A 61,834-nucleotide genomic window follows, 5' to 3' on the forward strand; every position below is an offset into this window, starting at 1 on the left:
GCCAGGCAAGTGATAGGTGGACACAAAATGCTGGAGTAACTCAGCGGGACAGGCAGCATCTCTAGAGAAAAGGAATGGGTGATGTTTCAGGTTGAGACCCTTCTTCAGAAGTGTTAGGTGGATAGTGAGGGAGGCACAAGAAACTGCAGATGCTGGAATCTTGTATGGAACACAATTTAGTTAGATGCACAGAATCTCTTGCCCAGAGTGGGGGAATCGAGGACCAGAGGACATGGGTTCAAGGTGAAGGGGAAAAGATTTAACAGGAATCTGAGGGGTATGTTTTTCACACAGGTGGGTGTATGGAACAACCTGCCAGAGGAGGTAGTTGAGGCTGGGATTATCCCAATGTTTAAGAAACAGTTCGGCACGTACATGCATAGGGCAAGTTTGGAAGGATATGGACCAAACATAGGCAGGTTGGACTAGTGCAGCTGGGACATGTTGGTCGGTGTGGGCAAGTTGGGCCAAAGGGCCTGTTTCCACACTGTATCACTCAATGACTCTCACACAAAGTGCAGCAGTAATTTGGCGGGTCAGGCAGCATCGCTGGAGAACAAGGATAGGTGGCGTTTCACAGAGTGCTGGAGTATCTCAGCGGGACAGGCAGCATCTCTGGAGAACATGGGTAGATGACATTCCGGGACAGGACCCTGCTTCAGACTGACATGATGTTTACAGATGAGGGGTGATTGGCAGATGAGTGAAGTAAGTGACAGAGGCGAGAGAAAATAAGGATATAATAGGGTGTGAGATAAGGAGAGAGGAATGTATATGTACAGCTTTAACGGACATTGGTCAGGTAGCATTTGGAGCATTGCATACAGTTCTCGTCACTCCATTACAGGACTGATGTGGAGGCTTTGGGGAAGGTGCAGAGATGGTTTACTAGAATGGTTTAAAAACAAGGAACTGCAGATGCTGGTTTACAAAAAAGGACATAAAATGCTGGAGTAACTCAGTGGGACAGGCAGCATCTCTGGAGAGAAGGAATAGGTGACATTTCTGGTCGAGACTGGTGGGTCTCGACCCGAAACGTTACCCATTCTTTCCAGCATTTTGTGTTTACCTAAACAGTGCCTATCTATCCATGTGGCGGTGTGCCAGCAGGCTGGAGGAGCGGGGAAAGACCTTGCCACAGAGCGGGCAGGTGAAGCCGAGCTGGCCGGTGTGGACTCGCCGGTGCTCCAGCAGGTGGTCAAGGCAGGTGAAGCCCTAACCACAGGACGGGCAGGGGAAGGGACGCTCACCGTTGTGGGTACACCGGTGCTGCCACAGGCTGGACATGCGGGTGAAACACTTGCCACACTCAGCTATCCGCTGGTGCTCCCGCAGCCCCCATGCCCTCTTGTCACAGTGGGAGCAGCTGCTCGCCGACATGGGTCCGCCGGTGCTGCTGCAACCCCCGTGAGCTGTCAAACTCCTCACCGCAGTATGGGCAGTCGTAGTGCAGGCCACTGGTGTTCACGCGCTGGTGAGACATCGAGTGGGAGGCCATGGCAAAGCGCTCTCCACACACCGGGCTGGGGAAGGGGCGGTCGCCGACATGCACCCGCTGGTGGGACAGCAGCCTGGAGGAGCTGGTGAAGTCCTTGCCGCACTGGGCGCAGGTGTAGGGGCGCTCGCCAGTGTGGGTGAGCTGGTGCTTCAGCAGGTAGCTGGAGTGGGTGAAGCCCTTGCCGCAATGGGCGCAGGTGTAGGGGCGCTCGCTGGTGTGGGTGCGCTGGTGCTCCAGCAGGCTGTCGGAGCGGGTGAAACCCTTGCCGCACTGGGCGCAGGTGTAGGGGCGCTCTCCGGTGTGGGTGCGCTGGTGGGACAGCCGGTTACTGAACTGGGAGAAGCCTTTGCCGCAGTTGCTGCAGGTGTAGGGTCGTTCCCCGGTGTGCAGGCGCCTGTGCCTCTTCAGGTGCTTGGACGACTTGAAGCCTTTGCCGCAGTCGGAGCAGGTGAAGGGCCGCTCACTGCTGTGCACCCGCCGGTGATCCAACAGCCCCGATAACTGGGCAAAGCTCTTGCCGCAGGTGGAGCAGCCATAGGGCTTCTCACCCGTGTGCACCCGCCGGTGTATCTTCAGGCGATTCGCCATCTTGAAGCTCTTGCCGCAGTCGGAGCAGGTGAACGGCCTCTCGCTGGAGTGCACGCGGTTGTGCTGCAGCAGGTGGCTGGAGCTGGTGAAGCTCTTGCCACACTCCGAGCAATCGAAGGGGCGTTCTCCCGTGTGCTCCCGCCGGTGGATCTCGAGCAGGCTTGGCTTCTGCCAGGCCTTGCCGCACACGTCGCACTCATAACGTTTCTCCTTGTTGTGCCCCATCATGTGGTCCTCCACCGAAGCTCAGCCCCTCGAAGCTCAGCCCGCACACCGAGCAGATGGGGGGGAAGGAGGCTCACCGGCACCTTGGCCGCCCTCAATGGCCCCTCATGTACCCGTCTCTCCATCTACAGCAACGGCTCCTAAATCCTGCAGGAAGGGAACACAGTAGGTCAACAAGCTGGCAAACAGGACATTACTAGCACATATTGGATGCGTTTATGGCGGAGGAAACCATTATATACTTCTGCGCGGCACAGTGGCGCAGCGCTACAGTTGCTGCCTCACCGCCAGAGACGCGGGTACGATCCTGTCTACGGGTGCTGTCTGTGTGGAGTTTGCATGTTCTCTCTTGACTTGCGTGGGTTTTTACTACGGGTGCTCCGGATTCCCCCAACATCTCTAACCCGCTGAGTTACTCCAGCACTTTGTGTCTATCTTCTCCACAGATGCTGCCTTACCCGCTGAGTTACTCCAGCACTCTCTCTGTCTGTCTCTCTCTCTCTCTCTCCCTCTCTCTCTCACTCTCTGCATCTCTTTCTCTCCCTCTCTCCCTCTCTGTCTGTCTCTCTCAATCTGTCTCTCTGTCTCTCTTTCTCGATCTCTTTCTCTATCTCTCTCTGTCTGTCTCTGACTCTGTCTCTCTGCCTCTCTCCCTGTCTCTCTCCCTGTCTCTCTCTCTCTCTCTGTCTCTCTCTCTGTCTCTCTCTCTGTCTCTCTCTGTCTCTCTCTCTCTCTCTTTCTCTCTCTCTCTCTCTCTCTCTTTCTAGTAAGTACGTTTTATTTATATAGCACGTTTAAATCAACTCGCGTTGAAAACAAAGCGCTTTACATAAAATAAATAATGAAGTTTCCGTACATCCATAGATAAAAATTAAAAAAAAGAAAAATGACACAACACATTATAGAGTTCAACACAAATGTCCCCCCACAACAGAATAAAAATGTTCCACTGTGGGGAAAGGCACCAGAAAGTTTAGTCGTTTTCCTCTGTGACCACCCAAGGTCGGTCTCTCTCTGTCTCTCTCTCTCTCTACTTCTCTCTCTCTCTTTCTCTCTGTCTGTCTCTTTCTCGGTTTCTATCTCTCTCTCTCCCTGTCTCTCGCTATCACTCCCTCTGTCTCTCTCTCTCTGTCTCCCTCTGCCTCCCTCTGTCTCTTTCTCTCTCTTTCTGTCTATGTCTCTGTCTCTCTCTGTCTGTCTGTCTGTCTGTCTGTCTCTCTGGCTCTGTCTCTGGCTCCCTGTCTCTGTCTCTCTCTGAATCTCTCTCTGTCTCTCTCTCTGTCTCTCCCTCTGCCTCTCTGTCTCCCTGTCTCTTTCTCTCTTTCTGTCTCTTTCTGTCTCTCTCTCTCTGTCTCTGTATGTCTTTGTCGGTCTCTCTCTCTCTCTCTCTCTCTCTTTGTCTATGTCTCTGTCTTTCTCTGTCGCTGTCTGTCTCTCTGTCTGTGGCTCTGTCTCTCTGGCTCTGTCTCTCTGGCTCTCTCCTCTCTCTCTCCGTGTCTCTTTCACGCTGTCTGTCTCTGTCTGTCTCTTTTTCTCTCTGTCTGTCTCTCGTTCTCTCTCTCTCTCTGTTTGTCTCTCTGTCTGTCTCTCTCTCACACTCTCTCTGTCTGTGCCTGTCTCTCTCTGTCTTTCTCTCTCTGTCTCTCTCTCCATCTCTCTCTCTCTCTCCCTCTCTCTCTCTCTCTCTGTCTGTCTCTCGCTCTCTATGTCTCTCTCTCTGTCTCTCTCTCTCTCTCTCTCTCTGTCTCTCTCTCTCTCTCTGAATTTCTCTCTGTCTCTCTCGCTGTTTCTCTCTCCATCTCTCTCTCTCACTCTCTGTCTATCTCTGTCTCTCTTTGTCTCTGTCTCTCTCTATGGCTCTCCCTCTCTCTCTGTGTCTCTCCCTCTCTGTCTCCATCTCTCTCTCTGTCTCTCTCAGGGAGAGGGGACTTGGGCAAGCGTAGACCCGATTCAGACAATGCCAAGAGTGGGCTAGCAGGCGTGAAATGGGCCGAAGGGCCTTTTCCGGACGCTCTGGGCTCCCCACACCCACGCCGTTGCCCCGCAGGGCCACATTAAGTGTGGATATAGTGTGAGTTATAAATATGGGGAACCACCTGAGCATGCTCCCCCTGCTGCATTAAAAAGAATGCATGCATCATTGGGTGCATTGCTACCTCTCCCGCTGCATCGCAGCGCTGTCACACTTACCTGCTCTTCACAGCATTCCCGCACCACTTCCGGTTGGGTGCGAACCACTTGTCCACAAAGGCGCTTCCGGCGGGATGCTTTAGGGCGGCGCACTAGCGTTGGCAAAGCGGGACGGCGGATGGAGGGCGTCCGGATGGAGGGCGAAACTCCGAATGTTGGTTCCGGGGTGGTTTTTAGTTTTTTGGTTCATTGAGGGTGGGATGGAGAGAAAAAAAGGGGGGGGGAGGGAGGGAGGGAATGAGTGTGAGAGAAAGTTTGGGAGAGTTTTGAAACGTTTTGAGGAACTTTTGAGAAAGTTTTGGAGATCTTGAGAGAGAGAGGGAGTGAGAGAGAGAAAGGGTAAAATAAAGGAGGGGAGGGTGAGGGAGAGAGGAGGTAGGAGGGAAGAGGTTAGGTATAATCGGAGGGGTGAAGAGGGGAGAAGGGGAGATAATAGAGAGAGAGAGAGTTTTGTAAAGTTTTCAAATAGTTTTGAGGACCGTGTCTGATTCTCCTTCTCTCTCTCCCACCTTCCCTCCCTGTGTGTGTGTGTGTCGGAGAGAGAGAGATACAGAGGGAAGGAGAGGGAGAGAGAGGGAGAGAGAAGTATTCACCTCTCCCTCCCTCTCTGGACATCACGGTGGCCCAGCGGTAGAGTTGCCGCCTCACGGCGCCAGAGACCCGGGTTCCATCCCGACCACGGGCGCTGTCTGTACGGAGTTTGCACGTTTTCTCCCCGTGACCTGCGTGGGTTTTCTCCGGGCGCTCCGGTTTCCTCCCACACTCCAAAGATGTGCGGGTTTGTAGGTTAATTGGCTTCTGGTAAAGATTATAAATTGTCCCCCTGTGTGTGTGTGTAGGATAGTGTTAGTGTGCGGGGATCGCTGGTCGGCACGGACTCGTTGGGCCGGAGGGCCTGATTTCGTGCTGTATCTCTAAACTAAACTATTGTTTCAACAGGCGATCGCTGGTTGGCCCGGACTCGGTGGGCCGAAGGGCCTGTTTCCGCGCTGTTTCTCTAAACTAAACTAGTGTGTGAACGGGCGATCGCTGGTCGGCTCGGACTCGGTGGGCCGAAGGGCCTGTTTCCACGCTGTATCTCTAAACTAAACTGGACTAAACTGGTTGAAGAACATAATTCAAACATCGAGTTGTCCACAAAGTGTAAAAGATGTTTTCATTTTATTTGGAAAGGACACTAAAGAAAACAGAGAAAGAGTTGAGTATAGGAGCAAAGAGATCCTTCTGCAGTTGTACAGGGCCCTGGTGAGACCACACCTGGTGTATTGTGTGCCCGCACACACGCACGCTCTCCATGCGCGCACGCACGAACGCCTCCACTCTGAAGTTAACTAACCAGTTAATTTAATAGATGGTAGACACAAATGCTGGAGAAACTCAGCAGGTGAGGCAGCATCTATGGAGCGAAGAAAATAGGCAACGTTTCGGGTCGAGCCCCTTCTTCAGACGCTGGGGTCAAACTTGCAAATCTGCTCCGAAAGTGAAAACTGAAATTCCTTTAAAATTCATCCCTCTCTCTCCCCTCTCCTCTCCCTCTATCTTTCCCTCTCCCTCTCCTCTCTCTCTCCCCCCTCCATCTCTGCCCTCTCCTCTCCTCACCTCTCCCCCTCCATCTCTCTCTCTCCATATAACCATATAACAATTACAGCACGGAAACAGGCCATCTCGGCCCTACAAGTCCGTGCCTTAGTCCCACCTGCCTGCACTCATACCATAACCCTCCATTCCGTTCTCATCCATATGCCTATCCAATTTATTTTAAAATGATACCAACGAACCTGCCTCCACCACTTCCACTGTAAGCTCATTCCACACCGCTACCACTCTCTGAGTAAAGAAGTTCCCCCTCATGTTACCCCTAAACATTTGTCCCTTAATTCTGAAGTCTCCTCCCCTATCCTCCTCTTTCTTTCCCTCTCCCTCCTTTCTCTCTCTCTCTCTCCCTCTCTCTCTCTCTCCCCTCTCCTCTACCTTTCCCTCTCCCTCCATCTCTCATTCCATCCCTCCCACCTTCTCCCTTACTTTCACTCAATTCTTCATTTTTCACTCAATTCTTCATTTCTCTTCTGAATTTCTCTTTCCCTCCTTCCCTCCCTCCCCCAGCCCACACTCCTCCATCTCTCCCTCTCTCTCTCTCTCTCTCTCTCTCTCTCTCCTTCTCCCTCTTTCTCACTCCTGTCTGAAACGCGGACCAGAGAAAGACAAGGGGGCGGGTTTCTTCTCCCTCCCTCTAACTGACATCCCTCTCCTCCAATCACCCGCCGCTTCCGGCCACCTGCAGGTCCCGCCTCACCGCCCGCTTGAGCGACATTTCACTCCGCCAATAGGGACGTCCGATCAGTCAGAGGGCCGGATGTCCCACCCCCGCCGTCCCCCCTCTGACGTCACAGTTGCATTTCACATTTGAGGGGTTTTGCAAGGTTATTGCAATGAATTTAGTGCATTTCACATCCCGGGGGGTTGAAATATTGCTTTAATGCAACGCATTTGCTGCATTTAACATTGCAAGAGGGTGCAAAGTTATTCCAACGCGATACATTTGTTGCATTTAACATTTTTGAGGGGTTTTGCAAGATTAGTGCAAAGCGATTTAAGATTCAAGCTTCAAGAGAGTTTATTATCATGTGTCCACACTTAAATAAGCAGATAAAGTTCAATGGGCTATTAATGTTCAGAGTTTGTTTGAGTTGAGTTCAATAGCCTGATGGCTGTGGGGAAGTGGCTATTCCTGAACCTGGATGTTGCAGATTTCAGGCTCCTGTACCTTCTACCTGAAGGTAGCGGGGAGATCAGTGTGTGGCCAGTGTGGGTCCTTGATGATACTGCCAGCCTTTTGAGGCAGCGACTGCGATAAATCCCCAGGAATTTGAAGCTCTTGACCCTCTCCACCTGCGACCCGTTTAATGCATTTAACTTTGTGGGAGTGTGCAAAGGAGGGGAGGGGAGGGGGGAATACAATGCATTTGCTGCATTTAACTTTGTGGGAGTGTGCTAAGTTATTCTAATGCGATGCATTCGTTGCATTTAACATTTGAGCTTTTTCACCCGATCTGAACCCAATGGAACGTGACTTTTATATGCTGAAGAGAAAAGTGAAGGGGACTTTTTATTTTTTATTTTTATTAAAATAGGTGCAGGAGTAGGCCATTCAGCCCTTCGAGCATCCACTGCCATTCGATATGATCATGGCTGATCATCCAACTCAGTATCCCATCCCTGCCTTCTCTCCATACCCCCTGGTCCCTTTAGCAACAAGGGCCACATCTAACTCCCTCTTAAATATAGCCAATGTACTGGCCTCAACTACCTTCTGTGGCAGAAAATTCCACAGATTCACCACTCTCTGCGTAAAAAATGATTTTCTCATCTCGGTCCTAAAAGACTTCCCTCTTATCCTTAAACTGTGACCCCTAGTTTTGTCTTCCCCAACATCGGGAATAATCTTCCTGCTTCTAGCCTGTCCAACCCCTTAAGAATTTTGTAAGTTTCTATAACATCCCCCCTCAATCTTCTGAATTCTAGTGTGTACAAGCCGAGTCTATCCAGTCTTTCTTCATATGAAAATCCTGCCATCCCAGGAATCAGTCTGGTGAATCTTCTCTGTACTCCCTCTATGGCAAGAATGTCTTTCCTCAGATTGGGAGACCAAAACTGTACGCAATACTCCAGGTGTGGCCTCACCAAGACCCTGTACAACTGCAGTAGAACCTCCCTGCTCTTATACTCAAATCCTTTTGCTATGAATGCTAACATACCATTTGCTTTCTTCACTGCCTGCTGCACCTGCATTCCTACTTTCAATGACTGGTGTACAATTTCTTGTGGTTACAAGGGAAAGTGCCCAGGGAGTGGTTGGTTCGGGTGGGAATGGAAGAATTGACCAGGGAGTTACGGAGGGAGCAGTCTCTATGGAAAGCCAACAGGGGAGGTGATGGGAAGATGTGGCGACTGGTGGGGTCACGTAGGAGGTGGCAAAACTGACAGAGGACTATTTGTTGTATGTGACGTCTAGTGGGGTGAAAGGTGAGGACTAGGGCGGCTCTGCCCTTGTTACGAGTGGGGGGATGGGGAGAGATAGCAGTGTTAAGGGGTATTGAAGAGACCCTGGTGAGAGTCTCATCTATAGTAGGGGAGGGGAACCCCCGTTCCCTGAAGAATTAGGACATTTCCGACGCCCTGGTGTGGAACACCTTATCCTGGGAGCAGATGCGGCGTAGACAGAGGAATTGGGAGTAGGGGTTGGAGTCCTTACAGGAAGCAGGGTGGGAAGAAGTGTAGTCCAGATAGCCATGGGAGTCAGTGGGTTTATAATGGATGTCGGTCAGACATCTATCACCTGTGATGGACATAGTGAGGTCAAGGAAAGTGTCGGAAATGGTCCAGGTGTATTTGCGTGCTGGATGGAGGTTAGTGGTGAAGTGGATGAAGTCAGTGAGTTGTGTGTGGGTGCAGGAGGTGGAACCAAAGCAGTCGTCGATGTAGCGGAGTTAGACGTCAGCGATGGGGCCCTGGTACGTATTGAACAAGGATTGTTCAACGTAGCCGACAAATAGGCAGGCATAGCTGGGGCCCATGCGTGTGCCCTTAACTACGCCTTGTATTTGGAGGAAATGGGAGGAGTCAAATGAGAAGTTATTGAGGGTAAGGATCAACTCCGCTAGGCGGAGGAGAGTATCAGTAGACGGGGATTGGTTGGTTCTCCGGTCGAGGAAGAACCGGAGGGCTTTGAGACCCTCCTGGTGGGGGATGGAGGTCTAGAGTGACTGGACGTCCATGGTGAAGATGAGGGGATGGGGGCCTAGAGAATGCCCGGAGACGACGGAGAGTGTCTGAGGTGTTCTGAACACAGGTAGGGAGGGATTTAACCATGGGGGATAGGATGAAGTTGATGTATGTGGAAATAAGTTTGCTACTGCAAGAGATGCTACACTTGTCACTCGTAACATAGAAACAAAGAAACATAGAAATAGGTGCAGGAGTAGGCCATTCGGCCCTTTGAGCCTGCACCGCCATTCAATATGATCATGGCTGATCATCCAACTCAGTATCCTGTACCTGCCTTCTCTCCATACCCCCTGATCCCTTTAGCCACAAGGGCCACATCTAATTCCCTCTTAAATATAGCCAATGAACTGGCCTCTACTACCTTCTGTGGCAGAGAATTCCAGAGATTCACCACTCTCTGTGTGAAAAATGTTTTTCTCATCTCGGTCCTAAAAGATTTCCTCCTTATCCTTAAACTGTGACCCCTTGTTCTGGACTTCCCCAACATCGGGAACAATCTTCCTGCGTCTAGCCTGTCCAACCCCTTAAGAATGTTGTAAGTTTCTATAAGATCCCCCCTCAATCTTCTAAATTCTAGCGAGTACAAGCCGAGCCTATCCAGACTTTCTTGATATGAAAGTCCTGACATCCCAGGGATCAGTCTGGTGAACCTTCTCTGTACTCCCTCTATGGCAAGAATGTCTTTCCTCAGATTAGGAGACCAAAACTGTACGCAATACTCCGGGTGTGGTCTCACCAAGACCCTGTACAACTGCAGTAGAACCTCCCTGCTCCTATACTCAAATCCTTTTGACATGAATGCTAACATACCATTCGCTTTCTTCACTGCCTGCTGCACCTGCATGCCTACTTTCAATGACTGGGGTACCATGACACCCAGGTCTCGTTGCATCTCCCCTTTTCCTAATCGGCCACCGTTCAGATAACAGTCTACTTTCCTGTTTTTGCCACCAAAGTGGATAACTTCACATTTATCCACATTATACTGCATCTGCCATGCATTTGCCCACTCACCCAGCCTATCCAAGTGACCTTGCAGCCTCCTAGCATCCTCCTCACAGCTAACACTAACTCCCAGCTTCGTGTCATCCGCAAACTTGGAGATGTTGCATTCAATTCCCTCGTCCAAATGATTAATATATATTGTAAATAGCTGGGATCCCAGCACTGAGCCTTGCGATACCCCACTAGTCACTGCCTGCCATTGTGAAAAGGACACGTTTACTCCTACTCTTTGCTTCCCGTCTGCCAGCCAGTTCTCTATCCACATCAATACTGAACCCCCAATACCGTGTGCTTTAAGTTTGTATACTAATCTCTTATGTGGGACCTTATCGAAAGCCTTTTGAAACTCCAGATATAACAAATCCACTGGTTCTCCCTTATCCACTCTACTAGTTACATCCTTGAAAAATTCTATAAGATTCGTCAAGGGCCGAGTCCCGCATGTCCTCACCTTCCATCCCACTAGCCGTCACATACAACAAGTAATCCTCCGTCATTTTTGCCACCTCCACGTGACCCCACCGTTCGCCACATCTTCCCATCTCCTCCCCTGTTGGCTTTCCATAGAGGGGAGGGGGGGGGTAGGAGGGTGTCCCCCCTCCCATTAGTACGGAACTTTTGCATTTTTCAGCTTGAAGTTGTGCAATATGGTGCTTACTGTAGCGAGTATTTTAACCTACAAGAATGCAATATATATGCTTTAAATTGGATTAGCTATGAATAAGGTTAGAGTAAATTACATTCCTAATTACATTCCACAGTAGAGCCCAGGCTCTGATCAACAGGTGCAGCACATGACAGATCTTAGTATATTCATGTATGGAAATCAGATTATAATCAAACACTTGGCCCATGTTGACCAACCTGGGTCTCACTGCACACCTGGTTTTACTCCTGTCCCTGACTCCATTTGCATACCTTCTCTCATTCCTGACCCTGAGTCCAGCCTTACACCTGGCCCCCTCTTCTAACCTGATCATAGCTGCTTACCTGCTTCAGTTCCCAGTGCTGAACACACCCCTGGTCCCAGCTTTGACTGTACACCCAGTACTATTCCAGACCTTGACACTGGATGCACACTTGGCCTTGCTCCTAGCCCCTTTGCACTGACAATATGTCTGGCCCACACATAATGTCCAATATCTGACTCCCTGGACTTAACGTATTACGTTAATGTCCACCGGTGCTTATCTAATGCAGTAATCCTTTATGTGGCACCACAGACCAAATTATTGATAACAAAATTTGCTACATTCATTGGATTCCTTGTTATCTAACATGCTAGTTACTTTGTCAAAGAAGTCATCAGTTGGTTGAAAACAATACCCATCCATAAAATTATTCTCACTCAGCTGTATAAGTATTCTGTTACCATTTCAATAATTTTAGTAACAAACTGTCCTGAAGTCATTTTCACCCGCAATATTTTCAGTATTTTGCTGTCTTCCTCTCAGCTGGGACTTTTTCGAAATGCAAAGTTCAATAACTATATATTTAAGCAATATTATTCTATTAAATGTGATCTTGAGAGTACATAATATTTTCTGTGGTATTCATAAAGGTTCAAAGGTTATTTTATTGGTCACATACAGCTAGGTGTAGTGAAATGCTTCTTGCCAATGCAGCACATAAAGAAAGAATACAGACATAACAATCATAAAGAAATTTAAACATAAAAACATCCCCCACAATGGCTCCCATTATGAGGGAAGGCACAGTGTCCAGTCCCCATCCCATGTCCACCCATAGTCGGGCCTATTGAGGTCTCCACAGTTGCCTTTAAGGAGGCTCGATGTTCCAGGCCGTTCTCGCCGGATGATTGTACTCCGGCGTCTGGAGAGTCCTCCCAGCAGCATGGGACACCTGGAACGTCCGCTTCCCTTACCGGAGACCGCGGCTTCCGAAGCCAACAAGGCCACACCGGTTGGAGCTCCACTACTGGCAATCTCATCGAGAGATCCCAGTCTCCCGATGTTTTTTTTTTTTTTTTTTTTTTCCTTTCCTTTTTTTTTAATTAGAAGTACGGTAAATTACAATAACACACAACACATATATCTTAATACATTTTTTGTACCGCTTCATTTTTTTTTTTTTTAAAGCTTTAAGAAAAAGATAGAAGTAAGGAAAGTAAAGAAGGTGCGCAAGAGTTGTGAAGTGCAAGAGAGTGTTGGGAAAAGAAAGCCCCTTAGAAAAGAAGTTAGAGAAGGAAGTAAAGTAAGAAAGTAGACCTTAGAAAAGAAAGAAAAAGAAAGTAAGGACAGTCGCTCTATTATAACATTAAACTCCGCAGAAAGACTACCAACCAAGTCTGTTTTTGTTGTTTTATCTCCCAATGCCAGGTCCTGATACCATTTATTTATTTTTTTTAATTACTATTGCACCTCATGATTGTAATAGGTCCAGAAACGTAGACCACGTCTTTTGGAATTGGTCTGCTTTACCTGCTAAGAGGAATCTCATCTCTTCCAGATGTAATGTTTCAAACATATTTGATGTCCACATTTTTATTGTTGGTGTGGGCGCATTTTTCCAGAATTTAAGTATGAGCTTTTTTCCCATTATTAGCCCTTAATTGAGTAAATTCTTCTGATACACGTTTAATTCAGGGATACCTTCCGATATTCCAAAAATGATCCATTCTGGTTTTGGTGCCAGTTTTATTTTAATTAATTTTGAAAAAATATCAAATATTCCATGCCAGAATTTTTGGATTTTTGTACAAAAAACAAAAGAGTACGCTATGGTAGCTTCTTGACACAGACATTTATCACAGATTGGTGAAACATTAGGAAAGATTTTATTTAATTTAGTTTTTGAATAATATAGTCTATGTAATGTTTTGAATTGGATAAGCGTATGTCGTACATTGATCGAGCATTTATGCACCTGTAGTAAATGATTATCCCAGCTCTCTTTTGAAATTTTTATAGCTAATTCTTGTTCCCAGTTTCTTCTAATTCCATCTGTTGTGGGTATTTCTATGTTTAAAATGATATTATATAAGTACGATATTAAGTTAGCTGATTCCGCCTTTGTCTTCATTGCTTCATCCAGTAAGTCGGAAGGCATATTATGATAGTCTTTTGAGTATTTTTTCAAATAATCACAAATTTGAAGATATTTAAAATATTGGTTATTTTTCAAATTATATTTCAGTTGTAGTTGTTGAAACGATAGTAATTTTCCCACTTCATACAGATCTTCGAGCGTTTTGATTCCCATTCTTTCCCATTGTATAAATGATTTGTCTATGATTGATGGTTTAAACGATGGGTTATTGGCTATTGGTATTGAGAGAGATAGGTTTCTTAATTTTAGATTCTGTTTTATTTGTTTCCATGTTCTAATTGTGCTATGTATAATTGGGTTTTTATTATAATTTTTATTATTCAGATTTATTGCTGAGAGGATAATCGCTCCTATATTACTCGGGGAGCAGTCCCCTTTTTCCATTACAATCCAGTCCGCCTGCTGGGCAGAATTGTCCAGCAGGTGAATCATATTTTTAATATTTACTGCCCAATTATAATACATAAAGTTAGGGAGCGCTAGACCCCCCCACTCTTTTCGTTTATTAAGGTGTGTTCTTTGTATTCTATGGGGTTTATAATCCCATATGAAATTTGTAATGTCTGAGTCCAATTTTTTGAAAAACTTTTTTGGGAGATATATAGGTATTGATTGAAATAGGTATAGAATTTGTGGTAAGAAAATCATTTTTATAGCGTTTATTCTGCCTATTAAGGACATCGGAAGTGTTTTCCAGAATTTAATCAAATTATTTAATTTCTTAAGTAGGGGATTATAATTGGCTTTAAACATATCCTGGTAATTTCTAGTAATTTCAATTCCCAAATATTTGAATTTTTCTGTAGCTATTTTAAAGGGGAATTTCCTGAGATGTGTTGAGTCTTTTGGTTTTATCGACATAATTTCACTTTTGTTCCAATTTATTCTATATCCTGAAAAGGATCCAAAGTCCTCAATTAAATTTAATATATTCGGTATACTAATTTGTGGTTTTGTGATGTACAGTAGTACATCATCGGCATATAGGGATATTTTGTTATTTGAATATTTTGTATTATAACCGTAAATATCCAGGTGTGTTCTTATTTTTTCAGCAAGGGGTTCAATTACCAAAGCAAATAACAGCGGAGATAATGAACAACCTTGTCTATTGCCCCTTGATAGTTCAAATTTCGAGGATAATATATTATTAGTTAGTATTCTAGCCGTAGGTTTGTTATATAATAGTTTTATCCATGCAATGAAGTTCTCTCCCAATTGGAATTTTTGCAATACTTTAATCATATAATCCCATTCTACTTGATCAAACGCTTTTTCAGCGTCCAGTGAGATGATAGCTAACTCTTGGTCATGAGATTTATGTGAGTGCATTATGTTAAGCAAACGTCTCAAGTTATTGAATGAATGTCTCTTAGGTATAAATCCTGTTTGATCCTCATTTATTAGTCTACTAACATACCTGCTTAGTCTACTGGCTAATGTTTTCGCTATTATTTTTTGATCCGTATTTAACAAAGCAATAGCTCTATATGAACCTGGTTCTTCTATATTTTTATCTTTTTAAGTATTAATATGATCGTTGATTCTGCTAGTGTTTCAGGTAAGTTTTGCTCCTCAAAAGCATATGTATACATTTTCTGTAATCGTGGAGTAACTATGTCATAAAAAGATTTATAAAATTCATTACTGAATCCATCTGGTCCTGGTGTTTTTCCATTCTTTAGTGTTTTTATTGTGTCTTCTATCTCCTTAGAAGTAATTTGTGCTCCCAGTTCCTCTTGTTCCCTCAGTTCTAATTGTGGTAGGTTACAGTTATCTAGAAATTCTGAAATTTTATTATTGTCTATTAACGTTTTAGTTGTGTATAGATTCTGGTAAAATTGAGCAAATCTTTTATTGATATCCTTGGGTAATGTTAATAATTCCCCTCTATCTGATTTAATCTTTAATATTGCATTCTCTTTTTCCCGTTTTTTCAGTTGGCGTGCTAAAAGTTTGTGGGGTTTATCCCCGAATTCTTGTTTTGTGATTTGAAATAATGTTATAACTTTCTCTGACAGTAATTTATTTAGCTTGAATTTCAATAATAGGATTTTATTATGTTTATCCATAGTTGGATCTTTAGCATTATCTGTATCTAATTGTTTTATTTGTTCTTCTAAATGTCTTTGTTCATTCTTATTCTTTTTATTTTGATAAGCTTGAAATGAAATAATGACTAATAAATGCTTTGAAGGATTCCCATAATAGCGTGGGGGATATATCTGGTGTATCATTTATCTCAAAAAATAGGTCCATCTGTTTTTTTAGATATATACTCCCTTGTGGGTCTTTTAAAATTTGCGAGTTAAACCTCCAGAACGATTTATTCATAGACATTCCTTCTAGTTTTAAAACAAAAGTTAACGGGGAGTGGTCTGAGATCGCATTAATGTGGTATTTAGGGTTCATAGTGTGCGGAATTAATTTTGTATCCACAAGAAAATAGTCTATCCGTGAGTATGTTTTATGCACCGTTGAATAAAACGAATAATCCCTTCCCGTCGGGTTTGCAATCCTCCACACATCTACTATATTTGTGTTTTCCATATATGTATGTAAAAGTTCACTAGTTTTAGATTTCCTATTACCTTTTTGTTTTTGCATCGAATTATCTAGATAAGGGTCTAAAACACAGTTAAAGTCTCCTCCAATTATAACATTTTGATAATTACAGTCTCCCGATGTTTAAGTTCAGCGCCGCCGCCCGCAGCTGGCCGCTCCACAGTCCCGCAGCTCCGCAATGTTTTTATCGGCGGTCTCAGCATACCGGAGTTCCAACACGGCGACCCGGGCAAGGCATCGCCCACTCTGCAATAGCGCTCCAGCGCTGTGCCGCCGCTGAAGCCGAGGCACTGGGCGGTCCCCTCAGGAAACGCCGCTCCAGGCCCGCTGGTAGGCCGCGTGGATGGGTCGAAAGTGCAGCACGGAGAAAAGCTGCCTCTCCGACATAAAAACGTCTAGAACTCCAAAAAAAAACACTGAAACTCACTAATTTTTTTTAAAAAGAGTGAAAAACGAACATCTGCAGGCTGGGCAGCCATACCACAGGACGGCGCCCCCTAAACAACAATGATAAAATGATCTTTGTTTTGATTGCACCTACCAACATGCATACATTATTACATTACAGTTAATATGTACCGAGGCCAAAGTTTTGTTCCAATGCTCCCCATTCCCAATTACTTCTACATTGAAGTGATTGAAATCGAAATGAAGTTTAAATGGCATCATAAAAGTAAAACCTCCGGAATGGATGATATTCATTACGTGGTTGGTTGGGGTCAGTATCAGCACAATTACTATATTAAATTTTGAATCTTCAGATGTCCTGGTTCAAGCTAAAACTAAAGACAAATAATAATCTCCTCACACATTCCCCTGCAAGTATCTCTGTCACTCCTTTAAAATATGCCACTTATTTGAACAAGCTCTTAAACATCACATCTGAATCCATCTGATTACACTCCTTGTTCATCTACGTGGTCAATTAATATAACAACGAGATTGGGGACATTTCTATTCAACCTGTCAAAGGAATTGGGGGGGGGGGGGGGGGATTAGAAATAGTCAGTGATAATAATTAAGTGGCAAATGACAATAGTGATATCTTCCCAATATTTAACTGAAGGAAATAATGGGTTATCAAGGCTGTATGTTGTGACAGACAGCCTGACACCTTGCATGTCACTTAATATTACACTTATCCCATCCCCCTGTATATTCCGGATTAATAAATTATGTTTTGTCAACTAATTACAAATCAGGCCAATTACAATCCTCTCAATCCCTCCCTCCCTCCCTCCCTCCGAAGGGTGTGCTCTCCTGGAGAAAAACACGGGGTCAGCAGTGCTCCAGGGGTGAGATTAAGCACGTATTGAAGATTGGCCAACTATGGAGATTGACAACAAAATGGCCGCCGGGGAAAGAGGAGCGAGAGAGAGATGGAGAGAGAGGGAGAGGGAGATGGGGAGAGAGAGGGAGATGGAGAGAGAGAGAGCGAGGGGGTGGGAGGGAACGAGGGGAGGGGAGGAGGAGGGAGAGGAGTTCGTGGGGAGGCAACCAGACACGCACGCATACACCCCCCTCCCTCTCTCTACCCGTTCTCTCCCTCCTCTCTCTCTCTCTCTCCCACTTTCACCGTCTATTCTCCTCTCATTTCCCCAATTAGTCACGTTCCCCCCTTTCCCCTCTCACTCTCTCCCCCCTCCCCTCCCCCCTCTCGCACCCGCCATTTTAGCTACTGGCAGCCAGCCATAGAAGTCAATGAGAGTGAACAAGAAGGAACTGCAGATGCTGGAAAATCGAAGGTACACAAAAAAGCTGGAGAAACTCAGTGGGTGCAGCAGCATCTATGGAGCGAAGGAAATAGGTAATGTTTCGGCCCAAAACCTTTCTTCAGTCTGAAGGGTTTCGGCCCGAAACGTTGCCTATTTCCTTCGATCCATAGATGCTGCAGCACCCGATGAGTTTCTCCAGCTTTTTTTGTGTACCTTCAATGAGAGTGAAGCCAGGGGCGGCCATTTTGGATACTGGCATTTCCCTGTGGAGCTGCAGGTGGCCATCTTGTCTACATGTAGTCTGCCATTGCAGTCCATTGGGAGTGAAGCCCCGGGCGGCCATCTTAGCTACTGGCAGTATTCCATTGAAGTCAATGGGAGTGAAGCTCAGGGAGGCAGCCATCTTTGGTCAAGGCACTTCCACTGAAGTCAAAAGGACGAGAAGTTCTGGGCGGCCATCTTAGTTACTGGCAGTCTTCCATTGAAGTCAATGGGAGTGAAGACCTGGACGGCCATCTTAGCTACTGGCAGCCTTCATTTTTTTTTCTCTGTCTCGCTCCCTCTTTCTTTCTCTTTCTCTCTCTCCCCTTCTCTGGCTTCCTCTCCTACTTCCCTTCCCTCTCTCTCATTCTCTCTCGTTTCCCGCAAAGAGGGGGAGAGAGAAAGGGCGAGAGAGAAGGGGGAGGTGGACAGAGGGTGGGAGGAGAGTGAGTGTGTGTGCATGAGAGAGAGAGAGAGAGAGAGAGAGAGAGAAAGAGCGTGGGTGCATGAGAAAGAGAGAGAGTGTGTGTGTGAGAGAAATAGTGTGTGTGCACGAGAGAGAGAGAGAGAGAGAGAGAGAGTGTGTGTGTGAGAGAAAGAGTGTGTGTGCATGAGAGAGAGAGAGTATGTGTGAGAGAGAGAGAGAGAGAGAGAAAGAGAGAGAGAGAGGGAGTGTGTTGGAGACAAAGAGAGTGTGTGTGTGAGAGAGAGGGAGTGTGTGTGAGAGAAAGAGAGAGTGCATGAGAGAGAGAGGGGGAGTGTGTGTGTGAGATAGAGAGTGTGTGCATGAGAGAGAGGGAGCATGTGTGAGAGATAAAATGGTTTTCATTGAACTGTAAAATCCCACTGCTTAGTCTTGTCTATCCTTTCACAGGGAGAGAGTTAACGGTTCCTTGCTCCCCCCCCCCCCCCCCCCCAACAGCTCAGGGGTAGAGAGAGAAAGGTTTAGTTTTAGAGATACAGCACGGAATCAGGCCCTTCGGCCCACTGACCAGCGATCGCCCGTTCACACACTAGTTTAGAGATACTGCATGGATAGGGGAGTAAATGAGATGGATCGAGGTGGGGTGTGCAGCAACTGAGTTATTTATTAAGGGTCTCAGCAGACGCTGGTGTGAGAGACAGGATGATTAAATTGTGAGAGACAGGATGATTGAATTGTGAGGAACAGGATGATTAAAACCACCACAGCTCTCGTTAAGGCACTGATAACAGTGTACTGAAACAGAGATAAATTCTATTAACTGCGGTAATTGGAAGGAGCCAGAAAAGGTTACTATGAGTCATGTAGATAGCTTACTGCGCCTGCTTAATGAAGAAAATGAATATTACAGAAACGCCCAGGATCGTTAAACTGCTAATTACCATGCACACGCGATGTATGATCTGGGAGGTACAGGGGCGTTCCGGGCAGAATGTGCACCTCAGAGCTCTAATTGGAAGGAGCCAGAAGGGGAGGGGATTCAACGAAATGGTGTGGTATAAGCAAAGATCCTATAGCGGAGCAAGATGGATTACTTTCACGCAAACGTGTAGTACGCTCATGGGCGGATTCATGGGCGATTTTATGACTCATTTTAGCAACCTGCCCCCGCCATCTTGTTCCGCCATCTTGTTTCGCCATTTTGCTCTGCCCTCTTGCTTCCGGCCAAAGATTGGATCCGCAGCGGGGAGAAGGAGTGCGGGGACCGGGGCAGCGGGGAGAGAGAGTGCGGGGCAGCGGGGAGAAGGAGTGCGGGGACCGGGGCAGCGGGGAGAGAGAGTGCGGGGCAGCGGGGAGAACGAGTGCGGGGGCCGGGGCAGCGGGGAGAAGGAGTGCGGGGCCCGGGGCAGCGGGGAGAAGGAGTGCGGGGCAGCGGGGAGAAGGAGTGCGGGGCCCGGGGCAGCGGGGAGAAGGAGTGCGGGGCAGCGGGGAGAAGGAGTGCGGGGCCCGGAGCAGCGAGGAGAGAGAGTGCGGGGCCCGGGGGCAGCGGGGAGAGGGAGTGCGGGGCAGCGGGGAGAAGGAGTGCGGGGCAGCGGGGAGAAGGAGTGCGGGGCAGCGGGGAGAAGGAGTGTGGGGCCCGGAGCAGCGGGAGAGGGAGAGGGGCATAGGAGGGGGGGGGGGGGGGGGGAGACATTATAGTGAGGGGGCAGGCGAGGGAGTGCCGAGTGGGATAAGGCCTAGTGTGTGTGAAGTTGCGGGGAGGTTTACAATGTTTCTTATTTACAATGTTTCTTATTTAATGTCCCTTGTCTAGTCTGAAATAAAGTTCATTATTGGATCAGAAGAAATATAATTGTGTGTGTTATATGATTATATACATTTATATAATTTTCATATATGTGTGTTTATAAACATTTTATTCTCTAACAAGAATTAACAGAATTATGAACTAACAGAATTATGAATCTAACCCTATATCACGCACAAAAAGTTCCGCAATGTCAATCACCCTGCGAGTCGGGTCGGTTCCGGTTAATTCAAAATCAACTCAAACACTGCTTGTGAACCATTTAAAAAGAAACGATTTAAAAAACATTAAAAAAGACAATTACCAGAATCAAATGTTATTGTTGACAAGAAGTATGAACTGACAGATTTATGAATCTAACCCACACAAACTGTTGCCCCACAACATTGATTACACTGCGAGTCGGTTCGGGTCAGGTAGGCTCAGGTTACTAAAATGGGCGTGGAAAATGCCCATGATCCCCTCCATAGCGTACTACACGTCAGTCCATTGCATTTCGCAGGAGTAGCCTATCTTGCTCCGCTATAAGATCTTTGGTATAAGGAGAGGGATTTTCTGTGTCTCGGTGTGTCTCGGATTGGAGAGACACCCGGCTCTGCAGAATCGTAAATAAAAGAATGTCTTGTTTCCACGACTTTGTCTCTGGCATCGTGACTGTGAGCACCGAGTTACATCTCACACTGGGAACCGTTTAGCTCTGATATCCGTGATTCGCTCTGCGGCCCCAAGCTCGTTCAAACTTCCCCCCTTTCGAACGGATATAGGGAGGAGATATAGAGAGGTAATGGAGAGATGGGGGAGAGAGCGAGGAGGGGTCACACAGTAACGGGGGGGGGGGGGGGGGGGGGGGGAGAGAGAGAGAGTGAAAGAGAGAGAGGTAGCTCGAGGGGCTGGATGGCCTACTCCTGCACCAATTTCCACTGTTTCTAGCTCTCTCCTCTCTGGATCTCTCTTGCGGGTCAATACCCCGACCACGCCATTAAAAAAACGCATAAAGCAAAACAATTAATCTCCATGTTCCAGATGAGTTTGTGCGAATTTGTCTGTGTGATATCTACACTGTGAGAAATTGCACCATATTGATGCTGAACCACATGAGTTGGATATCAATAAATATACTGTGAATTTACAATAAATCTTTTAGTCTGGGCTCATGTTTTAATGTCTGGTTTAGTTTGGAGATACAGCGCGCTGTGATTGGATGTTGATCTGGAGGCGAGACGGATTGTGATTGGTCAGATTCCCTGATTGGTCAGAGGCGCACTTCCGCTCTGAGTCGGGGGAGGGACTTCTGGTGGTTTCCGGTGCCGGGATTGGTCCGGCCACTTGTCAGTCAGCGACACAAGTCAGCGATTGGTCCAGACAAAGCCCGCGTCACATCACAATGGCCGCTCTTACTCACACGCACACATAGACTGCGTTTCCACTTTGAAGGAAATTACCAGAAATTCGGGAAATTCTGGTTGGCTTTGGGTAATTTTAGGTAAATTAAATAATTTCGTGGAGATTTCCCGGCCCGGATGCCGGGTAAGCCTTCTCCAACTGCGCACGCGCGTATACGGGGCCCACTGCACACGCACGGGGAGATGCAAATAGACAAAAGGTGCAGGAGGAGGCCATTTGGCCCTTCGAGCCAGCACCGCCATTAAATGTGATTATGGCTGATCATCGCCAAAGGGATCCAATCTGGCCCGCGGGATGATTTGGGAACAATAAGTAAGTATATTTACGAGCATCCATGCCTGCGCTGTTGGAGGAGGCCCGTCAGCCGCGTCACAATAGAAAATGGCACCGGTGAGCGGAAGGACGCCGTCTCCCCGCGCGTGTGCAGTGGGCCCGGTATCAACGCGTGTGCAGTGGGCCCGGTATCCACTCGTGTGCAGTGGGCCCGGTATCCACGCGTGTGCAGTGGGCCCGGTATGCACGCGTGTGCAGTGGGCCCGGTATCCACTCGTGTGCAGTGGGCCCGGTATCCACACGTGTGCAGTGGGCCCGGTATCCGCGTGTGTGCAGTGGGCCCGGTATCCACGTGTATGCAGTGGGCCCGGTATCCACGTGTGTGCAGTTGGGGAAGGCTTACCAGGCCTGGAAATACCATCAAATTCCCGAAAATGTGTGATTCTAGTTTAGGACAAAGATCCTATAGCGAGCAAGATAGATCACTCGATGAAAAATACGTAGTACGGTCATGAGCAGATTCAACGGGTAATTTTCGGCCTCATTTCCGTAACCGGCTTCCGTCTCCGCACCAAATATCCCATAGGATAAAAGTGCAGAGACGGAAGCCGGTTATGGAAACATCCTCGTAAAAACAAAGATTATTTGGTAAAAATCTTCTCATTTTCAGAATTTTAATTTATTGGCACAAACTGTTCCCCCGCAACATTGATTATACTGCGAGTCGGGTCGGGTCAGGTCCGGTTACGGAAATGGATGAAAAAAGGCCCACGTTCCGTTCCGTTCCATTGTGTACTACACGTCAGCCCACTGCATTTAGCAGGAGTGATCTATTTTGCTCCGCTATAGGATCTATGCGGGAAATACCATCAAATTCTCGGAAATTTGGGATTTTAGTTTAGGAATTTTATTTTGAGGTGTGGAAGTACTGCTCACAGAAGCGCTCACTGACTATAGCACTAATAAATTGATCTTTTCACCACTCACTGCTTCTCACCATGTATGCTTCTTGTAGTTATGGGAAACAGAATATCACAGCATGGTCGACCGCATCCCCCCTTTTTATCGACCCTAAGAAAAAATCACCACAAAAAAAATGTTTAAAAAAATTTAACAAATCGGGGGGAAAAAATCAACGTTTCCACTTTGGAAACGGCCAGTTCTCTGTTCTCCCGTCGCCGGGCAAGAGTGGCTGAATCTGAACCCAATGGCTGTAACCTGAACACCAGACGCCGCTGCCGCCCTCGCCTCTCCCCGACGCCGGGGCCCAAGCCATCTTCCCCCCACACCACCCCTGCTGACCTCCACTGGGTCCACGCCACCCCCGCTGACCCCCGCTGGGCCCACGCCACCCCCGCTGTGCCCACGCCACCCCCACTGACCCCCGCTATGCCCCCGCCACCCCCGCTGGGCTCACGCCACCTTCATCCCCCCCGCCCGCTGGGCCCCCGCTGAGCCCGCACCACCTTCATCTTCGCCCCCCCCCGCAAGAAAGAGGGGGGATGTGAGAGGGGGAGGGGGAGAGAGAGAGAGGGGAAGGGAGAGGAGAGATAGATGGGGGAGGGGAGAGGGAAAGGAGGATTATCTTTAGTGAGATTGAAAAATTAAGGAAGGTTTTAGAGCTATTATATTTTCTCCATATGAATAATATTAAACAAAATCAAATAATATCAAACAATTGGAACTGCTTTCTTTTCCTTGATAACAATACTGAAAAATATGAATTCCATAGTTTGTGACATAAATACACATTTTAATGGGATCATTATATACAGATGTAACATTTCAATTTCGAGATCGGGGGGAGGGGATGGGGGCAAATATGCGTCAAGCCGATAGCCTAATCATTAAAGAGTTAAAAGATAGCCTGATCGATAAAGAGCTGAGAAGAGGAATCAGAGCTGCCAAGGAAAGGTACTCTGAGAAGTTGAGGAGCAAGTTCTCAGCTAGTGACTCTTCTTCAGTTTGGAAGGGCATGCAAGAAATTACCAGCTGTAAGAGGAAAGCCCCCTGCTCTTTGGACAATCGTCAGCTGACGAACGACCTGCATGAGTTTTACTGCAGGTTTGTACAGGGTCTTGGTGAGACCACACCTGGAGTATTGCGTACAGTTTTGGTCTCCAAATCTGAGGAAGGACATTATTGCCATAGAGGGAGTGCAGAGAAGGTTCACCAGACTGATTCCTGGGATGTCAGGACTGTCTTATGAAGAAAGACTGGATAGACTTGGTTTATACTCTCTAGAATTTAGGAGATTGAGAGGGGATCTTATAGAAACTTACAAAATTCTTAAGGGGTTGGACAGGCTAGATGCAGGAAGATTGCTCCCGATGTTGGGGAAGTCCAGGACAAGGGGTCACAGCTTAAGGATAAGGGGGAAATCCTTTAAAACCGAGATGAGAAGAACTTTTTTCACACAGAGAGTGGTGAATCTCTGGAACTCTCTGCCACAGAGGGTAGTCGAGGCCGGTTCATTGGCTATATTTAAGAGGGAGTTAGATGTGGCCCTTGTGGCTAAGGGGATCAGAGGGTATGGCGAGAAGGCAGGTACGGGATACTGAGTTGGATGATCAGCCATGATCATATTGAATGGCGGTGCAGGCTCGAAGGGCCGAATGGCCTACTCCTGCACCTAATTTCTATGTTTCTATGTTTCTATGTTTCATAAGCAGAAACGTAACCCTGAAATCCCCTCCCCAACAAACACAGCCAGACCCCAGTCTGCAAAGAATGGACCCTGCACCCTCTCATTCCCATTCACCACTTCACACCTACTTAAGGCAAGACTCCAGTATGAAAAGAGTGGACCCTTTCCCACCCCACCCAACATTTCACACCTACTCACAGCCTGACCTCGGTCTGCAAACTCTGGGCCCTTCTACACCCATCCCACTCCAATCACCACTTCACACCCAATTATTCATTTTTAACTAGTCCCTGCCTACTTCAAAGTTTCCACTATTGTCCTTGTACCCAAAAAGGTAAGGATTACTGGTCTTAATGAATACAGGCCTGTCGCACTGACCTCTGTAGTCATGAAGACCGTTTAAAGACTTGTGCTGGCACAATCCCTCTGCTAGACCCTCTGCATTTTGCATATTCGGCCAATAGATCTGTGGGCGATGCAGTCAATCTGGGCCTGCACTTCATCCTCCAGCACCTAGATCACCAAGGAACCTATGCGAGGATTTTGTTTTATTGATTTTAGCTCTGCATTCAACACCATTGTGCCAGAGCTACTACACTCCAAACTTTCTGAGTTGACTGTGCCTGAACCCCTCTGTCGGTGGATCACCAGCTTTCTGACAGACAGGAAGCAGCATGTGAGGCGGGAATGCATATCTCGGACGCGCAAATGCTCAGCATAGGAGCACCGCAAGATGCATACTCTCCCCTCTCATCTACTCTCGCCACACCAATGACTGCACTTCCACAGACACCTCTGTCAAGCTTCTCAAGTTTGCGGATGACACAACCCTGATTGGACTGATCCATGATGGGATCCCTGTACTCTTTTCAGTTTGACATCTTTCCTATAACATGGTGCCCAGAACTGAACACAATATTCTAAATGCGGTCTCACCAAAGTCTTATACACCTGCACCATGACCTCTCAACTTCTATACTCAATACACTGACTGATGAAGGCCAACGTGCCAAAATACTTTTTGACCACCTGATATACCTGCGACACGACCTTCAAGGAACCATGCAACCATCAACCATTCCTCTGCCTACCTGGCTAATTGATCCAGATCCTGCTGCAATCTTTCACAACCAACTTCACTACCTGCAAAACCACTCACTTCTGTATCATTAGCAAACTTGTTAATCTTGCCCTGTTCTGTGACGTTTCACAGAGTGCTGGAGTAACTCAGCGGGCCAGGCTGAGTATAGAAGTTGGGAGGTCATGTTGCAGTAGCATAAGAAGTTGGTGAGGCCGCATTCAGAGTATTGTGTTCAGTTCTGGGCACCATGTTAGAGGAAATATGTCATCAAACTGGAAAGGGTACAGTGAAAATTTATGAGGATGTTGCCAGGACTAGAGAGCCAGAGCTATAGGGAGAGGTTGATTAGGCTGGGACTCTATTTCATGGAGTACAGGAGGATGAGGGATGATCTAATAGAGGGTTATAAAATCATGATTATAATAGATATGGTTGAGTCTTTTGCCCAGAGGAAGTGAATCGAGGAGCAGAGGACATAAGTTTAAGGTGTTGGGCAAAAGATTTAATAGAAATCTGTGGGGTTTTTCACACAAAGGGTGGTAGGTGTATGGAACAAGCTGCCAGAAGAGGTAGTTGAGGCAGGGACTATCGCAACATTTAAGAAACAGTTAGACAGGTACATGGATAGGACAGGTTCGGAGGGATATGGATCAAACGTGGGCAGGTGGGACTAGTGTAGCTGGGGCATGCTGGGCCGAAGGGCCTGTTTCCACACTGTATCACTCTATGACTTTATCTTTCCTTCTCAAACCCATTCTCCTGCCTTCTCCCCATTACCTCTGACACCCGTATCAATCAAGAATCTATCAATCTCCTCCTGAAAAATGTCCACTGACTTGACCTCCACAGCTGTCTGTGGCAATGAATGCCACAGTTCACCACCCTCTGACTTAAGAAATTCCTGCTCATCTCCTTCCTAAAGGAATGTCTTTTAATTCTGAGGCTGTGGCCACTGGTCCTAGACTCTCCCACAAGTGGAAACATCCTCTCCAAATCCACTCCATCCAGGTTTTTACCATGCTGGGACAGACGGCAACAGCTTCACACTGTGTCCCAAAGCTTGTGTCCTGTCCTGCATCACCCAAGGCAGCAGAGATGTTATAGGAGAGGGCAAGCACCGTAACAAAGTAGCCCATGATGGTTTGGGTAACATTCAGGAATGTCTATGCATGTTACATCATGAATATTACTGAAGAACGGTTTTGACCCGAAATATAATCTATAGCATTTCTCCAGAGATGCTGCCTGACCCATTGAGTTACCCCAGCACTCTGTGACATATCACCTATCCATGTTCTCCACAGATGCTGCCTGACTCACTGGGTTACTCCAGCACTCTGTGAAACGTCGCCTATTCATATTCTCCGCAGATGCTGTCTGACCCACTGAGTTACTCCAGCACTTTGTGACTATTTTCCCTTCACCCATCTGCCCTAGCCCACTCTTCCCCCTCCTTTCCTATGTTCCTTTCCATCCATAAACCTCTCTCTGCCTTTACATTTCACTCCCCTTTCAAATCTGCTCTACTTATCAACATGCATTTTGCTTCTTCACTTTTTAGTCATAGAATGATGCAGTGTGGAAACAGACCCTTCAGCCCAACTTGCCCACAGCGACCGACATGTCCCATCTAAACTAGTCCCACTCACACGCGTTTGGCCCATGTATCCATCTATATCTGTCCTATCCATGGACGTGTCCAAATGTCTCATAAACATTAGGATAGTCCCAGCCTTCACTACCTCCTCTGGCAGCTCGTTCCATACACCCAGCACCCTTTGTGTGAAAAAGCTACCTCTCAGTTTCCTGTTAATTTCTGAAATATTGGTCATAAATTTGGTGCAAATATGCTCCAAAATAAGGCTCAGAATGCATCAGAGAGCATCTAAAAACCCGGGCATCGAGGGACTTCACGCTTCGCGCACGTGATGCGCGCAGCGCGCACATTATTTCACATTAAAAAAAATTGTAATCCTGTCATGCCACCCCCCTTTTTGAAAAGCCTCGTACGGGCCTGTCACACCACACTCCCCAAATATTGCCCCACATGCACACGCACCGACATCTTTCGCACAGCTCTCTCTATCATGATGTCCCAACTAACCCGTATACTCAATGGTCTGACTGTTGATGAAGGCAGGCAAACTTGACAAACTACTGCTGCTGCTGCTGCTTCTTCATCATCCCACTGTCTATCTGTGTGTTATCACTTTCAGAGAATTGTGCCCTCTTACTATTTTCTGCCTCCCTCCCCCTCCCCTCTCTCTCAGTAAGTTTGTAGACAGCAGCAGCAGCAGCAAAATTGGTGATGTACAGGACTTTAAAATCAAGCGACTGACTTACTCTCTGAAATTGCAGCAGGGTCTAGATCAACTGGAAATATGGGCCAAGGAATAATGGCAGATTGAATTTAACTTGGACAAGTGCAAAGTGGGAAGTTAAATCAGTGCAGCAGCAGCGAGACTTACACTAAATGGCAGCAAAGCCCCAGACTGCCGAAAAGTACAGCAGGCAGTGAAGAAAGCGAATGACATGTTGGCCTTTATAACAAGAGGAATCGAATATAGGAGCAAAGAGGTCATTCTGCAGTTGTACAGAGCCCTAGTGAGACCACACGGAGTATTGTGTGCAGTTTTGGTCCCCTAATTTGAGGAAGGACATTCTTGCTATTGAGGGAGCCCAGCGTAGGTTCACCAGGTTAATTCCCGGGATGGCGGGACTGTCATATGTTGAGAGAATGGAGCAGCTGGGCTTGTACACTCTGGAGTTTAGAAAGATGAGAGGGGATCTGATTGAAACATATAAGATTGTTAATGGCTTGGACACGCTAGAGGCAGGAAACATGTTCCCGATGTTGGGGGAGTCCAGAACCAGGGGCCACAGTTTAAGAATAAGGAGTAAGCCATTTAGAACGGAGACGAGGAAATACTTTTTTTCACAGAGAGTGGTGAATCTGTGGAATTCTCTGCTCAGAGGGCGGTGGAGGCCTGTTGGCTGGATTCTTTCGAGAGAGAGAGCTAGATAGGGCTCTTAAAAATAGCGGAGTCAGGGGGGATATGGGGAGAAGGCAGGAAAGGGGTACTGATTGGGGATGATCAGCCATGATCACATTGAATGGCGGTGCTGGCTGGAAGGGCCGAATGACCTCCTCCTGCACCTATTGTCTATTGTCTATTGTCTATTACATGATTCTGTAAAAGCGATAACACAGAGAGACAGACAGGGTGATAAAGAAGCTGTTTGTCAAGCTTGTCTTCATCAGTCAGAGCATTGAGTACAAGACTTGGGACAAGAGGTGCACAAAAAATGTTGGTACAAAGAAATACTAAAAAAAGAGGAGGAGAGAGAGGGAGAGAGAGACACAGAGCGAGAGGGAGAGAGAGGGGGGGAGGGGAAAGAGAGAGAGAGGGAGAGAGAATGGTTATATACAAAAATTACATACAAAAACACAATAAATTACATCCAAAAGCACAATAAATTACACACAAAAGCACAATAAATTACACGCCAGGGGAAGCTCAACCAGGTACAGTCCCACCAACGGACACGAGTCCAGAGCCCAACCAGCCACAGTCAGCGGTAGAGGAGAAGATGGAAGGGAAAACGCCTCAAATCATGTGGCCTAAACCCTGGCAGAGGAAAGAGTGGGTGACCATTAACACTGACCTCGTCCATCTTCTGGAAGGATTGAAGGGATGTGTGGAAAGAAAACTGGAGAAGATGGGAGACACCATATACAATACAATACAATACAATACAATTTTATTTGTCATTTGAACCCCAAGGGGTTCAAACGAAATTTTATTTCTGCAGTCATACACACAAAAAAGAACCAAGACACAACACAATTTACACAAACATCCATCACAGCGCATCTCCTCCTCGCTGTGATGGAAGGCAAAAACTTATCTCTCCCCTGCACTTCCCATTCCCCTCCCGATGTCAGAGTCAAAGTCCCCGGTGGGCGATGGCAATTGTCCCGCGGCCATTAACGCCGCGCCGGGTGATGCAAGGCCACGCACCGGGTCTTGGTGTTGGAGCCCCGGGCGGGCGCGGGGCGGTGATGTAGGGCCCCGCTCCAGGAACTCTTCAACCCCGCAACTCGGGCGGGTGAAGTCGCCGTTGGGGAAGCCGCGAAAAGCGGTCTCCCAGCAGGGATCCGCGGGCTCCCGGTGTTCCCGTCTGCCAGACCTGCGGTAAGCCTCCGAAGCCCCGGGGTCGGGTCGCAGCAGCGCGCCACCAACGCTCCTCCCGCTCCCAACTCTGCCAGCTGCATGATGGCGACTGGAGCCCCAGGTCGTTCCTGCTGGAGGCCGCTCCACTGTGCAGCCCCAACGACAACGGAGACCTGACAGTGAAAAGGTCGGGTTCTCCGTGCAGGGGATAGATTTTTTAAAGTTTCCCCCACCCCCCGCCCCCCACACACCATGATTTGGGGTGAAGGTCATGAAACAGAGGACACAGAAGGAATCAGCACTCCACTACAAGTCCAGGAGGCAGCAGGAGATCAAAAGATTGGTGAAAGAAAGGAGGGAGCTGAGAAAACAGTGGAGGAAGGCCACAGAGGCAGAAAGGAAAGGACTCGAAACACTGCCGGCAGAAATAAAGCAGTGCCTGGCAATCCTGCGAAGAGCAGAATGCCTGAGAAAGCAACACAAGAAGAAAGAACGGGCGAGGACAAGTTTCTACAGAGACCCGTATAAGTTTGTCAAAAGCCTCTTTGTCAAGGAGAAGAGCGGGATCCTGAGAGTTCCTGTAAGGGAACTGGAGGAGCACCCGAGGAAGACGTACTCTGACAACCGAAGGTATGAGCCAGTCACCATTCCAGATGACATGCCACCTATCCACCCACCTGAGCACCAGATGGACATAAGGCCTCCTACATGGAAGGAGGTGGAGAACACAGTCAAACGGGCAAGAACAGCATAAGCCACAGGGCCCAATGGCATTCCATACAGGCTCTATAGGAACACCCCTGGTGCCCTGAAATACCTTTGGAAGTTAATGAAAGTGGCATGGGGGATAGGAATTAAACCTAAGGCATGGCGAAGGGCAGGAGGGATCTTAATTCCCAAAGAAAAGAACTCCTCAACCATTAGCCAATTCCGCCAGATCAGCCTGAACGTGGAAGGAAAGATCAGCTTTGGAGTTGTGGCCCAAGCATTTTAGCAGAGCAACAACTTCGTTGATACGTCAGTGCAGAAAGCAGGGGTACGTGGTTTCTCAGGATGTCTGGAACATGCAAACGTCATCTGACACCAGATACAAACAGCCAAGAAGGAAAAGAGTGATTTGCATGTGGTTTTCTTAGATCTTGCCAATGCCTTTGGTTCGGTGCCCCATGAGACTCTTTGGGCGGCTTTTAATTTCTTCCAGGTCCCAGAAGTCATCACAAAGCCGGTAAACGCTTACTTCCAGGACCTCCAGTTCTGCATCACAACACTGGACAACACCACCACCTGGCAGCACCTTGAGGTAGGCATAATGGCAGGCTGTACCATTTCTCCTCTGGTTTTCACCATGGCAATGGAGCTCATCATTCGAGCATCACAATGGGTGGTCGGAGGGGAACACTTGAAGAGTGGGCTGCGACTTCCTCCAATCAGGGCGTACATGAATGTCATGACCACAATAACAACAATAACAGGTTATCCACTTTGTTAGCATTCATAGTGTGAGAAAAGGGTTAATAGAGATGGTCGATTTATACTAGAACTCTGAAATATAACTTTGAAAGAAATAAGATGTCAGCAGAAGCCAGACTGCTAGTAGAATAGAAAGTAACGTTATAAAGAACAGAGAGAAATTCTAGATAAAAAGTAGCAAGAGAAATACTTCAGTATGAATTTTAAGAGAAAATTGAACAAAGGCAAGAAGGACACGAGGTCACGCTCAAGTACGCATGCTTGATGAGATTACATGAATATTAAATCACGCCCATTATGACAAGATGCCTAATTTAAATGCACATGCGATGCATGATAGGGGAGGTGTCTTTGACGTTGGGTGGGCGTTCCCGGACGTTCTCGTGGGAATCAGGGCTTTATGTTATGATTGGAAGAAGCTCAATGGGGAGGGTTGAGGATGTGATAATAATGAAAATAAATGTATAAAGATAGAAGACATCCCGATCCTCGGTGTGCCTCTAGGGGACATCAGATGAGAGGCATATATTCTGCAGAATATGAACTTAATTAAAACACTTCTTTGCCTGAATTTGTCTCAAGAGCGTTTGTGATTTTGAATCTCACAATAGCAAAAGGATTTGAGTATAGGAGCAGGGAGGTTCTACTGCAGTAGTACAGGGCCTTGGTGAGACCACACCCGGAGTATTGCGTACAGTTTTGGTCTCCTAACCTGAGAAAATACATTCTTGCCTTAGAGGGAGTACAGAGAAGGTTCACCAGACTGATTCCTAGGATGGCAGGACTCTCATATGAAGAAAGACTCGATAGACTCGGCTTGTACTCGCTGGAATTTAGAAGATTGAGGGGGGGGGGGGGATCTTATCGTAACTTACAAAATTCTTAAGGGGTTGGACAGGTTAGATGCAGGAAGTTTGTTCCTGATGTTGGGGAAGTCCAGAACAAGGGGTCACAGTTTAAGGATAAGGGGGAAATCTTTTAGGACCGAGATGAGAAAAACATTTTTCACACAGAGAGTGGTGAATCTCTAGAATTCTCTGCCACAGAAGGTAGTTGAGGCCAGTTCATGGGCTATATTTAAGATGGAGTTAGATGTGGCCCTTGTGGCTAAAGGGATCAGGGGGTATGGAGAGAAGGCAGGTACAGAATACTGAGGTGGATGATCAGCTATGATCATATTGAATGGCGGTACAGGCTCGAAGGGCTGAATGGCCTACTCCTGCACCTATTTTCTATGTTTCTTTGTTTCTATGTTACGAGTGACAAGTGTAGCATCTCTTGCGGTACCGAACTTATTTCCACATACCTCAACTTCATCCTATCCCCCCTGGTTAAATCCCTCCCAACCTATGTTCAAGACACCTCTGACACTCTCCGTCGTCTCCGCGCATTCCATTCTCTAGGCCCTCGCCCCCTCATCTTCACCATGGACGTCCAGTCACTCTACACCTCCATCCACCACCAGGATGGTCTCAAAGCCCTCCGTTCTTCCTCGACCAGAGAAGCAACCTATACCCGTCCACTGACACTCTCATCCGCTTAGCGGAGCTGGTCCTTACCCTCAATAATTTCTCGTTTGACTCCTCCCATTTCCTCCAAATACAAGGCGTAGCTATAGGCACACGCATGGACCCCAGCTACGCCTGCCTCTTTGTCAGATACGTCGAACAATCCTTGTTCAAAACGTACCAGGGCCCCATCCCCGACCTCTACCTCCGTTACATCGACGACTGCTTTGGGGCCACCTCCTGCACCCACACACAACTGACTGACTTCATCCGCTTCATCACTAACTTCCATCCGGCACTCAAGTACACCAGGACCATTTCCGACACTTCCCTACCATTCCATGACCTCACTCTCTCCATCGCAAGTGATAGACTTCTGACAGACATCCACTATAAACCTACTGACTCCCATGGCTATCTGGACTACACTTCTTCCCACCCTGCTTCCTGTAAGGACTCCATCTCCTACTCCCAATTCCTCCGTCGACAGATTACTGCATCTGCTCCCAGGATGAGGTGTTCCACACCAGGGCATCGGAAATGTCCTAATTCTTCAGGGAACGGGGATCCCCCTCCCCTACTATAGATGAGGCTCTCACCAGGCTCTCTTCAATACCCCTTAACACTGCTCTCTCTCCCCATCCCCCCACTCGTAACAAGGGCAGTGCCTCCCTAGTCCTCACCTTTCACCCCACTAGCCGTCACTTACAACAAATAGTCCTCCGTCAGTTTCGCCACCTCCAACGTAACCCCACCACTCGCCACATCTTCCCATCACCTACCCTGTTGGCTTTCCATAGAGACTGCTCCCTCCGTAATTCCCTGGTCAATTCTTCCCTTCCCACCCGAACCACCGCCTCCGCGGGCACTTTCCCGTGGGGAACAGACTTCAAGACACCTCAGACACTCTCCGTCATCCCTCAGCACGTACTCCTGCAGTCTGCAGCTGGCCAGTGGGCAACATTCCCTGACGGACATCTCGCACCGTTGGGGGGGTCACAGTTTCAGGATAAGTCTTTTAGGACCGAGATGAGAAAAAAAATTTCACACAGGAAGTGGTGAATCTGTGGAATTCTCTGCCACAGAAGGTAGTTGAGGTCAGTTCATTGGCTATATTTAAGAGGGAATTAGATGTGGCCCTTGTGGCTAAACAGATCAGGGGGTATGGAGAGAAAGCAGGTACAGGATACTGAGTTGGATGATCAGCCATGATCATATTGAATGGCGGTGCTGGCTCGAAGGGCCGAATGGCCTACTCCTGCACCTATTTTCTATGTTTCTAAAAGCATGCACCAAATGCCTGCTGGATAAACTCCAGGAAAACATCAAAGGGGCTGAATGGAGATTAAACCCAGCAAATCCTGCAGTACTTCCTTCATCAAAGGCCGGCTCACTGATGAAAGGTTCCGCATCAATAATGAGACAATACCAACTGTCCTCGAGAAGCTTGTCAAAAGCCTTGGGCGATGGTACACCGCATACCTCAAGGATGCAGAGCAGGTGGAACAACTCAGACAGGCAGGATACAATCAGTGGCCTCAAGCAAATCAACAACACTGCTCTCCCAGGGAAGCTGAAGCTTTGGTCAATTTGGTCTACTGCCCCGACTCATGTGGCCAATTATCATCTACGAGGTCACTTTATCCCATGTCAACCAGCTGGAGAGACTGATGAACTCACAAGTGAGGAAGTGGCTTGGCTACCGAGATGCCTCAGCAGCATAGGGCTCTATGGGAATGGAGCCCTCTCACTGCCAGTCTCAAGCCTAGTGGAGGAATACAAATGTGCCAAAGTGAGGCTGGACATGACAATAACAGAATCCTGGGACCCAATGATAAGAGGTGTCGATCCAACCCTAGCAACAGGGAAGAAATGGACTCCAGCAGTAGTGGTACTGGACGCAAAATCCGCCCTCCAACACCGGGACATAGTGGGCCATGTCCAACAAGAGGGCTTTGGCCTGGGAGCAATGAAACCTACCTGACAAAAGGCTACTCCAGCTGAACGTCGGCACCTGGTGGTGGAGGAGGTGCGCCACCAGGAAGAAGCAGCCAGGTATGCCAAAGAGAAGAGGAAGATCACATGGAGAGAGCTGTGGACCATGGAGTCAAATAAGTTGAGCTTCATTATCAGAGCCACATATGACGTCCTTCCCTCTCCCACAAACCTAAATTTTTGGCTGGGAGAGGATCCAGCCTGCCCCCTGTGTGCAGTTCCAGCAAACCTCAAGCACATCCTGGTCGGTTGTAAGACCAGCCTAACACAAGGCAGATACACCTGGCGACACAACCAGGTGCTGAGATGTTTGGCAGCTGAACTTGAGTGCAAGAGAGTTACCACCAACGCATGCCTATCAATGCTCAGATAACATTCCCACAAATACCACCCTTCATCCGGGAAGGAGAGAAACGGAGGACTAACCCCTCGTCTCTCAATTCATGCCCACTGAACACAGCCAGGCACTGGGAAATGCGTGTTGACCTAGGCCAGAGGCTTTCGTTCCCAGTTGAAATCACAGTTACCAACCTGCGACCAGACCTCCTTCTCTGGTCCAACTCCTGTCGACGTGTTTTCATCATTGAGCTGACGGTCCCCTGCGTGGAGGCTGTGGACGAGGCTTATGAAAAGATAAAGCTTCGATATTCAAACCTTGCAACAGAGGCAGAGGAGAGAGGTTGTAGTGTAAGGGTGTGTCCAGGGCCGGATTTACGCATAAGCTGGACAAGCTTCAGTTTAGGGCCTCGAGATCTAGGGGGGCCTCGCAGAGCCGGATTTACCACTAGGCTTCATAGGCTGAAGTCTAGGGCTTCGAAATCTAGGGGGCCTCCGGCTAAGGCAGGACACCTGCCGTTCAACTCTGGGCGGCCCCCCTCTCTATCTCTCTCTCTCTCCGTCTCCGGCCTGCCATCCGTATCCGGGCCGCCGGGTCTCCACTCTCCCACGGCAGGCCGCCTTGCACATGCACACTGCTATGGCCAGCACGTCCTCACCCTGCACATGCGCACAACCACGGCCCGCACATCATCGGCCACCATGCGCATGCGCACTGCCACGGCAACTGGTCGGCGCTGGACACTTTCTCCCTCGCTTTGAATTGTGGGAACTTGGCCGCCATGCTGTCCAGTCGCTGCCTCGCTGCAACCGATGAAAACTAATGCAGAATCACTCCCTGAACCAGGATCAGGAGTAGCTCCCTGGAGTAACTCTTGCTTCTGGTCTCCTGGTCCTTCATAAATATTCTAAATGGAATTTAAACTGGAGGTGGTAGAGGGCTGAACAATAACAGCCTATTGCATTTGATCTGTTTATTTATTGTGGCTATGGTATATAAACACACTGAACTTTTATCTCCTGTTCTGTATTATGTTCTCATATTCTGTTATACTGCAGTAAGCACGAATTTCATTCCTATCTGGGACACATGACAATAAAACTCTCTTGGATCTTGACTTGGACTTAATCAAAAAAGGGTTCTTGGGGAAAAAACGGGTACCTTAAATTTAGTTGCGTCTGGTTGGATAACTATGAGACCCTTCTTTAGAATCTCTCTGATTTTAGTGTCTTTAGTTCAATTTAAAGATACAGCGTGGAAACGGGCCCTTCAGCCCACCGAGTCCACGCCGACCACTGATCACCCGTACACTAGTTCTATCCCACACATTAGCGGAGTAAGTCAAGAATCAAGAGTGTTTTATTCTCTCACGTCCCAGTTAGAACAATGAAATCCTTACTTGCAGCAGCACAACAGAATATGAAAACATAGCACTCTGTAAACAATGTTATAAACGAGAAAACAAAACGGTGTATATTTATATATGAATGTATAACTATAGAAATATATATATATGTGTGTGTGTTGGTGTATAATATATATACCCACACACACAATTTCCCTCCTGGGATTAATAAAGTTCTATCGTATAGTATCGTGTGTGTCGGAAGGAACTGCAGATGCTGGTTTAAACTGATAGACACAAAAAGCTGGAGTAACTCAACAGGTCAGACAGAATCTCTGGACACAAGGAAAATATTACGTTTTTGGTTGGGTCTGAAATAGGTTCCTGCACACCTTTGGAATGTGGAAGGAAACAAGAGCACACGGAGATAACCCATGTGATCAAAGGGGAAAAGGAGCAAACTCCATACAGACAGCACCCATATTCAGGATCAATTCCGGGTCTCTGGCACTTTTAGGCAGCAACTTTATGGCCAATGTAGTTAAGTCTTGAACTTAATTAAAACGACTAGTGTGGCAAAGGTGGGACATGAAATAGAAAGGAAGAGGTGGAGACAGTAGGCTGTGGGAGAGCTGGGAATGGGAGGGGAAGGAGGGAGAAAGCAAGGGCTACCTGAAATTAGAGAAGCCAATGTGCATACCGCTGGGGTGTAAACTACCCAAGCAAATATGAGGTGCTGTTCCTCCAATATGCGGTGGGCCTCACTCTGGCCATGGAGGAGGCCCAGGACAGAAAGGTCGGATTTGGAATGGGAAGGGGAGTTGAAGTGCTGAGCTACCGGGAGATCAGGTTGGTTATTGCGAACTGAGTGGAGGTGATGTGCGAAGCGGTCGCCAAGCCTGCGCTTGGTCTCACCGAGGTTGATTATACGCTGAATAATCCAACCACATTGTTGTTTGGAAGTGGAAAGAAATAATAGAAATTGCATTCATTGCAACATGTAAACAGAGTTGAGATACTGTATTATAATTTTGCTGCAAGTCATTGTGGGACATATCATGTCTTGATTGGTGAATATGTTTAGTTTGTGGCTTTATTTGAAGCAGAAATAATATGTGAGTGCTTCATTGAGCATAATTCCGACTGGTAACTACGCACTTCGTCCAAGCACATTATCGCACGCGTCATGCAAGCCGTCTTAAATGATCACCTAAACTGTTATTTGGCAACTTAAAAAGCTGCCAAGGTTGCCCGGCTGACAACAGAGAAAAAATATTAAGTGAGAGCCTGCAAGGTGTATAATATTTTTGACTGTCATAGGCCTTTCTTACATATGCTGTCACGTCATTGTAGTCTCTAAACAACCCTTCAGTAATTTCCCTTGCCCTCCATTTCAGAATAATAGTGTTTTAAGCCAATAACTCATCACTAGCACTGGCAATAAATAAATAGATAGATAGATAGATAGATAGATAGATAGATAGATAGATAGATAGATAGATAGATAGATAGATAGATAGATAGATAGATAGATAGATAGATAGATAGATAGATAGATAGATAGATAGATAGATAGATAGATAGATAGATAGATAGCCTTTATTGTCATTAAGACCGAAGTCTGAACGAAATTTCAGCAGTCATACATACAATACAATAAAAACAACAATAAACACATATTAACACCCACCACAGTGAATCCACCCAGCATCTCCTCACTGTGATGGAGGCAAAAGTCTTAGGTCTGCAGTCTCTTTCCTCCTCTTCTCCCTCTGCGCTGAGGCGATACCCCTCCGGGCGATGTTACAAATCAGTCCCGCGGCTCAAACACCGCGGCCCGAGGTGGTCGAAGCTGCCGCCCACCAGTCCTGCAGACGCAGCCGCTGGCCCGCGGCTGAACCCAGGACTCAGGCCACCACCGCCAGAACACCGTCCCAGCCACCCTAGATAGATAGATACATAAATAAATAAAGCACAGCTTTCCAGCCCCTTATCTCATTGGCTACGCTCGGCTGCAAATACGGTGTCAATCTGGTGGACCATCTTCCTCTAGTCGTGGGGGTGGGGGATTTGGGGGGGGGGGGGCGGGCTCACAAGTGGAACAGCTTAGGGCCTCTCTTCATCTAAATCCGGTCCTGGGGGTGGTGGGTGGTGAGGGGGAATGAGGACTGTATTGTGGGTGGGGAAGAGCTGGGGTCACATGGATTGAGGGGAATGGGGAAGACCCAGTGGACCAGCCACTGAGGTTACCAGGATTTGGGGACTAGTACTAAGACCCAGTGCAGTCAAACTCAGGGGAGTTGGAGTCTGCAGCGTGGAAACTTCAGTACTGGTGCTGAGTCCAGGCTGCAGGTAAGGCAACGGCTGTGGGTTGCTGGAGGGTGGTGGAGTGTCCAGGGTCAGCAGGCAAACAGTAGGAAGTCCTCTCCTAAATGAATATAAACCTCACCTGCATTTTAACCCCCCCCCCCCCCACAACACCAAAGCCTCCGGAATATCAAGCACAGCGCCACCGATGGTAGGGTTTGTAACAACGCCATTATGTCAAAAGCTTTATACACCTTGGTGGAGCGGGCCGAGGCCCCCCTAGATCTCGAGGCCCTAAGCTTAAGCTTGTCTAGCTTATACGCAAATCCGGCCCTGGTGGGAGGAAACCGGAGTGCCTGGAGAAAACCCACACAGGTCAAGGGGAGAGAACGTGGATACTCCGTTCAGACAGCGGCCGTGGTCGGGATGGAACCCTGGTCTCTGGCGCCGTGAGGCGGAAACTCTACCGCTAGGCCACCATGATGACCAGACAGGGAGGGAGAGGTGAATACTTCCCTCTCCCTCATCCCCCCTCTCTCTCTCTCTCCCTCTCTCTCCCCCCTCTCTCCCTCCCTCTCTCTCTCTCTCTCTCTCTCCCCCTCCCTCCCTCCCTATCTCTCCCCCCTCCCCCCTCATCCCCCCTTCTCTCTCGCTCCCTCTCTCTCCCCCTCCCTCCTCCCTCCCTCCCTCTCTCTCTCATCTCGGTCCTCTCTCATCTCTCTCTCGTCTCCTCTCTCTCTCATCTCTCTCTCTAACTCTCATCTCATCTCTCTCTCTCGGTCATCTCTCTCCTCGTCTGCACCTCTCTCTCTCTCTCTCCCTCGCTCTCTCCTATCTCTCTCCCCCTCTCTCTCTCTCTCTCCCTCCCTCAATCTCTCCAAACCTTCGTCAAAGGTTTCTCAAAAGTTTTCAAAACTCTCCCAAATTATCTCTCACACTCATTACTTCTCCCCCTCATTTTTCCTCTCCATCCCATCCTGAATGCAGCAAAAAACAGAAAAACACCCCGGAACCAAAACTGCGGCTTTTCGCCCTCCACCCGGACTTCAGCCCAACCTGCCCACCCCGACCAACATGTCCCGTCTACACTAGTCCCACACCGGCCAACATGCCCCATCTACACTGGTCCCACCTGCTGCCCGCGTTTGGCCCATATCCCTCCAAACCTGTCCTATCCATGTACCTGTCCAAGTGTTGTGATAGTCCCAGCCTCAACTACCTCCTCCGGCAGCTCGTTCCATACACCCATATGGAAAAATTGCCCCTCAGATTCCTATTAAATTTTCCCACCCCCGCGTATCTCACCTTAAACCCGTGTCCTCTGGTCCTCGATCCCCCTGCTCTGGGCAAGAGACTCTGTGCGTCTTGCCGATCTATTCCTCTGGTGATTTTGTACACCTCTATAAGATCACCCCTCATCCTCCTGTGCTCCAAGGAATAGAGTCCCAGCCTGCCTCAAGCTCTCCCTGTAGCTCAGGCCCCTCGAGAACCGGCAACATCCTCGTGAATCTTCTCCGCGCCCTTTCGAAGCTCGATGACATCTTTCCTGTAACACGGTGCCCAGAAGTGAACGCAATACTATAAATGCAGCCTCACCAACGTCTTGTACAACTGCAACGTGACCTCCCAACTTCTAGACTCAATACAGAGAGAGTGAGAGGGGGAGGCAGAGAGAGAGATGGAGAGAGAGAGGGAGAGAGAGGCAGAGAGAGGGGAAAAGAGAGAGACAGAGAGAGAGATAGGCAGAGAGAGAGAGATAGGCAGAGAGAGAGAGATAGACAGACAGAGGCTGAGAAACAGAGACAGAGAGAGCGAGAGAGAGAGAGAGAGACATAGAGGGACACAGAGAGACAGACATCGGGAGAGCGAGATAAAGAGAGAGAGACATAGAAACATAGAAAATAGATGCAGGAAGAGGCCATTCGGCCCTTCGAGCCAGCACCGCCATTCATTGTGATCATGGCTGATCGTCCCCTATCAATAACCCGTGCCTGCCTTCTCCCCATATATTTTGACTCCACTGGCCCCTAGAGCTCTATCTAACTCTCTCTTAAATTCATCCAGTGATTTGGCCTCTACTGCCCTCTGTGGCAGGGAATGCCATAAATTCACAAATCTCTGGGTGAAAAAGCTTTTTCTCACCTCAGTCTTAAATGGATCTCCCCTTTATTCTAAGACGGTGGCCCCTGGTTCTGGACTCGCCCAACATTGGGAACATTTTTCCTGCATCTAGCTTGTCCAGTCCTTTTATAATTTTATATGTTTCTATAAGATCCCCCTTATCCTTCGAAACTCCAGTGAATACAAGCCTAGTCTTTTCAATCTTTCCTCATATGACAGTCCCGCCATCCCAGGGACCATTCTCGTGAATCTACGCTGCACTGCTTCAATCACAACGATGTCCTTCCTCAAATTAGGAGACCAAAACAGTGCACAATACTCCAGATGTGGTCTCACTAGAGCCCTATACAACTGCAGAAGAACCTCTTTACTCCTATACTGAAATCCTCTTGTTATGAAGGCCAACATTCCATTAGCTTTCTTCACTGCCTGCTGTACCTGCATGCCAACTTTCAGTGACCGGTGTACAAGGACACCCAAGTCTCGCTGTACCTCCCATTTACCTAACCCCATTGAGATAATAACCTGCCCCCTTGTTTTTGCTGCCAAAGTGGATAACCTCACATTTATCTATATTATACTGCATCTGCCACGCATCTGCCCACTCAGTCAACCTGTCCAGGTCACCCTCCTAACATCCTCTTCACAGTTCACACTGCCACCCAGCTTTGTGTCATCCACAAACTTGCTAGTGTTGCTCCTAATTCCCTCTTCCAAATCATTAATATATATGGTAAACAGTTGCCGGCCCCAAAACCGAGCCTTGCGGCACTCCACTCGCCACTGCCTGCCATTCTGAAAACGACCCGTTCACTCTTACTCTTTGCTTCCGGTCTGCCAACCAATTTTCTATCCATGTCAACACCCTACCCCCAATACCATATGCTCTAATTGTAGTCACCAGTCTCCCGTGCAGGACCTTATCAAAGGCTTTCTGAAAGTCTAGATACACTACATCCACTGGCACCCCTTCATACATTTTACTTGTCACATCCTCAAAAAATTCCAAAAGATTAGTCAAGCACGAATTCCTTTTCATAAATCCATGTTGACTTGGACTAATCCTTTTACTGCTATCCAAATGCCCCATTATTACCTCTTTAATAATTGACACCAGCATCTTTCCCACCACCGAAGTCAGGCTAACTCGTCTGTAATTCCCCTTTCTCTCTCACTCCTTTCTTGAAAAGTGGGATAACATTAGCTATCCTCCAATCCACAGGGACTGCTCCTGAATCTATTGAACTTTGGAAAATGATCACTAATGTGTCCACTATTTCTAGAGCCACCTCCCTGAGGACCCTGGGATGCAGACCATCAGGCGTAGGGGATTTACCATCCTTCAGTCCCATTAGCCTACCCAATACTATTTCTCGCCTAATGAAAATTTATTTCAGTTCCTCTGCCCCCTTAGATCCTCTGTCCTCCAGTACATCTGGGAGATTGTTTGTGTCTTCCTTAGTGGAGACAGATCCAAAGTACCTATTCAACTCTTCTGCCATTTCCTTGTTGCCCATAATAATTTCACCTGTGTCTGCCTTCAAGGGCCCACATTTGGCTTTGCTACTCTTTTTCCCTTAACAAATCTAAAGAAGCTTTTACTGTCCTTCATTATATTCCTGGCCAGCTTCCCCTCGTACTTCATCTTTTCAGCCCGTATTGCCCGTTTTGTTTCCTTCTGTTGTCCTATGAAGGTTTCCCAATCCTCTGGCTTCCGGCTACTCTTTGCCGCATTATACATCTTTTCTATTAGAAACATAGAAACATAGAAAATAGGTGCAGGAGGAGGCCATTCGGCCATTTGAGCCAGCACCGCCATTCATTGTGATCATGGCTGATCATCCCTTATCAATTACCCGTGCCTGCCTTATCCCCATATCCCTTGACTCCACTAGCCCCTAGAGCTCTATCTAACTCTCTCTTAAATCCATCTAGTGACTTGGCCTCCACTGCCCTCTGTGGCAGGAAATTCCATAAATTCACAACTCTCTGGGTGAAAACGTTTTTTCTCACCTCAGTCTTAAATGACCTCCCCTTTATTCTAAGACGGTGGCCCCTGGTTCTGGACTCGCCCAACACTGGGAACATTTTTCCTGCATCTAGCTTGTCCAGTCCTTTTATAATTGTATATGTTTCTATAAGAACCCCCTCATCCTTCTAAACTCCAGTGAATACAAGCCTAGTCTTTTCAATCTTTCGTCACATGACAGTCCCGCCATCCTAGGGACCATTCTCGTGAACCTATGCTGCACTGCTTCAATCACAAGGATGTCCGTCCTCAAATTAGGTGACCAAAACTGTACACAATACTCCAGATGTGGTCTCATCAGAGCCCTATACAACTGCAGAAGAACCTCTTTACTCCTATACTGAAATCCTCTTGTTATGAAGGCCAACATTCCATTAGCTTTCTTCACTGCCTGCTGTACCTGCACGCCAACTTTCAGTGACGGGTGTACAAGGACACCCAAGTCGCGCTGTACCTCCCCTTACCTAACCCCATTGAGATAATAATCTGCCCCCTTGTTTTTGCTGCCAAAGTGGATAACCTCACATTTATCTATATTATACTGCATCTGCTACGCATCTGCTACGCATGTGCCCACTCACTCAACCTGTCCAGGTCACCCTCGTAACATCCTCTTCACAGTTCACACTGCCACCCAGCTTTGTGTCATCCACAAACTTGCTAGTGTTGCTCCTAATTCCCTCTTCCAAATCATTAATATATATGGTAAACAGTTGCCGCCCCAACACCGAGCCTTGCGGCACTCCACTCGCCACTGCCTGCCATTCTGAAAACGACCCGTTCACTCTTACTCTTTGCTTCCGGTCTGTCAACCAATTTTCTATCCATGTCAACACCCTACCCCCAATACCATATGCTCTAATTTTAGTCACCAGTCTCCCGTGCAGGACCTTATCAAAGGCTTTCTGAAAGTCTAGATACACTACATCCACTGGCACCCCTTCATACATTTTACTTGTCACATCCTCAAAAAATTCCAGAAGATTAGTCAAGCACGAATTCCTTTTCATAAATCCATGTTGACTTGGACTAATCCTTTTACTGCTATCCAAATGCCCCATTATTACCTCTTTAATAATTGACACCAGCATCTTTCCCACCACCGAAGTCAGGCTAACTGGTCTGTAATTCCCCGTTTACTCTCTCACTCCTTTCTTGAAAAGTGGGATAACATTAGCTATCCTCCAATCCACAGGGACTGCTCCTGAATTCATTGAACATTGGAAAATGATCACTAATGTGTCCACTATTTCTAGAGCCACCTCCCTGAGGACCCTGGGATGCAGACCATCAGGCGCAGGGGATTTATCATCCTTCAGTCCCATTAGCCTACACAATACTATTTCTCGACTAATGAAAATCTATTTCAGTTCCTCTACCCCCTTAGATCCTCTGTCCTCCAGTACATCTGGGAGATTGTTTGTGTCTTCCTTAGTGGAGACAGATCCAAAGTACCTATTCAACTCTTCTGTCATTTCCTTGTTGCCCATAATAATTTCACCTGTGTCTGCCTTCAAGGGCCCACATTTGGCTTTGCTACTCTTTTTCCCTTAACAAATCTAAAGAAGCTTTTACTGTCCTTCTTTATATTCCTGGCCAGCTTCCCCTCGTACTTCATCTTTTCAGCCCGTATTGCCCGTTTTGTTTCCTTCTGTTGTCATATGAAGGTTTCCCAATCCTCTGACTTCCGGCTACTCTTTGCTGCATTATACATCTTTTCTTTTAGAAACATAGAATCATAGAAAATTGGTGCAGGAGGAGGCCATTCGGCCCTTTGAGCCAGCACCGCCATTCATTGTGATCATGGCTGACCATCCCTTATCAATTACCCGTGCCTGCCTTCTCCCCATATCCATTGACTCCACTAGCCACTAGAGCTCTATCTAACTCTCTCTTAAATCCATCCAGTGACTTGGCCTCCACTGCCCTCTGTGGCAGGGAATTCCATAAATTCACAACTCTTTGGGTGAAAACGTTTTTTCTCACCTCAGTCTTAAATGACCTCCCCTTTATTCTAAGACGGTGGCCCCTGGTTCTGGACTCGCCCAACATTGGGAATTTTTTTCCTGCATCTAGCTTGTCCAGTCCTTTATAATTGTATATGTTTCTATAAGAACCCCCTCATCCTTCTAAACTCCAGTGAATACAAGCCTAGTCTTTTCAATCTTTCCTCATATGACAGTCCCGCCATCGCAGGGACCATTCTCGTGAATCTATGCTGCACTGCTTCAATCACAAGGATGTCCGTCCTCAAATTAGGTGACCAAAACTGTACACAATACTCCAGACGTGGTCTCAGCAGAACCCTATACAACTGCAGAAGAACCTCTTTACTCCTATACTGAAATCGTCTTGTTATGAAGGCCAACATTCCATTAGCTTTCTTCACTGCCTGCTGTGCCTGCACGCCAACTTTCAGTGACGGGTGTACAAGGACACCCAGGTCTCGCTGTACCTCCCCCTTACCTAACCTAACCCCATTGAGATAATAATCTGCCCCCTTGTTTTTGCCGCCAAAGTGGATAACCTCACATTTATCTATATTGTACTGCATCTGCCATGCATCTGCCCACTCACTCAATCTGTCCAGGTCACCCTGCAACCTCCAAACATCCTCTTCACAGTTCACTCTGCCACCCAGCTTTGTGTCATCCGCAAACTTGCTAGTGTTGCTCCTAATTCCCTCTTCCAAATCATTAATATATATGGTAAACAGTTGTGGCCCCAACACCGAGCCTTGCGGCACTCCACTCGCCACTGCCTGCAATTCTGAAAAGGACCCGTTCACTCCTACTCTTTGCTTCCGGCCTGCCAACCCATTTTCTATCCATGTCAACACCCTACCCCCAATACATGTGCTCTAATTTTAGTCACCACTGTCCCGTGCGGGACCTTTTAGTTTTATTCTAGCCCTAACTTTCTCTTGTCAGGCACTGTTGCCTCCTACTCCCCTTAGAATCTTTCTTCCTTTTTGGATTGAAATGATCCTGCGTCTTCCGGATTATGCCCAGAAATTCCTGCCATTGCTGTTCCACCTCCAGAGACAGTGGGAGACTGTGAGAGGCAGAGAGAGAGAGACAGAGAGAGACAAAGCGAGGGGACAGAGTGAGATAGAGCGAGAGAGAGAGAGAGCGAGGAGAAGAGAGAGCGAGAGAGGAGTAGAAGATAGAAGATAGGACGAGAGCATCTCGCGAGCGAGAGAGAGAGAGTCTAGATAGCGGATAGTGATAGAGACAGCGAGAGATAGAGAGCGAAAGACGCTGATCGCTCCGCTACTCTCTCGCTCTCTCTCTCTCTATCAGCGATATCTCTGCTACAGAGCTTAGATACCAATATCTGCGCTCTCGCCCAATCAGACCCCCCTCCCCCCCTAAGAGAGAGTGAGAGAAAGAAGAGAGAGAGACAGAAAGAGACAGAGAGAGAGTGAGAGAAAGAGAGTGAGAGACAGAGAGAGACAGAGGGGGGGGGGGGGAAGAGAGAGACAAAGAGAGAGAGACAGAGAACGAGAGAGAGGGAGAGACAGAGACACAGAGAGAGATAGAGATTGAGACTTAGAGAGAGACAGAGAGAGAGGGAGAGAGGAGGGACAGAGGGAGGGAGAAACAGACAGTTAAACATAGAAACATAGAAAATAGGTGCAGGAGGAGGCAATTCGGCCCTTCGAGTCAGCACCGCCATTCATTGTGATCATGGCTGATCGTCCCCTATCAATAACCCGTGCCTGCCTTCTCCCCATATCCCTTGACTCCACTAGCCCCTAGAGCTCTATCTAGCTCTCTCTTAAATCCATCCAGTGACTTGGCCTCCACTGCCCTCAGTGGCAGAGAATTCCATAAATTCACAACTGGGTGACAAAGTTTTTTCTCACCTCAGTCTTAAATGACCTCCCATTTATTCTAAGACTGTGGCCCCTGGTTCTGGACTCGCCCAACATTGGGAACATTTTTCCTGCATCTAGCTTGGCCAGTCCTTTTATAATTTTATATGTTTCTATAAGATAATAATAATAATAATGGATGGGATTTATATAGCGCCTTTCTAATACTCAAGGCGCTTTACATCGCATTATTCATTCACTCCTCAGTCACACTCGGTGGTGGTAAGCTACTTCTGTAGCCACAGCTGCCCTGGGGCAGACTGACGGAAGCGTGGCTGCCAATCTGCGCCTACGCCCCCTCCGACCACCACCAATCACTCACACACATTCACACACAGGCAAAGGTGGGTGAAGTGTCTTGCCCAAGGACACAACGACAGTATGCACTCCAAGCGGGATTCGAACCGGCTACCTTCCGGTTGCCAGTCGAACACTTAGCCCATTGTGCCATCTGTCGTCCCTAAAGAACCACCCTCATCCTTCTAAACTCCAGCAAATACAAGCCTAGTCTATTCAATCTTTCCACATATGACAGTCCCGCCATTCCAGGGATCAATCTCGTGAACCTGCGCTGCACTGCCTCAATCACGTGGATGTCCTTCCTCAAATTAGGAGACCAAAACTGTACACAATACTCTAGATGTGGTCTCACCAGAGCCCTATACAACTGCAGAAAAACTCTATACTCTTATACTGAAATCCTTTTGTTATGAAGGCCAACATTCCATTAGCTTTCTTCACTGCCTGCTGTACTTGCACGCCAACTTTCAGTGACCGGTGTACAAGGACGCCCAGGTCTCGCTGCACCTCCCCCTTACCTAACCTAACCTAACCTAACCCTATTGAGATAATAAAATGCCCCCTTGTTTTTGCCATCAAACTGGATAACCCCACATTTATCTATATTATACTGCATCTGCCACGCATCTGCCCTCTCACTCAACCTGTCCAGGTCACCCTGCACCCTGCAACCTCCTAACATCCTCTTCACAGTTCACACTGCCACCCAGCTTTGTGTCATCCACAAACTTGCTAGTGTTGCTCCTAATTCCCTCTTCCAAATCATTAGTATATATGGTAAACAGTTGCGGCCCCAACACCCGTCACTGCCTGCCATTCTGAAAAGGACCCGTCCACTCCTACTCTTTGCTTCCCGTCTGCCAACCAATTTTCTATCCATGTCAACACCAGTTACAGAGAGAGAGAGACTAGAGAGGGACAGAGAGAGAGAGAGAGAGAGAGAGAGAGAGAGAGAGAGAGAGAGAGAGAGAGAGAGAGAGAGAGAGAGAGAGAGAGAGAGAGAGAGAGAGAGAGAGAGAGAGAGAGAGAGGCACACACAGAGACAGAGAGAGGCAGAGATAGAGAGAGAGTGCTGGAGTAACTCAGCATGTCAGGCAGCATCTGTGGAGAAGATAGACACAAAGTGCTGGAGTAACTCAACGGGACAGGCAGCATCTGTGGAGAGAAGGAATGGGTGACATTTTTCGTCGAGACCCTTCTTTGGTTTAATTTAGTTTAGAGATGCAGCGCGGAAACAGGTCTTTCGGCCCGCGGAGTCCGCGCCGACCACCGATCATCCAACGCACATTAGGGACAATTTAACAATTTTACGGAGGCCGATTAATATTCCAACTCTGAACGTCTTTGAAATGTTGGAGGAAATGGAGCACCCGGAGTAAAAACCCACGCAGGTCAAGGGGAGAACGTACAAACTCCGTACAGACAGCACCCATGGTCAGGATCGAACCCGGGTCTGGCGGTGAGGCAGCAACTGTACCACTGCACCACTGTGCCGCGCAAAATTAAATAACGGTTTCCTCCACCAAATATGTGCTAGTAATGTGCTGTTTGCCAGCTACTTGACCCGCTGTGTTCCCCTCCTGCATGGTTTAGGAGCCGTTGCTGTGGACGGAGAGACGGGGACTTGAGCAGCCATTGAGGGCGGCCAAGGTGACGGTGAGCCCCCCCCCCCCCCCCCCCATCTGCTCTGTGAGCTCGAGCTTCGAGGGGCTGAGCTTTGATGGAGGACCACATGACGGGGCACAACAAGGAGAAGCGTTATGAGTGTGACGTGTGTAGCAAGGCCTGGCAATGCCCGAGCGAGCTGGAGATCCACCGGCGGGTGCACACAGGAGAACGCCCCTTCAACTACTCGGAATGTGGCAAGAGCTTCACCCGCTACAGCAACCTGCTGCGGCACAACCGCATGCACAGCAGTGAGCGGCCCTTCATCTGCTCTGACTGCGGCAAAGGCTTCTAGTCATTGCCGGACCTGAAGAGGCACAGGCTCCTGCACACCCGGGAACGACCCTACACCTGCAACGACTGTGGCAAGGGCTTCATCCTCTCCAGCTACCTGCTGGTGCACCAGTGCACCCACACCGGCGGGCGTCCGTACACCTGCGCTTAGTGCGGCAAGGGCTTCACCCAGTCCAGTCAGCTACTGGTGCACCAGCGCAACCACACCGGTGAGCGTCCCTACACATGCGCCCAGTGCAGCAAGGGCTTCACTTGCTCCTACAAGCTGCTGTCCCACCAGTGCACCCACACCGGGGAGCGCTCCTACACCTGCAGCGACTGCGGCAAGGGCTTCACCCAGTCCCACAGCCTGCTGGAGCACCAGCACACCCACACCAGCGAGCGTCCCTACACCTGTGCCCAGTGCGGCAAGGGCTTCACTTCCTCCAGCAAGCTGCTGGTGCACCAGCGCAACCACACCGGTGAGCGTCCCTACACATGCGCCCAGTGCGGCAAGGGACTTCACCCACTCCACCTATCTGCTGTCCCATCAGCGGGTGCACGCCGGCGACCGTCCCGTCCCCAGCCCGGTGTGTGGAGAGCGCTTTGCCATGGCCTCACATGCCCTGTCTCACCAGCGCGTGCACACCAGTGGCCAGCCCTACGACTGCCCGTACTGCGGTGTGGAGTTTAACAGCTTGCGGGGGCTGCGGCAGCACTGGCGGACTCACGCCGGCAAGCAGCTGCTCCTGCTGTGACAAGAGAGCATTGCATATATTTCTGGTCACTTCATTACAGGAAGTGTGAAGCCTGCGTAATAAGATGTGCTTCTTTCAAGGCCATAAAGAAGCCAAGATTGAAAAAAATAGCTGTCGCTCCAGAGATAAGTAATAACTTGTTATTGGATGAGCTTGATTTGAACCCAGCTTTTCCGATATTCTGACAGGCTACAGAATCTTTCAGTCATGCCATATTCAGACTTGGTAGGAGTGTTTTACTGATAACGAAAATGTATAATTGCGCTAACCTTTTGTTCTGAGAGTGGAGCCCGAGAAGCACTGAGCAACGTTTGTGCTCTTTGTAGATCTTGCCACTCCCGTCTGACGAATCAATTAAAGATTTCCATGGTTTACCTTTTACATTTTTGTTGCTATCTGCTTTTTAAGAAACAAACTTTGACAAGGTGACACACAAGCTGGAGAGACAGCAGTGTCCAGACCCGACATGTTGCCTGTCCATTCCCCTCCAAAGCAAAGATCCTAGAGGAGCAAGATAGACCACTCCTCCGAAATTCAATGGACTGACGTGTAGTACGTGACGGAACGTCACGGCCGCCATTTGTTTGTGCCAAACGTGACTTCCGGTATGCCTCCCACTGTGCACTCCACTCTATCGTCTGGTGTAATCAGTGTTGTAGGGAACAGTGTTTGATTTAGCGCATCTATCACATCACATATTTTAGTTAATTTTATTGTAAATGTTTTCCCCGTTCCCCCATTTCCCTCCTATCTTTCCTCCCCAGCCGCCACCTTTCCGTAGTTTCCCTTTCATTGTATTGTGCAGTTTCCCTTCTATTGCTTTAACACACACTGTGCACAAAATTTAATTTAACTTATATATATTTACTAGACTACGTGTGACCCGTTGGGTCCCAGCATCACACAGGACACTGGTCATCCAACGCAATATTCCACCTCTCCACCAATTCTAATATTGGTGGCCAGTTGGGGGGGGGGGGGGGGCTTTCTGGAGCGCTAGTATGGGTGTTGTGGGCTGAAGGGACTGGTTTCCAGAGGGCTAGTATGCAAATTGTGCGCCAAATGGATTCTTGGGCTGGCGTCTCAGTCAATCAAGCCTGTTGTGCTGGGAACTCTCTCACTCACTCACGGCTGGTGGGCTGGTAGTTGACTCACGGGTAATCCTTGAAATTCTATTTCAAGCGGGGTATAAGGCCACCAAATTCAAGTGCAGTTTCTTACCACTTCTAGCAGGGTGCAAGGCCACCAAATTCAAGTGCAGTTTCATACCATTTGAAGTAGGGTGCAAAGCCACTAAAGACAGCGAGTCGTGACCTCTCCCTCCTCCATCTTGCACCCACATTTCCGGCTTTATAACCCCTCCCCCCCCACCGGAAAAGGTGTGGCTTTCATGGAGTGATTGACAGGAGAAAGATTCTCAACATTTTTTTAAAAACGAATAACATTTTTATTTTTCATTGATGGGAAGAATTCGCTGCATCTGCTCAGCAGAGGGTGACTGAGTAAGATGGCCAAAAATCACAGCCGTAAGTGGTAGCGTTTTATCTAAAATCAATATACAATGCAAACAGGAAGTAAGTGCATTTACAGTAGTAACTTCAAGCCAAAGCACCCAAGCCACCATTTGCAGTAAGTAGTGTGTTTCAACTTCATACCACCATCAGCAGTAAGAGATGCATTTCAACTTCAAGTCAAAGCAACCAAGCCACCATTTGCAGTAAGTAGTGCCTTTCAACTTCAAGCCACACCCAAGCCATCATTTGCAGTCAGTAGTGCCTTTCAACTTCAAGCCAAAGCTCCCAAGCCTCCATTTGCAGTAAGTAGTGCCTTTCAACTTCAAGTCAAAGCTCCTAAGCCACCATTTGCAGTAAGTAGTGCCTTTCAATTTCATGCCACCATTTGCAGTAAGTGGTGTATTTCAACTTCAAGCCACACCCGCCACCATTTGCAGTAAGTACTGCCTTTCAACTGCAAGCCAAAGCACCCAAGCCATCATTTGCAGTAAGTAGTGCCTTTCAACTTCATGCCACCATTTGCAGTAAGTAGTGCCCTTCAACTTCAAGTTACAATTTGTAGTAAGTAGTACCTTTCAACTTCAAGCCAATGCACCCACGCCCCCCATTTGCAGTAAGTGCCTTGCAACTTCAAGCCACACCCAAGCCATCATTTGCAGGAAGTATTGCCTTTCAACAAGTCAAAGCTCGCAAGCCACCATTTGCAGTGAAAGTGCCTTTCAACTTCAAGCCAAAGCAACCAATCCACCATTTGCAGTAAGTAGTGCCTTTCAACTTCATGCCACCATTTGCAGTAAGTGGTGTCTTTCAACTTCAAGCCACACCCAAGCCACCATTTGCAGTAAGTAGTGCCTTTCAATTTCAAGCCAAAGCAACCAAGCCATCATTTGCAGTAAGTAGTAGATTACAATCCGGTAGGCGGCGCGACTCTCGTCAGCAGCGGCCTCTGCAGTCCGTCTGCGTTTTTATTATTTTATGTCTATGCTTTTATGTAGTTTTTGTTATTTTTTGTTGGGGTATGTGTGTGGGGGGGGGGGGGGTGGGGGTGGTGGGGGGGGGGAGGGGGTAACTTTTAAATCTCTCCCTGTACGGGAGACCCGACCTTTTCTTTGTCGGGTCTCCTTTGTCGTTGGGGCTGCAACGAGGAGCGGCCTCCAACAGGAAGACCGGGGGCTGTGGTGCCGACTATTCACCTCACCGTCGCGGAGCTGGCCGAGTCCAGAGCGGGTGGAGCTGTGGTGGACGCTGCTGCGGCCCGACCCCCGGAGTTTCGGTGGCTGCAACTGCGGGTTTGGCGGACAGTGACACCGGGAGTCCGTGGGTCCCTGGAGGGAGACCGCTTTTCGGGGCTTCCGCAACGGCGACTTCTCCCGCCCGAGTTGCGGGGTTGAAGAGCACCTGAGCGGGGCTTTACAGCACCGCCCCGCGCGGCTTGGAATGGCTGCGGGTCTCTGCGAGCGCGCGCCGGGGGCTCTAACATCAAGACCCGGTGTGCGACCTTGCATCACCCGGCGTGGCTTTAATGGCCACGGGACAATTCGCCATCGCCCGCCGGGGGCTTTGACTTTGACTCTGACATCGGGGGGGAGTGCAGTGGAGAGAAAAGTTTTTTTGGCCTTCCATCACAGCAATGTGATGGATGTTTATGTAAATTATGTTGTGTCTTGTGTTTGTAATGTATGGCTGCAGAAACGGCATTTCGTTTGGACCTCAAGGGGTCCAAATGACAATAAATTGAATTGTATTGTATTGTATAATTGTATTGTAGTTCCTTTCAACTTCAAGCCAAAGCAACCAATTTGCAGTAATAGTGCCTTTCAACTTCAAGCCAAAGCTCCCAAGCCACCATTTGCATTAAGTAGTGCCTTTCAACTTCCTGCCACCAATTGCAGAAAGTAGTGCCTTTCAATTTCAAGACACACCCAAGCCAAGCCAAGCCAACCAGGGGAGGGGGGGGGGGGGCGCTTTCTGGAGCGCTAGTATGAACCATTTTAGAACCAATAGACATTTTTTTGCAAGATTTAGAACCAATAGAGACACTTTTTGCAAGCTTTAGAACCGATAGAGACACTTTTTGCTAGCTTTAGAACCAATAGACATTTTTTTTGCAAGCTTTAGAACCAATAGACATTTTTTTGCAAGCTTTAGAACCAATAGACATTTTTTTTGCAAGGTTTAGAACCAATAGTCTTTTTTTTTTGCAAGCTTTGGAACCAATAGATATTGTTTTGCAAGTTTAGAACCAATATACATTTTTTTTGCAAGCGTTAGAACCAATAGGGACACCTTTTGCAAGCTTTAGAAGCAATAGAGACACTTTTTGCTAGCTTTAGAACCAATAGACATTTTTTTGCAAGCTTTAGAACCAATAGACATTTTTTTGCAAGCTTTAGAACCAATAGACATTTTTTTTGCAAGCTTTAAAACCAATATATATTTTTTTGCAAGCTTTAGAACCAATAGACATTTTTTTTGCAAGTTTATAACCAATAGACATTTTTTGCAAGAATTAGAACCAATATACATTTTTTGCAAGCTTTAGAACCAATAGACACATTCTGCAAGCATTTTAGAATCACTAAGGGCACTTACATTTGAGTAGACATGTGTTCAGTGTTATTCACAGCTCAGAGAAACGTGACCCTCTGCCTTCCTCCATCTTGAAGAGACTGCGTGGCACACCACTTCCTGGTTTTATAGTCCCTCCCCCCTGCCGCCAGCGGGGGCAGCAGAGAGAATGGGGAATTTTGTAAAAACATTAATATCTCCGTCATTTCTAATCGACGGGTAAAATCCTCCGCACACGTGCGGCGGAGGGGGGCTCTGAGCGAGGTGGCCAGAAATGACGGCCGTAGGTGACGGCGTTCTCTCGGTAATCGCAGCACAGATGGCCAAAACCGGTCAAGAACAGACTTTTAGTAATATAGATATCACAATATATACATATACATACATATTTGTATGCACACACATATATACACACACATTGATTGATACAAATACATCGATAGATGCTCCTGAACACATCCTCGCCACTCCGTTGATGCCCAGTGCACTCAAGGCTTTGTAGAGCGATTGCCTTACAAAACCTCTGCAGCCAACCTCGATGGGCATACACCTTGCCTTCCAGCACTGCTTGCAGCAATCTATGACCAGTTCTTCATACTTGGCCATCTTCCTCTCGTGGGCCTCCTCTAGACGGTCCTCCCACGGTACAGTCAGTTCCAACAAGACGATGTTTTTGGTCGCCTCTGAGTCCAGGAGGATATCTGGCCTCAGGGTGGTCGTGGCAATGTGCCGTGGGAACTTCAGCTGTTTCACCAGGTCTACGGAAGCTGCCAGTCCTGCACAGTTGCCAGGATTCCTGACTGATTCCTGGCTGCTGTGGTTCTTGGCAGCTGCACTCCGGCCTTCACGAATGTGATCATCTGGGTGGTGGGGCGTTCTCGTCTGCAGCTGCTGATTCCCATGCTGATGGCTTCTGCAATGGGTTTAAGAACCTGGTCGTGACGCCATGTGTACCGGCCCTGCCCAAGAGCCTTTGGGCAACAACTCAGGATGTGTTCCAACGTCCCCTTGCCTGAGCATTGCGGGCAATCTGGAGATTCCGCTTTGCCCCAGATGAAGAGATTCAATGGGCTGGGCAGGACATCATGCACTGCCTGGACCAGGAACTTGATGCGCTGTGGTTCAGCCTGCCAGAGCTCAGTCCATGTGACTTTTTGGTCCATGACCTGCTCCCACCTTGTCCAGACTCCCTGCTGCCTCAATCCAACTGCTCTGATAGACCTCTCCTCCTCCACCACTTCCCCCTGGACCCGTCTGCGCCTCTCCTTCCCCTTGGCCTTGTCAAACTGGGGAGATGGGAAGATTCCCAGGCCTGCTCTTCCCCGAGTCACTGCTCCCACCAGGACTCTGTGGCGTATCCGGGACTCTGCTTCGCCGGCTCTCCACTTCCTCCCAGTTTTCACCTCCACCCCTGCTTGAGCCACCTTGGGGTCGCTGGAGTCCCTGTACAGCATCACCTCTCTGGCCCGAGTCACTTTAAACTCCTCCTCCAGGGACTTCAGGAGCTGGATCTTGGTGTTATTTCCGTAAAGGGCGATGCTGCTAAGGCTCCTGGGCAGTCCCAGCCACCTTCTGAGAAAGCTGCTGACTTTCCTCTCAGATTCAGATTCATGATTCAGATTCAACTTTAATTGTCATTGTCAGTATACAGTACAGAGACAACGAAATGCAGTTAGCATCTCCCTGGAAGAGCGACATAGAATATGATTTCAATAAATAAAACTATTTACATGTATACAGACATAGTGTTTTTCCTATGGGAGGAGTGTCCGGGGGGGGGGCTGATTGGCAGTCACCGAGATACATTGTTGAGTAGTGTGACAGCCGCAGGGAAGAAGCTGTTCCTGGACCTATTGGTCCGGCAACGGAGAGATCTGTACCGCCTCTCGGATGGTAGGAGGGTAAACAGTCCATGGTTGGGGTTAGAGCAGTCCTTGGCGATGCTGAGCGCCCTCCGCAGACAACGCTTGCTTTGGACAGACTCAATGGAGGGGAGCGAGGAACCGGTGATGCGTTGGGCAATTTTCACCACCCTCTGGAATGCCTTCCGGTCGGAGACAGAGCAGTTGCCATACCACACTGTGATACAGTTGGTAAGGATGCTCTCGATGGTGCAGCGGTAGATGTTCACCAGGAACTGGGGAGACAGATGGACCTTCTTCAGTCTCCTCAGGAAGAAGAGACGCTGGTGAGCCTTCTTGATCAGAGTTGAGGTATTGTGGGTCCAAGAGAGGTAATTGGAGATGTTGACCCCCAGGAACCTGAAGCTGGAAACACGTTCCACCTCCGTCCCGTTGATGTGGATGGGGGTGTGTGTGCCGCCCCTAGAGTTCCTGAAGTCTACAATGAGCTCCTTGGTCTTCTTGAAGTTAAGGGCCAGGTTGTTGTCAGCGCACCATGCTGCTAGGAGCTGGACCTCCTCCCTATAGGCTGACTCATCGTTGTTGCTGATGGGGCCAATCACCGTTGTATCATCTGCATACTTGATGATGGTGTTAGTACCATGTACAGGTGTGCAGTCGTAGGTGAAGAGGGAGTAGAGGAGGGGGCTCAGCACACAGCCCTGTGGAACGCCGGTGTTCAGGGTGAGGGTTGAAGAGGTGTGCTTGTCTAACCTAACAGACTGGGGTCTGTTGGTTAGAAAGTCCAGTATCCAGTTGCAGAGGGATAGGTCGATGCCCAGGTCACCGAGTTTGGTGATCAGTTTAGAGGGTATAATGGTGTTGAATGCTGAGCTGTAATCGATGAACAGCATTCTTATGTAAGTGTCTCTGTTGTCGAGGTGGGAGACGGTGGAGTGAAGTGCCGTTGAGATGACATCCTCCGTACTCCTATTCTTGCGGTAGGCAAACTGATGGGGATCCAATGTGGGGGGTAGGCAGCCTGTGAGGTGTGCCAGGACCAGCCTCTCGAAGCACCTGGTGATGATGGGGGTAAGTGCAACTGGGCGGAAGTGGTTGAGGCTTGCCGCAGTGGAGTGTTTTGGTACCGGCACAATGGAGGTGGTTTTAAGGCACGTGGGGACAACTGCTTAGGCAAGTGACAGGTTGAAGATGTCAGTCCAGACGTCTGTCAGCTGCGCAGCACAGGCCCTGAGGACGCGCCCGGGGATGCCGTCAGGGCCAGCAGCCTTACGTGCATTAGTCCTACTCAGTGCCACGTACACGTCGTAGGGGGTGAGTGTGAGGGGTTGGTGATCAGCAGGGAGCACAGCCTTGATGGCTGTCTCTAGATTGTGCCTGTCGAAGCGGCCATAGAAGTGGTTAAGCTCCTCAAGGGAGGAGGCGTAGCTGGATGTGGGGGTGGTGTTGGTGGGTCTATAGTCCGTGATGGCCTGGATGCCTTGCCACATGCGTCGGGGGTCGGAGTTGTTGTTGAAGTGCTCCTCAATCTTGAGCTTATGGCAGTGCTTGGCCTTCTTGATGCCCCTCTTCAGGTTAGCCCTGGATTAACTGTAGGCTCGAGCATTGCCTGACCTGAAAGCGGTGTCCGAAGGTACACAAAAATGCTGGAGAAACTCAGCGGCTGCAGCAGCATCTATGGAGCGAAGGAATTAGTTGACGTTTCGGGCCGAAACCCTTCTTCAGAATGATGGGGGGTGGGGGGGGGGGGGGGGGGGGGGGGGGGGGGGGGTGGGGGGGGAGAAGGAAGGAAAAAGGGAGGAGGAGGAGCCCGAGGGCGGGGGGATGCGAGGAGACAGCTCGAGGGTTAAGGAATGGGAGGAGACAGCAAGGGCTAGCAAAACTGGGAGAATTCAACGTTCATGCTGCTGCACCCGTTGAGTTTCTCCAGCATTTTTGTGTACCTTTGATCTTCTAGCATCTGCAGTTCCTTCTTAAACACTGAAAGCGGTGTCCCGTGCTTTCAGCAGTAGCCTGACCCCGCTGTTCATCCATGGCTTCTGATTCGGAAATGTGGTCACCCGTTTGAGGGAAGTGGCACTATTGATGGTGGAGTTTATAAAGTCCAGAACAGAGGATGTGTAGGAATCAATGTCCGTGTGGGAGTCAAGGGTGGCCTGGGCTGCAAACGCCTTCCAGTCAGTGTTTCCAAAACACTGCTGAAGTGTGGATTCCGCTTCCTCTGACCAGACTTTAATTGTCCTCACAGTGGGTTTAACCCGTCTGATGAATGGGGAGTACTTAGGGAGCAGGAACAATGAGAGGTGATCAGACTGACCAAGGTGGGGGAGGAGGACTACTTTGTAAGCTTCAGCCATGTTAGTGTAGACTTTGTCCAGTGTCTTGTCTACTCTACTGGGGAAGGATACATGTTGGTGGAATTTGGGGAGTACAGTCTTCAGGTTGGAGTGATTGAAGTCTCCCGCAACAAGGAAGGCTGCCTCGGGGTTATGCGTCTGTTGTTTGCTAATGGCAGTATGCAGCTCTTTCATTGCAAGCTTGGCATTAGCATCAGGAAGGATACAGGGTGCAGTCACAACAGTGGAGGTAAACTCTCTGGGCAGATAGAACGGTCTGCATCTAACCAAGGGGAACTCAAGGTTAGCTGAGCAGTGACTCTCGATGATGGTGGAGTCCGTGCACCATGCTTTATTTAAATAAATGCACAGACCCCCACCTCCGGTCTTACCGGAGTCTGTTGTCCTGTCCGCTCGGAGTAAATGACGCACCGGTAGCTGGATGGCGCTATCAGGAACGTCGATGTTGAGCCAAGTTTCCGTGAAGATCAGGATGTTGCAGTCTTTGATCCAGTTGTGGGAGGTGATCCTTAGCCGGAGTTCGTCCATTTTGTTTGCCAGTGAGCGCACGTTGGCGAGGAAAAGGCTAGGAATCGCTAGCCTGTGTGGGGCTAGCTCTAACCTGGCCTTTAACCCACCTCTGCGTCCCCGGTGGTGCTTTCGTAGGCGTCGCCGTCTGTTGGTGCTTCCTGCAGGCCGAACTGGCTTGGTGCGCGCTGGTGTTCTGCCGCTCTGTTCCTCCGAATCTCCGTGGCTCCGGTGGCGGTCTCCAGCCCCGTGGCTCAGCTGGCGTTCTCCAGCCCCGCGGCTCCGCTGGCGTTCTCCAGCCCCGCGGTTCCGCTGACGGTCTCCAGCCCCGCGTCTCCGCTGGTGGTCTCCAGCCCCGCGTCTCCGGTGCTCCGTTGCTCTGACGAGCTCAGGAGCAAGACGGATATCGCCCAGAAAGTTGTTGCAGCCACAGGAACCGAAGTCCAGAAGTTCCTGTCGGCTGTACGAAATGGATACAAGACTGCTCCGTGTGAGCAGCCTTGAAACAGGTTGGGGAATTGTCGCTATTTTTCCCATTCTTGGGAGACACGGGGCGTCACGATGTGCCCGCGCCGCCGCCATTTTACAATCTCTCTACGATGGATATTGGGACTTCGTAGACAAGCAGTGGCCAGAGTATCCTTGGCAGGATACCATGCTGGTAAATCCATGCTTTGAGCTTGCCGGGAAGCCACAACCGGTCCACTGCTCTCAACCAACTCTCCAGCTCCTGACAGGTTGCCTGGACAGACGCTGTATCCTTCAGGCTGCTGTTAAACACCTTGTCAAGACTCTTCACTGGCCTTTCGGAGACAGTTAGGATTGATGTCCCTGCGATGCTGAAGCGGAACCTGTCCATGACTTTGCCCTTCTTCAGCACCAGTGACCTTGATTTTCCGGGCTTAAACCTCATCATTGCCCATCCAATCAGCTTCTCCAACCCCTGCAGGATCCACCTGCTTCATGGCACTGACTCAGTAGTGACAGTCAGGTCGTCCATGAAGGCTCTGATTGGTGGTTGGCGCATTCCTGACTTGGTCCGAGGGCCCCGGCACTGGCTCAGCAGACTTGACGATCATGTTCATCGCCAAGGCAAAAAGGATCACAGAGATGGTACAGCCTGTGATGATCCCAACCTCCAGTCTGTGCCACTCTGATGTTACTGACCCTGATGAGACTCTCATGCTGAACTGGTTGTAATAGTCCAGGATGAGATCTGCCACTTGGCCCGCGGGGCACATGATGCTTGGCCATGACTGTCTGGATCAGCTTGTGCGGGGTGGAGCCGTAGGCGTTGGCCAGGTCAAGCCAGAGCACTGTCAGGTCTCCCTTGTTCTACCTGGCTTCTCTGATGAGCTGGGTCACCACTCCCGTGTGCTCTAGACACCCCGGCACTCCAGATAAGCCTCCCTTTTGCACTGAGCTGTCGGTGTAACCATTGCTGGAGAGGAAGTTGGTCAGCCGCCTCGCCACTATGCTGAAGAAAATCTTGCCTTCAACACTTAGCAAGGAGATGATTATGAACTGATCGATCTTCTTAGAATCTTCCTCCTTTGGGACCCAGACTCCTTCAGCGAATCGCCACTGCTGCCCCATTTTTCCTCTCCTCCAGATGACTTTCAGGATCTTCCACAGCCATTTCAGTAACAAGGGGCAGTTCATGTAGACCCTGTAGGGGACTCTGCTCGGGCCAGAGGCTGAGCCAGCTCTTGCTCTCTTCACAACGTCCTGGGCCTCTTTCAGGAGTGGCTCTCTACTATCAAACTCCTTGATAGGTGGAGGTGGTTTTATCAGGATGTTGCACTGGCCCAGCTCCTGCTGTAGGTCGTCTGGATGTGCCCGTCGATCTCCTCCTTAGAGCAAGCCAAACTCCCACTGCACTTCTGCCCGAGTAGTTGTTTGGTGAAGCCGAAGGGGTTGGCTATGAAGGATGCTCGCTTCCTGGCTCTTTCCTTCCAGCGTCTCCGGTGCCACTCAGCTCTATGGAGGGTCATCAGCTTCTTCCTCAGGATGGTTCACAGCTCAGCCAAGAGGGGACGTTGCTCTTCGCTGGCCTCTTTATACAGCTTCTTGAGGGACTTCAGCTCCTGCCGGATCTTGTGGATCTTCGTTGCTCGTTAGTTCATGGTGAAAGGTGTTCTGGCCGGCTTCTTCTCCAATGCTCCAAACCTTTCCACTGCTAGGCTGATGATGATTGTCGTCATCGTCTGCAGCCTTCGGTCCACGTCTCCCTTCGCAGTTGCTTCTAGCACCTTGTTGATGTCCTCGTCGAACTGATGCCAGACTGCCGTCTTGCAGGCCTGAGGCCATTTGACTCGAACCTTCTCCGGAGAACTGTTCCGAGGGACTAGTTGCGCCACTTGGAGGCTTCGGGCTCTATGGGGTGATTCCGGGGCCGGCTCCTCCTTCGTCTCACCAGGTAAAATACCTGTGCGTTGTGACACTCCCTGTCCCTCCAAACACTTCATCCGGGTCTGGTGAATCTTCAGGCCTCGGCTGTTCTTACAAACCTTTCCACATTTGGTTTTGGTTGTCCATTGCCGTTAACCTTTGATCCGTCCAATTGAGGTGCTCATCCTCCCCTCCCTCTCGGGCACCCCTGGGGGTATTTTTCAATGTGATTTTCTGTAGCGTGATTTGGGTCTCCTCCTCTCAGAGGATGCGGTTTGCGCTGCCAACCCGCCCCGCCCCGGTTGCCGTCTTTCCGAGCTGTCCACTGTCTCTCCAGTCGTCACCACCCTATTCTTGGTTGTCAACCAGTCTATTCCTGGTCGCCACTGGTTTCACCAGCACAGTGATTGATACAAATACATCGATAGATGCTCTTGAACACATCATCAGTGATATGGACCCGCTGAAATTACAGAAAATCTCATATTGGATTAACTAAGAAGGAAACAATGTAGTTATAACTACATATCTGCAGAATGAATGATATATCATTTAAGTGCAATTGTTCAGTTGTGGGGAGATACCTGTATATTGAAGATGCATTTTGTCATATGTCAATTTACCTTCAATGTAGAAGAGCTTATTTAAAATTTCTAATGTAGACCATTTAAATACATTTCTTTCTATCCTCTTTTGGACCTAAGATACTAGCAGGGCTTCCAACTCTCAGGCAGAGACAGACTGAGAGAGAGGGGAGGAAGAGAGAGGAGAGAGTGAGAAGGGGCAGAGAGAGACAGAGAGAGACAGGGAGCGAGAGATAGAAGGGGCAGAGAGAGATGGGGCGAGAGAGAGGAACTATGGCACGTTATAACGCACAGCCGCCCCATTCTGACAGCCGCCGAACCCCGCACCGCACCATTGCACCCTTCTTCACGGCG

At 48.5% G+C, this 61,834-nt stretch overlaps 1 pseudogene; it reads right to left on the reverse strand.

Moving 5' to 3' along the window:
* Positions 1-30,844: 30,844 nt before the first annotated feature.
* On the reverse strand, positions 30,845-60,709 carry LOC116984203 (annotated as a pseudogene).
* Between the last annotated feature and the right edge of the window lie 1,125 nt (positions 60,710-61,834).

This window comes from Amblyraja radiata, chromosome 19 (assembly GCF_010909765.2).
Source record: "Amblyraja radiata isolate CabotCenter1 chromosome 19, sAmbRad1.1.pri, whole genome shotgun sequence".
Taxonomy (NCBI): domain Eukaryota; kingdom Metazoa; phylum Chordata; class Chondrichthyes; order Rajiformes; family Rajidae; genus Amblyraja; species Amblyraja radiata.